Source organism: Dermochelys coriacea, chromosome 3, assembly GCF_009764565.3.
Source record: "Dermochelys coriacea isolate rDerCor1 chromosome 3, rDerCor1.pri.v4, whole genome shotgun sequence".
Lineage (NCBI taxonomy): Eukaryota > Metazoa > Chordata > Testudines > Dermochelyidae > Dermochelys > Dermochelys coriacea.
Window position 1 is genome coordinate 13,157,102 of NC_050070.1, and position 66,164 is coordinate 13,223,265.

At 42.4% G+C, this 66,164-nt stretch overlaps 1 protein-coding gene across 1 annotated transcript; it reads left to right on the top strand.

Moving 5' to 3' along the window:
* Positions 1-11,647: 11,647 nt before the first annotated feature.
* Positions 11,648-48,146, top strand: LOC119852623 (serotriflin-like). Its single transcript, XM_043510009.1, has 9 exons — positions 11,648-11,786; positions 16,209-16,324; positions 22,543-22,633; positions 23,467-23,546; positions 25,333-25,430; positions 32,975-33,063; positions 35,938-36,029; positions 37,702-37,821; positions 48,057-48,146. The coding sequence occupies exons 1-9, from the start codon at positions 11,648-11,650 to the stop codon at positions 48,144-48,146; spliced, it is 915 nt and encodes a 304-aa protein (XP_043365944.1).
* The last annotated feature ends 18,018 nt before the right edge of the window (positions 48,147-66,164 follow it).

Consider the following 66,164-nt stretch of genomic DNA (forward strand, 5'->3'; position numbering starts at 1 on the left):
GACCAGAGGAGGACAATGGTCCCTTCTGGCCTTGGAATCTACAGATGTGATGTAATGTTTACAGTATATCTCATGTAAATCACTCTATGGAGTGTTCACAGGGTAGTATAGAGCACTGCAAAATGCTATACGTGTAATATTTTCACTTCATTATTTTCTGAACATTGAAAGATGCTTATAAGAGTCTCTGTTTTTACCTAAAAAGAAAAGGAGTACTTGTGGCACCTTAGAGACTAACAAATTTATTAGAGCATAAGCTTTCGTGAGCTACAGCTCACTTCATCGGATGCATTTGGTGGAAAAAACAGAGGAGAGATTTATATACACACACACAGAGAACATGAAACAATGGGTTTATCATACACACTGTAAGGAGAGTGATCACTTAAGATAAGCCATCACCCACAGCAGGGGGGGGAAAGGAGGAAAACCTTCCATGGTGACAAGCAGGTAGGCTAATTCCAGCAGTTAACAAGAATATCAGAGGAACAGTGGGGGGTGGGGTGGGGGGGAGAAATACCATGGGGAAATAGTTTTACTTTGTGTAATGACTCATCCATTCCCAGTCTCTATTCAAGCCTAAGTTAATTGTATCCAGTTTGCAAATTAATTCCAATTCAGCAGTCTCTCGTTGGAGTCTGTTTTTGAAGCTTTTTTGTTGAAGTATAGCCACTCTTAGGTCTGTGATCGAGTGACCAGAGAGATTGAAGTGTTCTCCAACTGGTTTTTGAATGTTATAATTCTTGACGTCTGATTTGTGTCCATTCATTCTTTTACGTAGAGACTGTCCAGTTTGGCCAATGTACATGGCAGAGGGGCATTGCTGGCACATGATGGCATATATCACATTGGTAGATGCGCAGGTGAACGAGCCTCTGATAGTGTGGCTGATGTGATTAGGCCCTATGATGGTATCCCCTGAATAGATATGTGGACAGAGTTGGCAACGGGCTTTGTTGCAAGGATAGGTTCCTGGGTTAGTGGTTCTGTTGTGTGGTGTGTGGTTGCTGGTGAGTATTTGCTTCAGATTGGGGGGCTGTCTGTAAGCAAGGACTGGTCTATCTCCCAAGATCTGAGAGAGCGATGGCTCGTCCTTCAGGATAGGTTGTAGATCCTTGATGATGCGTTGGAGAGGTTTTAGTTGGGGGCTGAAGGTGATGGCTAGTGGCGTTCTGTTGTTTTCTTTGTTGGGCCTGTCCTGTAGTAGGTGACTTCTGGGTACTCTTCTGGCTCTGTCAATCTGTTTCTTCACTTCAGCAGGTGGGTATTGTAGTTGTAGGAATGCATGATAGAGATCTTGTAGGTGTTTGTCTCTGTCTGAGGGGTTGGAGCAAATGCGGTTATATCGTAGCGCTTGGCTGTAGACAATGGATCGAGTGGTATGATCTGGATGAAAGCTAGAGGCATGTAGGTAGGAATAGCGGTCAGTAGGTTTCCGATATAGGGTGGTGTTTATGTGACCATCGCTTATTAGCACCGTAGTGTCCAGGAAGTGGATCTCTTGTGTGGACTGGTCCAGGCTGAGGTTGATGGTGGGATGGAAATTGTTGAAATCATGGTGGAATTCCTCAAGAGCTTCTTTTCCATGGGTCCAGATGATGAAGATGTCATCAATGTAGCGCAAGTAGAGTAGGGGCATTAGGGGACGAGAGCTGAGGAAGCGTTGTTCTAAGTCAGCCATAAAAATGTTGGCATACTGTGGGGCCATGCGGGTACCCATCGCAGTGCCGCTGATTTGAAGGTATACATTGTCACCAAATGTGAAATAGTTATGGGTCAGGACAAAGTCACAAAGTTCTGCCACCAGGTTAGCCGTGACAGTATCGGGGATACTGTTCCTGACGGCTTGTAGTCCATCTTTGTGTGGAATGTTGGTGTAGAGGGCTTCTACATCCATAGTGGCTAGGATGGTGTTTTTAGGAAGATCACCAATGGACTGTAGTTTCCTCAGGAAATCGGTGGTGTCTCGAAGATAGCTGGGAGTGCTGGTAACGAAGGGCCTGAGGAGGGAGTCTACATAGCCAGACAATCCTGCTGTCAGGGTGCCAATGCCTGAGATGATGGGGCGTCCAGGATTTCTAGGTTTATGGATCTTGGGTAGCAGATAGAATACCCCAGGTCGGGGCTCCAGGGGTGTGTCTGTGCGGATTTGTTCTTGTGCTTTTTCAGGGAGTTTCTTGAGCAAATGCTGTAGTTTCTTTTGGTAACTCTCAGTGGGATCAGAGGGTAATGGCTTGTAGAAAGTGGTGTTGGAGAGCTGCCTAGTAGCCTCTTGTTCATACTCCGACCTATTCATGATGACGACAGCACCTCCTTTGTCAGCCTTTTTGATTATGATGTCAGAGTTGTTTCTGAGGCTGTGGATGGCACTGTGTTCTGCATGGCTGAGGTTATGGGGTAAGCAATGCTGCTTTTCCACAATTTCAGCTCGTGCACGTCGGCGGAAGCAGTCTATGTAGAAATCCAGGCTGCTGTTTCGACCTTCAGGAGGAGTCCACCCAGAATCCTTCTTTTTGTAGTGTTGGCAGGAAGGTCTCTGTGGGTTAATATGTTGGTCAGAGTGTGTTGGAAATATTCCTTGAGTCTGAGACGTCGAAAATAGGATTCTAGGTCACCACAGAACTGTATCATGTTCGTGGGGGTGGAGGGGCAAAAGGAGAGGCCCCGAGATAGGACAGATTCTTCCGCTGGGCTAAGAGTATAGTTGGATAGATTAACAATATTGCTGGGTGGGTTACGGGAACCATTGTTGTGGCCCCTTGTGGCATATAGTAGTTTAGATAGCTTAGTGTCCTTTTTCTTTTGTAGAGAAGCAAAGTGTGTTTTGTAAATGGCTTGTCTAGTTTTTGTAAAGTCCAGCCACGAGGAAGTTTGTGTGGAAGGTTGGTTCTTTATGAGAGTATCCAGTTTTGAGAGCTCATTCTTAATCTTTCCCTGTTTGCTGTAGAGGATGTTAATCAGGTGGTTCCGCAGTTTCCTTGAGAGTGTGTGGCACAAGCTGTCAGCATAGTCTGTGTGGTATGTAGATTGTAATGGATTTTTTACCTTCAGTCCTTTCGGTATGATGTCCATCTGTTTGCACTTGGAGAGGAAGATGATGTCTGTCTGTATCTGTGCGAGTTTTTTCATGAAGTTGACAGATTTCCACTCTATACGGCTAAATTCATAAAGAATTCATAAATCTCATAAAGAACCAACCTTCCACACAAACTTCCTCGTGGCTGGACTTTACAAAAACTAGACAAGCCGTTTACAAAACACACTTTGCTTCTCTACAAAAGAAAAAGGACACTAAGCTATCTAAACTACTATATGCCACAAGGGGCCACAACAATGGTTCCCGTAACCCACCCAGCAATATTGTTAATCTATCCAACTATACTCTTAGCCCAGCGGAAGAATCTGTCCTATCTCGGGGCCTCTCCTTTTGCCCCTCCACCCCCACGAACATGATACAGTTCTGTGGTGACCTAGAATCCTATTTTCGACGTCTCAGACTCAAGGAATATTTCCAACACACTCTGACCAACATATTAACCCACAGAGACCTTCCTGCCAACACTACAAAAAGAAGGATTCTGGGTGGACTCCTCCTGAAGGTCGAAACAGCAGCCTGGATTTCTACATAGACTGCTTCCGCCGACGTGCACGAGCTGAAATTGTGGAAAAGCAGCATTGCTTACCCCATAACCTCAGCCATGCAGAACACAGTGCCATCCACAGCCTCAGAAACAACTCTGACATCATAATCAAAAAGGCTGACAAAGGAGGTGCTGTCGTCATCATGAATAGGTCGGAGTATGAACAAGAGGCTACTAGGCAGCTCTCCAACACCACTTTCTACAAGCCATTACCCTCTGATCCCACTGAGAGTTACCAAAAGAAACTACAGCATTTGCTCAAGAAACTCCCTGAAAAAGCACAAGAACAAATCCGCACAGACACACCCCTGGAGCCCCGACCTGGGGTATTCTATCTGCTACCCAAGATCCATAAACCTAGAAATCCTGGACGCCCCATCATCTCAGGCATTGGCACCCTGACAGCAGGATTGTCTGGCTATGTAGACTCCCTCCTCAGGCCCTTCGTTACCAGCACTCCCAGCTATCTTCGAGACACCACCGATTTCCTGAGGAAACTACAGTCCATTGGTGATCTTCCTAAAAACACCATCCTAGCCACTATGGATGTAGAAGCCCTCTACACCAACATTCCACACAAAGATGGACTACAAGCCGTCAGGAACAGTATCCCCGATACTGTCACGGCTAACCTGGTGGCAGAACTTTGTGACTTTGTCCTGACCCATAACTATTTCACATTTGGTGACAATGTATACCTTCAAATCAGCGGCACTGCGATGGGTACCCGCATGGCCCCACAGTATGCCAACATTTTTATGGCTGACTTAGAACAACGCTTCCTCAGCTCTCGTCCCCTAATGCCCCTACTCTACTTGCGCTACATTGATGACATCTTCATCATCTGGACCCATGGAAAAGAAGCTCATGAGGAATTCCACCATGATTTCAACAATTTCCATCCCACCATCAACCTCAGCCTGGACCAGTCCACACAAGAGATCCACTTCCTGGACACTACGGTGCTAATAAGCGATGGTCACATAAACACCACCCTATATCGGAAACCTACTGACCGCTATTCCTACCTACATGCCTCTAGCTTTCATCCAGATCATACCACTCGATCCATTGTCTACAGCCAAGCGCTACGATATAACCGCATTTGCTCCAACCCCTCAGACAGAGACAAACACCTACAAGATCTCTATCATGCATTCCTACAACTACAATACCCACCTGCTGAAGTGAAGAAACAGATTGACAGAGCCAGAAGAGTACCCAGAAGTCACCTACTACAGGACAGGCCCAACAAAGAAAACAACAGAACGCCACTAGCCATCACCTTCAGCCCCCAACTAAAACCTCTCCAACGCATCATCAAGGATCTACAACCTATCCTGAAGGACGACCCATCACTCTCACAGATCTTGGGAGACAGACCAGTCCTTGCTTACAGACAGCCCCCCAATCTGAAGCAAATACTCACCAGCAACCACACACCACACAACAGAACCACTAACCCAGGAACCTATCCTTGCAACAAAGCCCGTTGCCAACTCTGTCCACATATCTATTCAGGGGATACCATCATAGGGCCTAATCACATCAGCCACACTATCAGAGGCTCGTTCACCTGCGCATCTACCAATGTGATATATGCCATCATGTGCCAGCAATGCCCCTCTGCCATGTACATTGGCCAAACTGGACAGTCTCTACGTAAAGAATGAATGGACACAAATCAGACGTCAAGAATTATAACATTCAAAAACCAGTTGGAGAACACTTCAATCTCTCTGGTCACTCGATCACAGACCTAAGAGTGGCTATACTTCAACAAAAAAGCTTCAAAAACAGACTCCAACGAGAGACTGCTGAATTGGAATTAATTTGCAAACTGGATACAATTAACTTAGGCTTGAATAGAGACTGGGAATGGATGAGTCATTACACAAAGTAAAACTATTTCCCCATGGTATTTTTCCCCCCCACCCCACCCCCCACTGTTCCTCTGATATTCTTGTTAACTGCTGGAATTAGCCTACCTGCTTGTCACCATGGAAGGTTTTCCTCCTTTCCCCCCCCTGCTGTGGGTGATGGCTTATCTTAAGTGATCACTCTCCTTACAGTGTGTATGATAAACCCATTGTTTCATGTTCTCTGTGTGTGTGTATATAAATCTCTCCTCTGTTTTTTCCACCAAATGCATCCGATGAAGTGAGCTGTAGCTCACGAAAGCTTATGCTCTAATAAATTTGTTAGTCTCTAAGGTGCCACAAGCACTCCTTTTCTTTTTGCGAATACAGACTAACACGGCTTCTACTCTGAAATCTGTTTTTACCTGTTATTTTAATTTATAAGATAGTCCATTTTTATCCTGAGCACTGTAAAAAAATTAAAGTAACAGCCCTAAAAACTTGCTGTTAATAATTGTTATTGCTGCCCAAACCCCCACAACAGTATATTCACTGGCCCGATACAGATATAGGACAAGTGATATAAGTAAAAACTCATATCAACAACTGGCCTCAAACAATCCTTCATCCCACTCTGCAAAAATGACAGCCTTGTAATTTGCCCTGGCATCAACAAATTGGGGCTCTGATAGACCAAAGAGGGAAGTAAATTTTATGAGAGACAAATACAGAGTGAAATATTGAGCTCTCTCTGGGACTGGTTCTTGATGGTGTCTCTGGGACACTATCGATCCAAAGCTCTGACTTGCCAGCAGTCAGGTTTGTGAGGATGTTCTTTGCATTGCTCCGTATTTTTGTTTATCTTAATCAGCAGACATAGTACAGGTTAGCATAAAATAAACAAATGTAAGCCAATGCCAGCCATACAAGAAAATGAACAATGACCTCATTGTATTAAATAGCATACACTCAAGTATAAAATGCTTTTCAATTCAGTCATTTGACCCTTCACATCACTGGACTTCTCATTGCTGGTGTCAAGGTTCCTTCCCCACTCTGAACTCTAGGGTACAGATGTGGGGACCTGCATGAAAGACCCCCTAAGCTTATTCTTACCAGCTTAGGTTAAAAACTTCCCCAAGGTACAAACTTTGCCTTGTCCTTGAACCGTATGCTGCCACCACCAAGCGTGTTAACAAAGAACAGGGAAAGAGCCCATTTGGAGACGTCTTCCCCCAAAATATCCCCCCAAGCCCTACACCCCCTTTTCTGGGGAGGGCTTGATAAAAATCCTCACCAATTTGTACAGGTGAACACAGACCCAAACCCTTGGATCTTAAGAACAATGAAAAATCAATCTCAGGTTCTTAAAAGAAGAATTTTAATTAAAGAAAAGGTAAAAGAATCACCTCTGTAAAATCAGGATGGTAAATACCTTACAGGGAAATCAGATTAAAAACATAAAAACAAATAAAAGGAGTATTTGTGGCACCTTAGAGACTAACAAATACAGACTAACACGGCTGCTACTCTGAAACCTGTTATTATGCAAGACACTGAATTTAGCCGTATGGAGTGGAAATCTAAAATTTGTTAGTCTCTAAGGTGCCACAAGTACTCCTTTTATTTTTTGCGAATACAGACTAACACGGCTGCTACTCTAAAAACATAGAGAATCCCTCTAGGCAAAACCTTAAGTTACAAAAAGACACAAAAACGGGAATATACATTCCATCCAGCACAGCTTATTTTACCAGTCATTAAACAATAGGAAATCTAATGCATTTCTAGCTAGATTACTTACTAACTAACAGTTGTAAGGCTGCATTCCTGATCTGTTCCCAGCAAAAGCATCACACAGACAGACGAACCCTTTGTTCCCACCCCTCCAGATTTGAAAGTATCTTGTCTCTTCATTGGTCATTTTGGTCAGATGCCAGCAAGGTTATTTTAGCTTCTTAACCCTTTACAGGTGAAAGGATTTTACCTCTGGCCAGGAGGAATTTTATAGCACTGTATACAGAAAGGTGGTTACCCTTCCCTTTGTATTTATGACAGCTGGGATCATATTTGCCTTGCCTTTTCAATCTGTCCCCAGAAGTCTTTTCTGTTGACATTGTCTCCCCATAAGCTACAGTATGTCTTCCCAATACTGGTTATGCATGTTTAGGCTAGGGACCTAAAGTTTCTGCCCTGCATTTTTATTAGATTAAAATATCTCCGTCTGACTTGCATTTCTGGGGTCATATTGAAATTCCCCCTCTATGTAATGTCTAGGGATTGCTTTGTGGCTTTCACTGCTTTTCTAGAGGTTTTCATCTGAGTATCTTTAATCAGTCTACAGACATTAATTATTGAAGTTTCTCAGGATAAGTATTATTTACCCATGTGACACGTTTGTAAAATAAGAAACATTAAGATTTAACATTTGTAAGATAAGATAACAGAAGGCCAAAATTTTCAAATTTGGATGTCTAAAGCTAGGGGCCTACATTCACATTGAGGACTTAACTAAATTGCACCAATGACAATCTGCCTACGAATTTAGATACCTAAAAATGGCCTATCTTTAACCACCGAACTTTGACCAAATTGTCTTGAGCTAGAGTGAATTGGGGTAAAGCCCTTGGAATAGGGCAAAGGATTCCTATCAGTGTCCTGCTCTAACCATTAGTAGTCTCCATTACTTGTAAGAACTGACAAGACACTATTGCAGTGATCGGATTATCCAATAACAAATGTGGTGTTTATCTATTTCTTCTTGAAAGACAAGCTGGGTAAGGTAATAACTTTTATTGGACCAACTTCTTTTGGTGAAAGAAAGAAGCTTCTGAGCCACACAGAGCTCTTCTTCACGTCTGTCAGAATTGAAAAGCCTTCCCTGTACATGCTGAGCTCGCCCTGGTTTCTAAACAATATCTGAAGGATATATTTTTTCTGAAGGAGTTCCGTTACAGTTTGTCATTTGGCAGTTTCTAGAAACCAATTTGTTGCAAGAGAGGTGGGATTGTTGATCCATGGCATCTTTTTGCAATTCCAGGTTGAGATTATCTATTCAAATTGGGAGCTGAAGGCAGTGATTGTCACTAGAATATCAGCTAAATTTTGTACCATTCTGTCCAAAAATATTTGTATGTGGAAAGGAAGCTTATCCTTGGATTGCAAGTAAGATGACACTGGCCTGTATCCCTGAGAATGCCTCTCTAATTTCACATTGTGATTGCCTTTAATTGACATTTATACATCTTCACCGATCCTGGTTATTTTACAAAATATTGTACGTGAAATATTGTGGGGGGGTCTAATTTATCTGTAGCCTGAGCTATGCTCCTGTATTTCTTTCCTGGCTGGTATAAACCCTGCTTTCTCCTGTCCAAACATTTCTGTCCCCTGATTTCTATTCTGGTTAGTGAGGTCCCTACCACTGATAGACTCTGACACCCATTTTTAAAGGTGACTTGCAAAGAATCTGAAGATGGCATGGAAGGTGTGGGTTTATTTGGGGTTTGTTTTTTCCAACCAACCTAAAAAGAAAGGGAAAGGGATTTCTGTGTTGTTGTTGTTTTTTTTTACTTTCAGAAATATCAGGAATGTGAAAGTCTGATCTTGGTGGCTTGCTGGAAAAGCTATTGGGAGACTTAGGTTTTTCTTCACTACAAAAAAAAAAGAAATTGTGTTTTTACATCAAAATAGCTCTCTCTCTATGTAAAATCCTAGTGGGACAAGACCCAGGTCATTTTTACCTCACCATAGCGAGTTGAGGTCAACCCTATACCCACTAGTTAGACTTTACCCCAGCGAGTTACATTGAGATAAAAACTGCCCTGTGTCTCATCTCCACTAGCTAGCTATATTGATGTAAAAAACACACCTTTTTGCAGTGAAGACATAGCCTCCGAGATTTGTATGATCTCGTCTCTCACCTTAACTGAAGGGTCCCATAGGTGTGGGAGTTAAAAGGGAATAACAACTTTGCACTACCTGACTGGTGCAAATTGCATCAAAGACTCCTGCCCAATACTTGTAAAAATATATTGAAGTCTTATAGAAAAAGGTTTTAAAACCCTTCTGCTGTCACGTTGGGGGACTGAATTTGTCCTCACACTCCAGCCCCTATTCACCATTCAGACAACATATAGGTGGCTGTAACAGCTCGTAAGGTGCAGGAGAAAATGACTTCTACTTGGCTGGACCTCTTGGAGGGAGAGTACAGAAACTGTCCCAGTGTGTGTTCTGAGAACAGACTTTGACAGTCAGTCCTTTAGACTCTCCTCCTAGAGTGAGCTGAGTGTTTCCTGAAAGATCCTGAACTATCTCAACTCCCACTGAAATCAATAGGAACTGCATGCTCCTTAACCCTTACGAACCTCAGCTCCTGGGGCCCATAGCAAGCTTGTGTACTTGAAAGCACCCCAAGGCCAGCATAGGGCCAGCACAGAACTGGCCCCAGGACTGGGGATTCTATCGGTATTCTTTGTAGACTCCTTGTCAGCTGCACATAATGAAATTTGATTGCAAATAAGAGCATAAGCATCTATTTTTTCCTCGTTCTGAAAGAAATACAGGCAAATCCATTCTTAATCCTTTATATTTGTCTATTAAAAAGATTGTATGGATGATGGATATTTAGATGTGTCCCTCCCTTGGGAGTGTATGGGAGCCTTTCTGAGTTGATCCAGGCTGGCTTGATATGAAACTTGATTATAATTTAAAAACATAATTGGCAGTGTTCTCTGGATATGGCAGAGATTTTGTGAAATATGCAATAAGTGTTATGCAAAAAAAAAAGCAACCCCTATCACTGAAAGTTGTTAAAACCTTTTAGGAGAATTTATGACAAATGCAGTGCTAGAGTCACTGGCTTGGTTTATATGCACAAGCAGACAACACCAAATCCGGAAACAGGTGGGCTATATATACAATATCACTTCATGTAAGTATACTGCTAATTTCTTCCTAAGGAATCAGAAGAGACAGCCCATCCTATCTGCCTGCAAATCAATAAGGTACAAAGCAATGATTTTAATGTAAAAAAAATCATAATGGCAAAATGTTTTGGCTGTTTATTACAGAATAAAAAGAAAAGGAGTACTTGTGGCACCTTAGAGACTAACAAATTTATTAGAGCATAAGCTTTCGTGAGCTACAGCTCACTTCATCGGATGCATTTGGTGGAAAAAGCAGAGGAGAAATCTCTCCTCTGCTTTTTCCACCAAATGCATCCGATGAAGTGAGCTGTAACTCACGAAAGCTTATGCTCTGATAAATTTGTTAGTCTCTAAGGTGCCACAAGTACTCCTTTTCTTTTTGCGAATACAGACTAACACGGCTGCTACTCTGAAACCTGTTATTACAGAATGTTACACTGACTGTTTCATTATATACCTAAGCTATCATTGAAATGTCATTGCTTGAATTGTTTTTCACCAAAATAATACTGATTTTAGTCACTCCATTCAGTGATTGAATATTAGAAATAGGATTGATCGGAATTTTTAACAAAAATCTTAAAAAATGCCCCATTTTTCAATAATGGAAATCTTTCCCAAAACATTTATTTTATTTTCCATTTTTTGAATATTTTCATTAGTGACTTTGAACAGTGGAATGCAGCCTGCTAGCTTCTATGTAAGATGATTCCCCTCACCCACCCACACAAAGATTTTGCAAAAGATGGAAGGTTTATTTGGGACTCAGTTTTCATTTTAGGATACTTTATACATTTTCAGCTCTGATTGATGACATTTAGTCACATGGTAGACTGTTTTTCAAAATCCCACAATTTCATGTTTGAAAATGTCCAAATTTCAAAAATGAATTTTTCTTCCTTAAAAAAAGGGGGAGTGGGTGGGGTTAGAAAACAGAACTTTTTTATACAATTACAAAAAATGTGGAATCAAAATACTTTCATTGAAATGTTGGGAATTTCTCTTTTTCTACAAGTTCTAATGATAAATTTCATGAATCTGAATGCAGTTTTGTATATACAGACACTCCTCGGCTTACGCAAGACCCGACTTATGCAAATCTGCACTTATGGAAAAAGTTCCGTAAACTAGAAATAGGAGGTTTTGGGAGGGGGGTGTTGGGGGTTTTTTTTGGCGTAATGGTCGGGTATACATTTCCGACTTGCGCAAAATTCGAGTTATGCAAGGTGTTCCGGAACAGAATGATTGCATAAGTCAGGTAGTGTCTGGTACACAGCTTTGGTTGAGTGAGAAAGCCAAGAATGCACTCTTTGTAAATACCAGGCCAGAAAATATGTGGACTGACAAATTTGAAATGGGTATATATCATGTAATTGCAGAATTCATGTTCATGAACATTAAGGAATTTTTGTGTTTTTAAATAATGGATCTAAAAGGATACAAGATGGCTATCATTGAATTATCATCAACAAACTTACAACTCTTCATGTAATGGACTCTCCCAATGATTCCCTTAGTTATATAGATGCTAACAGTACACATTTATTGATGTACAGACTGTGACAGGGTCGGGCTGGATGGCTACAGGAGAGTAATAGAAGGCAGATATATTAGCCCCAGGTTAAATAGGTCCCTTTTCTCTGGGTAAGGTAACAGGGAAGGTTCCAGAACAATCAGGAACCTTCTGGAGACAATTAAGACAGACAGGTTGATTAGAACACCTGCAGCCAATCAAGAAGCCGCTAGAATCAATTAAGGCAGACTAATCAGGGCACCTGGGTTTAAAAAGGAGCTCACTTCAGTTTGTGGTGCGCGTGTAAGGAGCTGGGAGCAAGAGGTGCTAGGAGCTGAGAGTGAGAATGCATACTGTTGGAGGACTGAGGAGTACAAGCATTATCAGACACCAGGAGGAAGGTCTATCGTGAGGATAAAGAAGGTGTTGGGAGAGGCCATGGGGAAGTAGCCCAGGGAATTGTAGCTGTCGCACAGCTGTTCCAGGAGGCACTCTAGACAACTGCATTCCACAGGGCCCTGGGCTGGAACCCGGAGTAGAGGGCGGGCCCCGGGTTCCCCCCAAACCTCCCAACTCCTGGTCAGACACAGGAGGAGTTGACCTAGACTGTGGGTTCAAGAAAATGGCCAAACTGAGGGCTGCCGTGAAGCTCCAAGGTGAGCAAATCCACCAATAAGCGCAAGACCCACCCAGGTAGAGGAGGAACTTTGTCACAAGACACAGAGTCAAATTCTGTGCTACAGTGAATGGGGCAGTCGGTAGAGCAGCCACCATTTACCTTAGCACAGAATTTGGTCCCCAGAGTCTAATCAAACTTTAGAAACAATAAACTGTGAAAGTATTTATCAAATAACAATTCCATCTAAAATGGTGATTTAAGTCTCAGAATAGGATGGTTGAGTGTTTTGAGCCATGTGTGGAGAGGCTTGAGAAGGCCAGACAGTATCTATGGCTGGGTAGAGGTCTGCAACTCAGACCCCAACATCAAAATGGTTATTATGTTCATTCCCCTCCTTCATCCTTGTTTCATAAAGATGTGACCTGTGCCCCATAAACTATTTGTATCTTGTGAGAGGTCTTTGGAACGGGATCCCCATGACAATAAAACTTGTAATAGCCAAGGAGATTATCAATTGTTCTTTACTTTTTCAGAGATGATTCTGCTAACTGCACTTGTGTGTCTGGCCACTGGGCTACAGCAGTCTGTTGGACAGGTATGAGCCTTAAACTTTATGTCTCTCCAAATGCTTTGGTTCTTGCTTAGAAGCCCATGGATAAAACTGATATTTGCCCACCAGAACCATTAATTATAACCCTTCCATTCTTTCCTGCTGATATTGGAAGAATCTCTGTTCTAAGTTTGCCCTAAGCACAAATTTCTTGCTGTTCTCATTCTTACGAGCAGCTGGTCTCAGCAATTTCTACCTTTGTCCTAAAATACTTCTTCCATTTGACTGACTGGACAAGGAATTTATATTCTACCATCACCATACTATCTGAGCACTTCACAATCCTTAACATAGTAATTCCCAGCACACCGCTGAGGTAGGAAAGTGTTATTATCACCATTTGGTTGATGGAGAACAGAGAGGCTATGTGACTTACCCAAGATCACACAGAAAGTCTGTGGTATACTAAGAAATTGAATCCACAGCTCTTAAATTCAATGGCAGAACCCTTACTATTTGACTATCTTCACTCTCCATAGGACACCAATGCACCATAAAGGTGTATGATAATTCCAATGTTCATTGTCCCCTAAATAATGTGTTTAGTGGTGATAAGAGTGAAGGAGAAATATTTTTGGTACATAAATATATAGGGTGTCATCTAAAGCTCAGTGAAGTCAAAGGGAGTCTCCACTGACTTCATTGGACTTCGCAACAGGCCCAACGAAATAACCATTTCATGGCATTCACCGCTCCTAAGGCACAATTATCCTCTCTATTATGGATATTACTCAAGCATAGATCCTGACCTCCTATTTTTAGCTTTTATCATGGGGTGGAGGTGAAGTTTAAGCAAAAAAAAAAATAGATTTAAAAAAAGCGTCCAAAACAAAACTGTAAGTAATTGTATTTTCTGCAGATCATGGGTCCATTGTAAAGGGAATGTTTAAAAACCAAACCATAAATTGTTGCCATTTAATAGTTGTGTTCTAATTTATGTATTTGTAATCATGAAAATGTTTCTATTATTACTTTTTTTTTTGTTTTCAGGGCTTTCTTAAATCTAAATGTTGCCTGAATGTCCCACAGGGGTATTTCAAAGCCAGAATGACAGCTACATTATTCCTTTATATCGTCTGGGAAACCTACGTTGTATTTAACCAAACAGATCAGCCTATACTTCTTGAGGCACGATAGCAAAAATAGGTTTATGATTACTAAATCGTGCTCATGATTTTGCAAAAAATCAATCATATAGAATGAGTGTTTTAATTGAGTCCAGAGGAGAGCAACGAAAATGATAAAAGACATTGAATACCTAACCTATGAGGCATATTTAGTCTTGAGAGAAGACTGAGGACGGGGGACCTGATATCAGTCTTCAAATATGTTAAGGGTTATTACAAAGAAAATTGTGAGCAATAGTTCACCATGTCCACTGAATGCAGGACAAGGCATAATTGGCTTAATCTGCAGCAATTAAGGGAGATATAGGTTAGCTATTAGGAAAAATTTCTAACTAAGAATAGTTAAGTAGTAGAATAGCCTTCCAAGGGAGATTGTGTAACCCCCATCATTGGAGATTTTTAAGAGCAAGTTGGACAAACACCTGCCACTTGTTCCCACCTCAGTACAAGGGCTAGACTAGGTGACTTGAAGGTCCCTTCCAGCTCTACATTTCTATGCACCAAGGTCTGGTCTGCACTGCCGCTTAGGTCAATGTAAGTTTTTCGCTCAGGGGGATGAAAAAAACCACCCCCCTGAGCGACGTAGCTTACATCGACCTACTGATGTGTCTACACCATGCTATGTTTATGGGAGACACTCTCCCGCTGATTTATCTTCTGCCTCTCAGGGTGGTGGAGTACTGAAGTCGACAGGAGAGTGCTCTGCCATCAACTTATTGCGTCTTCACCAGACCCACGAAATCAACGTCATTGCATTGATCACAGTGATGCCGATTTAGCAGGCCATTGTAGAAAAGCCCTAAATCTTATGGCTGGGAGTTTTAAAGGAGTTATGTCTCCAACTCCTACTGAATTTCAGTAACAATATTGCATTACAAATTGTCAGGTTAAAAACCCTAGATGTTTTAATTAACAAGTTTCCTTGCATGTGGCATTAATATAGAATTCTTCAATTCTTAAACCTGAAAGATTTTTGTGTAAAATTTAACTCCTGTCCCTGAGTGCTATTTGTTTTACTTAGGCTATGGACAGACTACAGTTTAGGTCAGTATAAGTTATAGCGCTCAGGGGTGCGAATAAGCCAAGCACCAGTGTGGACAGTGGTATAGACAGCGGACAGTAGTATGTCAGCGGGACAGATTCTCCAGCTGACACAGCTACCACCGCTCATGGGGTTTGGAGTAATTAAGTCACAGGGAGAGTTCTCTCCCATCAGCTTAGAGCTTCTGCACTAGCAGGTCTATAGCAGCCCAGCTCTGTAGTGTAGTTATAATCTTAGAATTATAGAATATCAGGGTTGGAAGGAGCCTCAGGAGGTCATCTAGTCCAACCCCTGCTCAAAGCAGGACCAAACCCAATTTTTGCCCCAGCTCCCTAAATAGCCCCCTCAAGGATTGAACTCACAACCCTGGGTTTAGCAGGCCAATGCTCAAACCACTGAGCTATCCCTCTGTCCCTTAGCATTTAATTCAGCGGATCCTGAAACCAGATTCACATAGGTGCCAGATTGAAGTCAGAGGCTGCCTGCAAGCCAAGCACTGGGGCCTCAGTAAAATTACACTAGACTTGTCAGTTTTATTTGTAGTCATTTTTTAATTCATTTTCAGGGGCTAATGCTGTAATTAATGCTGCAGTATTTCTGTTCACCCTTTTTCTAATACAAATAAATATTCCCATGCAAACTATTTTCTTTGCATTTCTTCCTAGAAATCTTTCAGTTGATCTTACATTTTTGTTTTTACAAAAGTTTATATTTACAAAATCTTAAATTGTGGGCCAGTTTTTTTTTCTGAAAGAGAACCTTACAAATCACACTTGTAAAATCTGCATGAATTGGGACCATTTCAGACACTGACACACAGAATATTTTATGAGCAAGTACATGGCACGTTATTTCATTTTTGGATCCAGCTCCAGTATATGCTATTTTGTCTACTGACTTGCCAGAAGTGCAAATAGAGATCACTGACAAGCACAATGAGTTCAGGAGATTAGTAAGTCCAACTGCGAGCAACATGCTGAAGATGGTAAGATTTTATAAAGAATCTCTTAGTGTTACGATTGAGCAGTGGTTTTCAAGCATCTCTGTCATAGCCATAAGGGTAGCCTAAAATTCCTCCTTACCTGTAAGGAGTTAAGAAGCTCAAATAACCTGGTTGGCACCTGACTAAAGGAACCAATGGGGACAAAAGATACTTTCAAATCTGGGAGGGTGGGGGGGGAGGCTTTGTTTTGGGTTCTTTGTTTCTTTTGTTCCTTCGCTCTTGGGACTAAAAGGGACCGGACATCAATCCATGTCCTCCAACCATTCTGAATTAAAAAGAAAAGGAGTACTTGTGGCACCTTAGAGACTAAAAAATTTATTTGAGCATAGGCTTTTTTTTTAAAGTTACCTGAGGGTGGCCATCCTTCAACAAAAAAACTTCAAAAACAGACTCCAAGGAGAGACTGCTGAATTTGAATTAATTTGCAAACTGGATACAATTAACTTAGGCTTGAATAGAGACTGGGAATGGATGAGTCATTACACAAAGTAAAACTATTTCCCCATGTTATTTCTCCCCCCCAACCCATCTCCCACTGTTCCTCGGATGTTCTTGTTAACTGCTGGAAATAGCCTACCTTGCTTGTCACCATGAAAGGTTTTCCTCCTTTCCCCCCTTGCTGCTGGTGATGGCTCATCTTAAGTGATCACTCTCCTTACAGTTTTCAGAGTAGCAGCCATGTTAGTCTGTATTTGCAAAAAGAAAAGGAGTACTTGTGGCACCTTAGAGACTAACAAATTTATTAGAGCATAAGCTTTCGTGAGCTACAGCTCACTTCATCGGATGCATTTGGTGGAAAAAACAGAGGGGAGATTGATATACACACACAGAGAACATGAAACAGTGGGTTTATCATACACACATTGAGCTTTAGCTCACGAAAGCTTATGCTCTAATAAATTTGTTAATCTCTAAGGTGCCACAAGTACTCCTTTTCTTTATGGGGAAATAGTTTTACTTTGTGTAATGACTCATCCATTCCCAGTCTCTATTCAAGCCTAAGTTAATTGTATCCAGTTTGCAAATTAATTCCAATTCAGCAGTCTCTCGTTGGTGTCTGGTTTTGAAGCTTTTTTGTTGAAGGATAGCCACTCTTAGGTCTGTAATCGAGTGACCAGAGAGACTGAAGTGTTCTCCAACTGGTTTTTGAATGTTATAATTCTTGACGTCTGATTTGTGTCCATTCATTCTTTTACGTAGAGATTGTCCAGTTTGACCAATGTACATGGCAGAGGGGCATTGCTGTCACATGATGGCATATATCACATTGGTAGATGCGCAGGTGAACGAACCTCGATAGTGTGGCTGATGTGATTAGGTCCTATGATGGTGTCCCCTGAATAGATATGTGGACAGAGTTGGCAACAGGCTTTGTTGCAAGGATAGGTTCCTGGGTTAGTGGTTCTCTTGTGTGGTGTGTGGTTGCTGGTGAGTATTTGCTTCAGATTGGGGGGCTGTCTGTAAGCAAGGACTGGCCTGTCTCCCAAGATCTGTGAGAGTGATAGGTCGTCCTTCAGGATAGGTTGTAGATCCTTGATGATGCGTTGGAGAGGTTTTAGTTGGGGGCTGAAGGTGATGGCTAGTGGCGTTATGTTATTTTCTTTGTTGGGCCTGTCCTGTGGTAGGTGACTTCTGGGTACTCTTCTGGCTTTGTCAATCTGTTTCTTCACTTCAGCAGGTGGGTATTGTAGTTGTAGGAATGCATGATAGAGATCTTGTAGGTGTTTGTCTCTGTCTGAGGGGTTGGAGCAAATGTGGTTATATCGTAGAGCTTGGCTGTAGACAATGGATCGTGTGGTATGATCTGGATGAAAGCTAGAGGCATGTAGGTAGGAATAGTGGTCAGTAGGTTTCCGATATAGGGTGGTGTTTATGTGACCATCGCTTATTAGCACCGTAGTGTCCAGGAAGTGTATCTTTTGTGTGGACTGGTCCAGGCTGAGGTTGATGGTGGGATGGAAATTGTTGAAATCATGGTGGAATTCCTCAAGGGCTTCTTTTCCATGGGTCCAGATGATGAAGATGTCATCAATGTAGCGCAAGTAGAGTAGGGGCATTAGGGGACGAGAGCTGAGAAAGCGTTGTTCTAAGTCAGCCATAAAAATGTTAGCATACTGTGGCGCCATGCGGGTACCCATCGCAGTGCCACTGATTTGAAGGTATACATTGTCCCCAAATGTGAAATAGTTATGGGTGAGGACAAAGTCACAAAGTTCAGCCACCAGGTTAGCTGTGACATTATCGGGGATACTGTTCCTGACGGCTTGTAGTCCATCTTTGTGTGGAATGTTGGTGTAGAGGGCTTCTACATCCATAGTGACTAGGATGGTGTTTTTAGGAAGATCACAGATGGATTGTAGTTTCCTCAGGAAGTCAGTGGTGTCTTGAAGATAGCTGGGAGTGCTGGTAACGTAGGGCCTGAAGAGGGAGTCTACATAGCCAGACAATCCTGCTGTCAGGGTGCCAATGCCTGAGATGATGGGGCATCCGGCCATCACCTTCAGCCCTCAACTAAAACCTCTCCAACGCATCATCAAGGATCTACAATCTATCCTGAAGGACGACCCATCACTCTCACAGATCTTGGGAGACAGGCCAGTCCTTGCTTATAGACAGCCCCCAATCTGAAGCAAATACTCACCAGCAACCACACACCACACAACAGAACCACTAACCCAGGAACCTATCCTTGCAACAAAGCCCATTGCCAACTCTGTCCACATATCTATTCAGGGGACACCATCATAGGGCCTAATCACATCAGCCACACTATCAGAGGCTCATTCATCTGCACATCTACCAATGTGATATATGCCATCATGTGCCAGCAATGCCCCTCTGCCATGTACATTGGACAAACTGGACAGTCTCTACATAAAAGAATGAATGGACACAAATCAGACGTCAAAAATTATAACATTCAAAAACCAGTTGGAGAACACTTCAATCTCTCTGGTCACTCGATTACAGACCTAAGAGTTGCTATCCTTCAACAAAAAAGCTTCAAAACCAGAGTCCAACGAGAGACTGCTGAATTGGAATTAATTTGCAAACTGGATACAATTAACTTAGGCTTGAATAGAGACTGGGAATGGATGAGTCATTACACAAAGTAAAACTATTTCCCCATAAAGAAAAGGAGTACTTGTGGCACCTTAGAGACTAACAAATGTATTAGATGCATCCGATGAAGTGAGCTGTAGCTCACGAAAGCTTATGCTCTAATAAATTTGTTAGTCTCTAAGGTGCCACAAGTACTCCTTTTCTTTTTGCAAATACAGACAAACATGGCTGCTACTCTGAAACCTGTCATTATTTCCCCATGTTATTTCTCCCCCCACCCCCCACTGTTCCTCAGATATTCTTGTTAACTGCTGGAAATAGCCTACCTTGCTTGTCACCATGAAAGGTTTTCCTCCTTTCCCCCCCTGCTGCTGGTGATGGCTTATCTTAAGTGATCACTCTCCTTACAGTGTGTATGATAAACCCATTGTTTCATGTTCTCTGTGTGTGTATATCAATCTCCCCTCTGTTTTTTCCACCAAATGCATCCGATGAAGTGAGCTGTAGCTCACGAAAGCTTATGCTCAAATAAATTTGTTAGTCTCTAAGGTGCCACAAGCACTCCTTTTCTTTTTGTGAATACAGACTAACACGGCTGCTACTCTGAAACCTGTCATTCTGAATCAGTCTCTCATATTACAGAAATTGTAAGTACAGCCAGGCAAGGCATATTAATTTATCTTTGTTTTCTCAACTTGTGAATTTTCCCTTTGCTGAAGAAAGGTTTATCCCTGTTTTGTTGTAATTTTGAAACTCAGGCTAGAGGGGGTTCCTCTGTGTTTTGTGCATCTTTTGTTACCCTGTAAAGTTATTTTCCCACCTGATTTTACAGAGGGGATTTTTACCTCTTCTTTGTTTTAAATACAATTCTTCTTTTAAGAACTGATTGCTTTTTTCCCCGTGTCCAAAGATACAGGGATTTGGGTCTGTGTTCACTTTGTAACCAATGGGTTAGGATATTATTCTCAAGCCTCCCCAGGAAAGGAGGTGTAAGGGCTTGGGGGGATATTCTGGGGGAACAGGAACTCCAAGTGGTCCTTTCCCTGATTCTTTCTCTAAATCACTTGGTGGTGGCAGCATACTGTTCAAGGACAAGATGGAGTTTGTGCCTTGCGAAAGTTTTTAACCTAAGCTGGTAAAAATAAGCTTAGGGGGTCTTGCATGCAGATCCCCATATCTGTACCCCAGAGTTTAGAGTGGGAAAGGAACCCTGACAATCTCCATAATGGGACCCACCAAGAACTCACTCCTGGTTTGCTAGACTCTAGCTGGGACCTCCATTAACCATTCAATATATTTGGTTGTGATTTCCATTCTCCTGCTTGTGACCCAGTTGGGAGCTACCACATTCATAATGAGAACCCGTGTATCAAAGATTGAAAAGCGGCTCTTTGCTGCCATAGTACAAATAGTTGAGCTGGCTGGAAATTTTGAGACAGAATATTTTTCTCCTGTAGAATGCTGACTCATTCAAAGCAAAACATTTCATGGAAACACGTCGAGTTTGATTATTTTTTGATAGAGTACCGCCAGGTATTCCAGGGCTTCTAGGGTCTACAGCTCCAGGGTAGTTCACTACACATATTGCCCCAGGATTGGGGACCCAGGAATTCTAGGCTCCCTTATACAGAGCTGGGAGCCCTGACTCCAGTAGGTACTCTCAGGATCTATAAGTAGCAACACTGCAGCAGGAAGCCTGAAAATTCTGGGAGCCCTCAGGGCTCCCTGCCATGGATCTGGTAGCCTGGAAGACCTGTGAGCCCCAGTTCCTAGGCTCCCAGTTTAGGTGTAACTCATAGACTTTCTAAACTTCCAGGTTCCTGTCAGCCCTGATGCTGATGGGTAGGGTGACCAGATTGCAACTGTGAAAAAACAGGACAGGGGGTGGAAGGGTAATAGGTGCCTATATAAGAAATGTCGGAATGGTTCCTTTAAAAATGGGACATCTCGTCACCCTACTGATGGGGAGTAGGTGCCTAGAAGTGCTGGGAGCTTTGGCTCAGCCCATTTTGGACATTGGTCTCTGAGGTGGAAGTTAATTTTGAAATTTTCCAATTATTTCTAAATAAGTCTCCTTTAATTCCCTCCCATGGGAAATTTTGAAATTTCTACTTCTCACTTCAAAACAATTTTTTTCAAAATTTTGGAATTTCCCATGGAATGGAATTTTGGACTTTTAACCAAGTAGCTGAAAACATTCTCCAATGTATCAAGGTGAGAAGACCACATAGGTTTCCAAGGGAATGGAAGGAGAGGACAATAAGAAAAGAGTAGATGTGGGAGGAGCTGTGAAAAGTGAATGCTAGAATTATTGATGTCCGTTGAACAGGATGCAGTGAGTATGAAAATGGACTTCCATTTGGTTCTATACAGAAGCATCTTACTTATTCAGCTAGTTGCACATTCCATGATTCTCTGTATTCTATGCAAGTATAATGTTCAGGATGCTGGATCGGTTCAATTGCACCCTTAATTTGTGAAAACTAAAACTATGAGAGCATTGCAATGGAAACTGAAGTACTCTGGCCACGAAAAAAGTGCATCACTTAAGCAATGTACCTATTCTGTTAATCATTATGGCTCCATCCTGGAGAACCACCCTGAGGGGTGAGAAACTATGTCTACATGCAAATTCATTTAGTTTGTTTAGTTATGTTCCAAATCATAGTGATAATGGTGAAAATTTGTGCCAACATTAGTGGTGCTCTTTGTGGAGTGGACACTTATCCAATAGGTACTGAGTTGAGACCAACAACCTATTTAGCATCGATCAACAAAGAGTCACATCAGTATCCCTCCAAGCCATCCTGGCCACCAATTATATTGGCAAGCCTAGATGAGTGGCCCCATTTTCAGAAATTCTAAGAACTGCACAAATCCCACTGGAATCAAAAAGAACTGCATGCTCTCATTACTGCTGAAAAATCAAACCACCTTTATGTATATGCCTATCTGTAGATTTAGGGTTGATCAGGCGATTTAGACACACACGATTTCCATTTGTCGGCTTTGAACATCTCAGTCTGGGTTTCTAACTTCAGGAAAGCGAACCAAAGCAGGCAAATCAAATTCACATTTGCTGAGTGTTTTACTCTTTGAATTGCTTAAGAATGCCCAATATCTCCCATTTCATTAAGGTATGGAATGCTGAAGCTGCAAAGGATGCTAAAAGTTGGGCAGAACAATGTGTTTATTCCCATAGTCCTGAATCCAGAAGAAAAGTTGTAAGTAAGTAAAATATGACTTTTGGCAAGCAATGTATCATTAAGCAGTCTGGACTACATGACGTTGCCTCATATGTGCATGAGGAGAGAGACAGTAAAGGGAGCACTTGCCCGATAGCACACACAGGACAGGCATAAGATAGTTCCCAGAACTGGGGACACTATAGTGGTATAGAATGATAGCAATTCTATTATAATCTACACTAGGAAAGTGAATCTGTGTCCCACTGAAATGGCCAGTCCATATAAAGGAGAGAAGTCAATTATGGCTACCAGCAAGAGCTCTCCACAACTGGGAAAGGGAATCAGATATTATGGTGATGATGCCATATAGGTATACGGATAGATCCCTCTTGCAAAGAGCAGGAGGTTGTCCAGAGTGGAGCTGGGCCTTGCAGACTTGGGAAGCCTCAATCAGCTGTGAGGAGTTGGGAAAATATCATTGTTTAAACTGGTTCATGCTGAAAACTTTAACAATATTTTAACCAGGTGCACATCTAAACTTAAAGGGTGTGATTCTCATTTACACTAAGGCCTGTTTTATGCCACTCTCGCAGTATAAAGGGGTAAATGAGGATGAGACCCAAGGAGTTTAGTGTGCACTTACATTAGATGTGCAAGTTTGTTCATGAGGGCATTTTGGGGGGCTGATGCAATTTCAAAGCAGTCATTCTTTCTTCTAGGTTGGTTTTTCTCCTCAATTATGAAGGTTTTACAATATTCCCAGCAACTCTTCATTATATAATTGGAGAACTGTCTTTCCATTATTTAGATATCACCTGTGGTGAAAATCTCTATTATTCAAGTGTTTCTAAATCAGGTCATCTGCACTCCAAGGCTGGTCTGTTGAGATAGATTACTTCACATTCGGTGTTGGACCAACACCATCAAATGCAGTCATTGGATACTATACTCAGGTATGGATAGTGACTATAACACAACATGCCATATTTGCAAAAGAGTTCTCTAAACTTGTGCCAGAAGTCTTATGCATGCAAGCGTTCACATGAGAACATGGCATAGTTGCGTATCTAGCTACCTGATTTTCTAATGCAAATTCAGGTTTTGGGGGCATAAAACTAATTTTCTTGATCAAAATTAGATGCTTGATAGTTTGCTTGCACAAAATGGATGACACAACTTTAGATGCCATACTGAGGTGATCTGGAAAATGTGTTTAATTGGGATCATCATTAAATTCATAATTTAAGAAGGAAATAGATGCAGCCTTGACATGAAGTACATTAATTTTTCCACCAGGGACTATCCAACATCACTCCTTGAATGGTAATAATTAGCGTATTATCTTTAAGCAAGAAGGTACCCCTTCATGGTCCTTTTATAGCAGATAAGGCCCATGTAAGGGCAATGGGTCCCCACTGGTCCTTATTTGACAGACAAAGATTCAGGGAAGTGTCTCATCAATCATATCAACTGAAGATTTTGTCCAGTGCTTCTCCTTTCAAAATGAACCATCCTCTTGGACTTCTGGAGATATCAGAATTTATATGAGGGGGTAGGATGCTGCTGTAGATGTGAGCTGTGAAGGAGCAGGAGCCGGTAGCAACATTATCTTTCCTAGAATTTCACCTCTAATGTCATCTAACTATTTGAGGATCTTCACTTAGGCCACGTCTACGCTACCTGCCAGATTGGCAGGTAGTGATCGATCTATTGGGGATTGATTTATCGCATCTAGTGTAGATGTGATAAATCGATCCCCGATGACTCTGCCATTGACTCTGGAACTCCACCAGGGCAAGAGACGGAAGCAGAGCACACAAGGGAGAGGCGGCTGTCGATCCCGCGCTGCAAGGACGCGAAGTAAGTGATTCTAAGTCAATCTAAGAAACGTCAACTTCAGCTACGCTATTCTCGTAGCTGAAGTTGCATATCTTAGATCGATCCCGCCCCCCCTTAGTGTAGACCAGGCCTTAGATTCAGCATCTGGGTTGCAGTGCAGTCCTGCTTACATTACAGACACAAGGAGATTTGTGATGTCTTTGTAACAAAGGTCTCAACCCAGATATGAACATCCAGTATATGTCTAGCCCCCAGTCTTCCGCTCTAAACAACAGAGAACACACCTTCTTTAAATACTGAATAAAGCTAATTTGAAATGTGCTTCTGTTTGCATTAATGACCCTCTTTCTAGGGAAATCACCGACACACTAGTCCAACATACTTGCATTTAGAAGCCCTCACTGCATCAGGATGATAGTATATTGACAAACGGGGACATCACGGAGCAGATTCTCAACTGATGTAAATCAGGGGAGCACCGGTAAAGCCCAGGGTGCTACTTCGATTTATAGCAGCTAAGGAATTGACCTATGAAATCTACATATTTTAAAAAATTCTGCCCTATTTTCCTGCTGTCTGAGAATTACACTCAGCTACATCACAGTGGTGCTGTCTAGTAGTGAAAGCAAGAAATTGCTAGATGATGGACTGTGCCATGGATTCACCATGTGATTGTAAGCAAAGTGTTTCACCTTTCTCTGCCTCAGGTTCAACACCTGTAAACTAGGGATAATGATACCCATCATGACATCTTCTTAGAGATCCTGAATATTACTACTACATTGCACAATGATTCTGTGCAAAAATCTCAGTGGCAAAGTTAAATATCATGGTTTAAATGTAGATAATGTAGACGAGAATAGATAGCATTATCTAATGTATTTATTTTCCTATTTACAGATGGCTTGGTATAAGTCTTATGAGATTGGATGTGCAGTTGCTTTCTGTCCAGACCGGGCTCTGTACAAGTACTATTATGTTTGCCATTACTACCCTGCATACATATTCACTGTGGATTTTAGTCATTTTATAAATCCCTTTTGTCATTTCATTTCTGAAATAACTCAGCAAGCCTTCAGCTAAATAGCGGCATGTATGATAATTACCATGTGTGGTTATGCATGGATGAAGTGTGGTAAGGGTCAGATATGTGAATCTCTTGAAAAAATGTACAAGGATACTTATATCAAAATTAAATCCTTCACTATGAAAACCCCCACCAGAATACCATGAAGATTATCTTTGAGTTCCATAACTTTTCCACATCACTAAATTAAAACCTTCATGGTATGTAACCCTCTCAGAGTGAGCCCAATATATAGTATTATGGCCCTACCAAACTCACAGTCCATTTTGGTCAATTGCATGGTCATAGGATTTTAAAAATTGTAAAATTCATGATTTCAACTATTAAAATCTGGAATTTCACAGTGTTGTAATTTTAGGGGTCCTGACCCAAAAGACAGTCGTGCGGGAGATTGCAAGGTTATTGTAGGGGGGTCATGGTACTGCTACCCTTACTTCTGTCCTGCTTCTGGTAGCAGCGCTGCCTTCAGAGCTGGGCAGCTGGAGAGAAGAGACTGCTAGCCAGGAGCCCAGTTTTGAAGGCAGAGCCACCGCCAGCATCAGCACAGAAGTAAGGGTGGCAATACCATACAATCCTTCTTACTTCTGCGCTGCTCCCTGTAAAACTGGGCAGTCAGGCAGCAACCACCCCTCTCTGACTGCCCAGCTCTGAAGGCAGTAGCACAGAAGTAAGGGTGGGATGGTGTGGTACCACCCTTGCCATCCTTACTTCTGTGCTGTTGGTGGGGCGCTGCCTTCAAAGTGGGTGCCCAGCCACCAGCCGCCACTCTCCAGCTGCCAAACTCTGAAGGCAGCACAGAACTGAGGGTGACAATACCGCGACCCCCATAAAATAGCCTTGTAACTCCCCTGCAAGTCCCTTTTGGGTCAGGACCCTCAATTTGAGAAATGCTGGTCTCCCCTATGAAATCTGTATAATATAGGGTAAAAGCACAAAAAAGTCCAGATTTCACAGGGGGATACCAGATTTCACGAGTCCGTGATGCGTTTTTCATGGCCATGAATTTGGTAGGGCCTTATCTATGATGTAGAGAGAGAACAAATTGGTGAGAGAGACATGAATTGAGGAAGATGGGAATGTTTTAAAGGGAATGGACAAATCAAGGACACCTGGCTAGAGAGAATGGAATAAAATAATGAAATGGGTCTCATACAAAAATTCACTTTATTTATTCACTTTGTTTCTACTCTATTTTGTATCCTCCCCCCTCTTCCACAGTCTGTGTTCTCAGGTAAGGCCCTGATCCTGCAACTGAATCCAACACAGGGGTTGCAATTGCTAATTCTTTAGGGGAATATACCTGTCTCATTTTATGTCTGTAAAGTGGTTGTTGCACATGGAATAATAATTCATAAGGAACCAACTCTGGGATAAAATGTACCCAGTAAAGATGTCAGAACTGGAGCTCGCCAAAAAAGAGAATTTCTGTTGTGTGGAAAATTCAGAGATTTTGAATTTTAGCCTGAATTGGGACAAAAAGTCAAAATCTCAGATTTTTCTGTCGAACAAAATATTCCCAAAGATTTCATGTTCATAAGGTTGAAATGTTTAATTTCAACCTTCTCATTTTGACATATATTGTATAAAATTAGCAGTTGAAAGCCTGTGCTGGCACACCACTCTAATTTGTAAAGTCATGTATGTAAAAAGCTGAAAATTGTGGAGAACTTTAAAATTGGATGGTAACAGACTGTGAATCCCAGCGATGACTGAACTGCTGGTGATATTTTAAACAAAAATAACTCTCGGCCGTGCTTGCTGTGGTTTCCATCACTTCACACTGACTCCACAAACATTCTAAACTTCAAGGTAGTAGGTGGGATTATTGTGTGTGCTGTTAGTGTTGGGTAAGCAGATGTGTTGATTTGTATGTGGGTTGTGTTGTGCTGGAAATGTTTTGGGGATTTGTGTGGGTGGCAAGTGAGGTGTATGTGTTGCAGTGAGGGGTTATTGTGTCTACTGGTTGTGTACTTGTGTGGGTGGTTGTGTTGATTTGTGTGAGAAGACGGGTTGTGCTGGAAGATTTGTGTTGATTTCGGTGGGTGTCAGCTGAGCACACGGGTCTGGCAGCTGGGCCAAGTAATCCAACACCTGTGGAGTCTTCCTCATATAACCATGCAAATTCTCTGTGGAGTAAAGAGTGGTGATTGGTTGAGTTGCCTCTGATATCACAATGGTCTAGGAATCTGAGCATGACATAGATACATGCCAGAGGTACACTTCAACTCAAAATGACTGAGAACTTAAAAACTACAAGAGACTGTGAAACTCAGCGATGTCTCAACCTGGTGATACTGTGAACAAATGAGCCCTTAATCATGCTTCTTGCTGTTTCCATCGCTTCACAGGTTTCAGAGTAGCAGCCGTGTTAGTCTGTATTCGCAAAAAGAAAAGGAGGACTTCTGGCATCTTAGAGACTAACAAATTTATTTGAGCATAAGCTTTCGTGAGCTCATCTGATGACGTGAGCTGTAGCTCACAAAAGCTTATGCTCAAATAAATTTGTTAGTCTCTAAGGTGCCACAAGTACTCCTTTTCTTTTATCACTTCACACTGACTCAACAGACACTTTAGGTTTCAGAGTGACACACAGTGACATTCATGGAATATTTTATATTAATTATATTACATTATTTGAAATGATAAAGTCAAAATGAAATCTGTCTCCTTATTGTAATGGTGGCGAACAGCAGAGAGGCTAACAGAGGGAGAGGATCTGTCTGAGAGGAGGTATGCTAAGTGCTGCATTAGGGGGGCTGTGTTGGTGAGTATCTGAGTGTCTGTTGCAGGGACAGTTTGACAGTTTGACCATGTGCTTGATAGTGTGAATTGGGAGTGCTTTGTTCCAGGTGAGCCTTGAGTGGGCCTGACTGTTATAAAATGCCAGTCAACTGTGAACCATCTGAGCAGTGAACAGCAGAGAGGCTAACAGAGGGAGTTCACCAGGGGAGAGCCCACTGAGGCTTACAAAGTTTTGCAGGCTTCTCTGAGTAGTTACTACAACTCCTGAGGAAGCTCTTAGAAGGAAGGTAATATGGATGGTGAGTGTTCAGCTGTTGTGACCTGCACAGGATGTGCCATGTTTGTCTTTTTTCCACAGGACAGAAGCGACTTTGTCTGTACAAAGTGCAAGCTGGTCTCCATATTGGAAGAGAAGGTTCAAGGTCTGGAGAAACAAGTATCGACCCTGTGTTGCATAAGAGAAACTGAAGATTTCCTGGACAGACGTCAGGATATGCTTCTACCGACACAACATTCTGAAGATTCAGAGCAGGCTGCACAGTGGGGACAGAATAATGGTGAAGAAATTTGGAAGCATGTGACCTCCAGAAGAAGAAAGGGGAGCATCCATGTACCAGCAATGCTGATACAGGTAAGCAACCGTTTTCATGTTCTCTCCACAGGTACTAATGCGGAGAGTGGACTAGATGATACATCTGAGGGAAGGGAACAGAAGGAGACTCCACTGATTGCACTCCACTGAAGGCATAAGATGCACTATCCTAGGGATGGGGGTTCCACGACCACTGCTCCCAAGAGAAAGAGGCGGGTGGTCGGGGACTCTCCTCAGGGGGACTGAGTCATCTATCTGCCACCCCGACCAGGAAAACCGAGAAGTCTGCTGCTTGCCAGGAGCAAGGATTCACAATGTGATGGAGAGTCTGCCGAGACTCATCAAGCCCTCGGATCGCTACACCTTCCTGCTTCTCCACATGGGCACCAATGATACTTCCAAGAATGACCTTGAGTGGATCACTGCAGACTACGTGGCTCTGGGAAGAAGGATAAAGGAGTTTGAGGTGCAAGTGGTGTTCTCGTCCATCCTCCTCGTGGAAGGAAAAGGTCTGGGTAGAGACCGTGGAAGTCAAATCGTGGAAGTCAATGAATGGCTACGCAGGTGGTGTCAGAGAGAAGGCTTTGGATTCTTTGACCATGGGATGGTGTTCCAAGAAGGAGGAGTGCTAGGCAGAGACGGGCTCCACCAAACAAAGAGAGGGAAGAGCATCTTTGCAAGCAGGCTGTCTAACCTAGTGAGGAGGGCTTTAAACTAGGTTCACCAAGGGAAGGAGACCAAAGCCCTGAGGTAAGTGGGGAAGTGGGATACCAGGATGAAGCACAAGCAGGAGAATGCAAGAGGGGTGGGCTCCTGCCTCATACTGACAAAGAGGGATGATCAGCGAGTTATCTCAAATGCCTATACACAAATGCAAGAAGCCTGGGGAACAAGCAGGGAGAACTGGAAGTCCTGGCACAGTCAAGGAATTATGATGTGATTGGAATAACAGAGACTTGGTGGGATAACTCACATGACTGGAGTACTGTCATGGGTGGTTATAAATTGTTCAGGATGACAGGCAGGGCAGAAAAGGTGGGGGAGTTGTATTGTATGTAAGAGAGCAGTATGACTGCTCAGAGTTCTGGTATAAAACTGCAGAAAAACCTGAAAGTCTTTGGATTAAGTTTAGAAGTGTGAGCAACAAGGGTGATGTCGTGGTCGGAGTCTGCTATAGACCACTGGACCAGGGGGATGAGGTGGACGAGGCTTTCTTCCGGCAACTAATGGAAGTTACTGGATCACAGGCCCTGGTTCTCATGGGAGACTTCAATCACTCTGATATCTGCTGGAAGAGCAATACAGCGGTGCATAGACAATCCAGGAAGTTTTTGGCGAGTGTAGGGGACAATTTCCTGGTGCAAGTGCTGGAGGAACCAACCAGGGGCAGAGCTCTTCTTGACCTGCTGCTCACAAATAGGGAAGAATTAGTAGGAGAAGCAAAAGTGGATGGGAACCTGGGAGGCAGTGACCAATGGATGGTCGAGTTCAGAATCCTGACACAAGGAAGAAAGGAGAGCAGCAGAATACGGACCCTGGACTTCAGAAAAGCAGACTTTGACTCCCTCAGGAAACTGATGGGCAGGATCCCTGGGAGAATAACATGAAGGGGGAAAGGAGTCCAGGAGAGCTGGCTGTATTTCAAAGAATCCTTATTGAGGTTACAGGAACAAACCATCCTGATGTGTAGAAAGAATAGTAAATATGGCAGGCGACCCGCTTGGCTTAACAGTGAAATCCTTGCTGATCTTAAACACAAAAAAAAAGCTTACAAGAAGTGGAAGATTGGACAAATGACCAGGGAGGACTATAAAGATATTGCTCAGGCATGGAGGAGTGAAATCAGGAAGGCCAAATCACATTTGAAGTTGCAGCTAGCAAGGGATGTTAAGAGTAACAAGAAGGGTGTCTTCAGGTATGCTAGCAGCAAGAAGAAAGCCAAGGAAAGTGTGGGCCCCTTACTGAATGAGGGAGGCAATCTAGTGACAGAGGATGTGGAAAAAGCTAATGTACTCAATGCTTTTTTTGTCTCTGGCTTTACGAACAGGGTCAGCTCCCAGACTACTGCACTGGGTAGCACAGCATGGGGAGGAGGTGACCAGCCCTCAGTGGAGAAAGAAGTGGTTTGGGACTATTTAGAAAAGCTGGACGAGCACAAGTCCATGGGGCCGGATGTGCTGCATCCGAGAGTGCTAAAGGGGTTGGCGGATGTGACTGCAGAGCCATTGGCCATTATCTTTGAAAACTCATGGTGATCGGGGAAGGTCCCGGACAACTGGAAAAAGGCTAATGTAGTGCCCATCTTTAAAAAAAGGGAAGATGGAGGATCCAGGGAACTACAGGCCAGTCAGCCTCACCTCAGTCCCTGGAAAAATCATGGAGCAGGTCCTCAAGGAATCAATTCTGAAGCACTTAGAGGAGAGGAAAGTGATCAGGAACAGTCAGCATGGATTCACCAAGGGCAAGTCATGCCTGACTAATCTAATTGCCTTCTATGATGAGATAACTGGCTCTGTGGATGAGGAGAAAGAAGTGGACATGTTATTCCTTGACTGTAGCAAAGCTTTTGACACGATCTCCCACAGTATTCTTGCCAGCAAATTAAAGAAGTATGGGCTGGATGAATGGACTATAAGGTGGATAGAAAGTTGGCTAGATTGTCGGGCTCAACGGCTAGTGATCAATGGCTCCATGTCTAGTTGGCAGCCAGTATGAAGTAGAGTGCCCCAAGGGTCGGAGTGCCCCAAGATTTTATTCAATATCTTCATTAATGATCTGGAGGATGGCATGGACTGCACCCTCAGCAAGTTTGCGGATGACACTAAACTGGGAGGAGAGGTAGATACGCTGGAGGGTAGGGATAGGATACAGATGGACCTAGACAAATTAGAGGATTGGGCCAAAAGAAATCTGATGAGGTTCAACAAGGACAAGTGCAGAGTCCTGCACTTAGGACAGAAGAATCCCATACACTGCTTCAGACTAGGGATCGCATGGCTAAGCAGCAGTTCTGCAGAAAAGGACCTAGGGGTTACAGTGGACAAGAAGTTGGATATGAGTCAACAGTGTGCCGTTGTTGCCAAGAAGGCCAATGGCATTTTGGGCTGTATAAGTGGGGGCATTGCCAGCAGATTGCGGGATGTGATTGTTCCCCTCAATTCAACATTGGTGAAGCCTCATCTGGAGTACTGTGTCCAGTTTTGGGCCCCACACTACAAGAAGGATGTGAAAAAATTGGAAAGCATCCAGCGGAGGGCAACAAAAATGATTAGGGGACTGGAACACATGACTTATGAGGAGAGGCTGAGGGAACTGGGATTGTTTAGTCTGCAGAAGAAAGGAATGAGGGGGGATTTGATAGCAACCTTCAACTACCTGAAAGGGGGTTCCAAAGAGGATGGATCTAGACTGTCCTCAGTGGTAACAGATGTCAGAACAAGGAGTAATGGTCTCAAGTTGCAGTGGGGGAGGTTTAGGTTGAACATTAGGAAAAACTTTTTCACTAGGAGGGTGGTGAAGCACTGGGATGCGTTACCTAGGGAGGTGGTGGAATCTCCTTCCTCTGAAATTTTTAAGGTCAGGCTTGAGAAAGCTCTGGCTGGAATGATTTAGTTGGGGATTGATCCTGGTTTGAGCAGGGGGTTGGACTAGATGACCTCCTGAGGTCCCTTCCAACCCTGAGATTCTATGATTCTATGATTCTACGATTCAGTTCAATGATTTCCCATTGAAAATTTTGTTAAACTTGATATGTTTCCACAATGTTTAAATGTCAGTGAAACAGCATTTTCCAACAGAAAACTGTACCATCTGAAAATTTGACCAGCTCTAGTCAAAACACTACTGGTCAGATTTTAAGTTAGATGCTTGCAATTGCAGGAATACATTTGTACATGCTAATGCAGTATGCTGACACAAAATGCTAACTAGTGATGCCTACATACATATAACTGATTTTCATGCATCATGCAGGTGATGCAAATGTATGTGCACCATTGTACTCACTTAACTTGACTAATGGCTGCAGAACCAGCCTCTTTTGTATGTACTCTGGATTGAACTTTGAAGTATGATTAAAAAGTGAGGTTTGTCAGACATTTTATGCCATTTTAAAATTTTAGGGGAAATGTAGTAGGATCAACTACAACACCTTACAAAATAGGAGATCCATGTGGCGACTGTCCTTATGCTTGTGACAATGGACTGTGCAGTAAGTTAATATATTATTGTACCACCTACATGGTTTTGGTGTGTCCCATGAAATGCTGAATTCCCTTATCCAGTCCAAGTAGAGCATGGGGGCTTGACGCCTCTGTTTGTAATGATACATATAGACACCACATTCTCTTGTTCAGGGCATTACAGCGGGTGTTCCAGTTCTGGCAGACAGCTAGTCTTCTTTTATCTACTAGATTCTTACCTTTTCTGTAGTGTTGTTGTCACTCTAAAGCAGCTGCTATGTAATATGAATGAAGTTCATCCAGTTCCTCAGTGTCACAGATCCACAGTTCATGTCATTAGTATGCAGTGCACCTAAGCAATGGTATTGCAATAAGCATAGTGTAGATTCCTTCTATGTAGTCATTTTTTCTAATGTTACATTCAAGAATAAATTATGCCTGGAGGAATAATTATAATAATAATAAAGGTGTCAAGATTCCTTCCCCACTCTGAACTCTGGGGTACAGATGTGGGGACCCACATGAAAGACCCCCTAAACTTATTTTTATCAGCTTAGATTAAAAACTTTCCCCTAGACACAAACTTTGCCTTGTCCTTGAACAGTATGCTACCACCACCAAGTGATTTAGACAAACACTTGGAGTTCCTATTTCCCCAAAATATCCCCCCAAGCCCTTACACCCCCTGTCCTGGGGAGGCTTGAGAATAAACAAGATGAGCACAAACCCTTTGGATTTTTAAGACTCAAATAACCCAATCAGATTCTTTAAAAAAATCAGAACTTTATTTGAAGAACAAAAAAAGATAAGAGAACAACTCTGTAAGATCAGAATGGAAGATAACCTTACAGGCAGTCAGATTCAAAACATAGAGAATCCCTCTAGGCAAAACCTTAAGTTACAAAAAGACACAAAAACAGGAATATACATTTCCTCCAGCACAGCGAATTTACAAGCCAAAACAAAGAAAACCTAATGCATTTTCTAGCTAGATTACTTACTAACTTTACAGGAGTTGAAGGGCTTGCATCCTTGATCTTTTCCCAGCAAAGGTATCACACAGACAGACAAAAGTCTTTTTTCCCCTCTCCAGATTTGAAAGTATCTGGTCCCCTCACTGGTCATTTTGGGTCAGGTGCCAGCAGGGTTACCTTAGTTTCTTAACCCTTTACAGGTGAAAGGATTTTGCCTCTGGCCAGGACAGATTTTATAGCACTGTATACAGAAAGGTGGTTACCCTTCCCTTTATATTTATGACAAAAGGGTTGCCACAGAGCTAAACCAAAAGCATCCTGTGGCCTGACCGTGCTCTTATTCAAGTTAATGTCAAAATCTACACTGATTTCATTGGGAGAGGAGCAGGTTCATGCTTAGTGATCCCTTAGCAACACAGAACCATCAGCACTTGTAAGAGTCTAAGGCAGCTTAGGGGAAGAGGAAAGGAGGAAAAGTCAGGGCCCTGGTGGGGGGAGGGTTGTTGATCAAAGCTCATTCTGCCTGTTTCCCATTACCCACCATTCTGCCCACATCCCTGTACCCAGCCTGCTCCTTTCAATTCTTGTCTCCCCCTACCTGCCCCCACCTGCCCTGCAGCCATCTCCTTTCCTCCTCTCACCCCCCATGCCAGGCAATCAGTCATTTCTGTAGGCACTGCTTCCTCCCACAATCCCATCACACAGCCAATGCACCAGCAGGGGGTGAGAGTATTGAGACCCTCCCTTCCTGCGCCTGGCCCCATTGCAGTTGCTGATGGGTAGGGGAAGGAGCAATAGAGGAACAACTCCATTCTCTTCATAGCCCTGCTGGATGCAGGCGTTTTCTTCAGATATGTGGAAATGCCTGAGAGGACCACCAAATGCATGAGTGTCGTTCCCAGTGCATGACACTTATCAGCCCTGCCCTCCCGAGGCATGGACCCCTGGTTCTGTGACCAGGATTCCACAGTGTTCAGAAAGGGGGTGCTGCAAAGTCAGCTGAATCTCCCATCTGCACAGGGGAGGAAAGTTATGCCTAGGGGGAGTACACAGCATGCCTGTCTCAAGGGTATAATTTGGTTCACAGCTTTTACTCCCTTGGTTTATGTTGGATTTGCTGAACTAAGGCAGGAGTATAAATGGAGTAAGGGACTCAGGATTTGGCCCACAATGCTGTGGATAGTTAAGTTTCTGTGACACTTTAATTGGGGAGAAAAACTGAAGTAAGAGAACATGTTTAATAAGGGTAAAACTCACCCCTGTACAGGGGACCAGAAAAAAGCTTGTGCAACACAAAAATTCCAGAGAATCCCTTAAATGGTGCATAGGCCTTGGTGCTGGCTCTCCACACAGGGCCGAATTTCATCCAAATGAGAATATATTTGAAAGAAAAAAAAGTTACAAACTAGGATTGCTTTAGTTTGAGATCTGCTGTGCATTGTAAAGCACTTTGAGATCTGCTGATGAAAGGGGCTATAGCAGTGCTGCAAAGAGCAAATAGAAATTTGCAGCCTGAATGACTTTCATGGTAGATTACAGTAAACAACAATATAAAAAAACAAAAGTGAAGTCTCCATGAAGGAGCACAGTGTGTGCCTCGGAGTCAGTGCTAGCCATTGGGGGCCCTAAACTAGAGTATCTCTCTCTCTCTCACACACACAAAAATAGGCAAGTTCTTAGAATAAAAACCTAGTAGGAGGGGCCCTTGAACTGCTTGGAGCCCTAAGCAATTACTTAAGTAATTAGTCTGCTTATGCCTAGCGCTGGTTCTGGGGTCTCTCCTATAAAACAGGATGCAACAGCTCTTCCTCTCAGAACGGCTGTTTATCTTGGCAGAAAAGCGAGTTCTTAGAGACTTAAACAAAACAAATGGGTAACAGTCATATAGCAAAATAAACCGCATTAGCCATGTGCTCCCTTTTCTTTCAGCCAATCCCTGCAAGTATGAATATACATTCTCCAACCGTCGTCAATTAAAAACGCAATATACCTGTAAACACCTGTTTGTCCTAAAATATTGTGTCGGTTCCTGTCAGTGCACCACTGAAATAAAGTAAAAACTTAAAGTTAGCCTCTGCAGTAAAATGAAGATAAATAAAATCACATATTTCCAAACTAGATATAATTCCAGATAAAGATCCTAACAATGTATTCTGCATTGTATGCTGCGATCCTCCTCCTGTGTAAGTTGCACGTTCTATTAAGTCTCACTTAACTAAGGGCATCTGCTCTCCTCAATCTTCTTGTAGAACTCCTTTGATGTCAATGAAATAAAACTGTACCCCCTTAACCGTGTTGTTCTTTGCCTTGAGACAATTGTTATATTTGGAACATATTAAAAACCTGTGACAAAATTAGCCTATGTGTTTTCATTTAATACTCATTAAAACAGTGATGATTTTTATTTTTGTTTTAAATTCTACACATGCTGAGTCCTGATAGAATTCAGTGCAGTAGGTTCTGATCTCATTTAAACAGGAGTAAAATCCAGAATAACTCTTTTGGATTGAGTAGAGTTATTCCAGATTTATTCCAGTATAAATGAGATCAGAATCTGGCTCAGAAAGATCCCACTTCTTTGTCAGCTTTGTTTTACACAAGACCCCATTTTAATTACTGAAGGAGCTGATTGAAGGAACTTTCTTTTAAAATGGGAAAAGCTTATCTGAAAAAGTACTTTTTAGATTGAATGCGAGAAAAACAATCATTGGCTTGAAGCCCATAGAAGAAAGAAACCTGACACTTAAGTATATTAATTTCACTCACTTAATAACTTAATTTTGTTTTGGTGACCTCTCCCTTTCTTATATTCCTGCAAAATAAATACCTTGATTATTTGTTTGATTATCTTCATTGGAGCATAATCCCTATTTTCCACTCTACCTGGCAATACAAATAGTTACAAATACCTGGAAACATAGCAGTCTCACAAAGCAATTTGTTGCATTTCACATGTGAAATGCTATTGTTGACAAAAGCAAATGACCCAGAGAAAAAACAGGCAGAGATTTCACTGAAAGCAAATAATTCCTATTAATTCCACAAACACACTGATTCAGCGGGATATACTAACGTAAAGCATCTGTGTTGTCCCATTGACTTCAGCATGTCTGCTCATGTACTTAAAGTTAGGCATGTGCTTAATTGCCTGGCTGAACTGAGGCCAAACAGAGTTTGTAGCTGGTGAGGTCAAAGAATGAAGAAGTGAGACATTTTGATCTGGTTGGGGAAAAACCAGTAGGAAAGCCCGATACACAAGGGAAACACCATGAGCCTAAGTTTGAGGTGTCTCAGATGTATCAGGCAGTTTGGGGAGGCAAGGTTTTCCACTCTTTATAGTTTGGCCCCTTGAATGGATTCCTCGGCCCTCTGATGCAGTCTTGAGGTGTGAAGAATTTCCCTGCAGCCTTGAAGATGTTCATAGGGTTGTACATCTTAATGACAGGTTTCAGAGTAGCAGCCGTGTTAGTCTGTATTCACAAAAAGAAAAGGAGTACTTGTGGCACCTTAGAGACTAACAAATTTATTAGAGCATAAGCTTTCGTGAGCTACAGCTCACTTCATCGGAAATGCATCCGATGAAGTGAGCTGTAGCTCATGAAAGCTTATGCTCTAATAAATTTGTTAGTCTCTAAGGTGCCACAAGTACTCCTTTTCTTTTTACATCTTAATGAGAAATTGATCTCTGTTCAGCTGCTGCATGTTGCTGACAACCACCAATTAGGAAACAGAGGGAACCAAGTTGCAAAATGTGAACCAGTGTCTGCAGAGCATACAGATATTGAGGAAAATTGCAAAGAAGAAGAGGGTAAGGTGAGCTCCCAGAGTTTCTGTTGGACCTGTTCCAGAGCAATGCTCTACACTAACAAAGGGAACTGCAGAATAGTCTAAGACACTTTCTGGTTAGGTTGTTCTCCCAACCTAACAAACATATAGGCTGTGCACAAGACTGATACTGGTGGAAATCAGCCCATTAAATAGCAAATAGCCATCTCACCATTTACCAGTACAAAAAGGGGAGAGGCATTTACAGGCCCTCACGGAAATGTATCAGGAAGGCACAACTAAGCCTTCATAGCTCTGGTTGAGAAAAAATAAATAGCAGCAACAGCTGATTCTCTGTGGACTATAGAAAAGTACATGAAGTTACTTAAAAGGATTGTTATCAATTGCCATGAATAGATGATACCCTGGATGCTATAGCAGGTTCATCTTGCTTTCCACACTGGATCTAAAAAGTGGATACTGGCAAGAGGAAGTGGATCCAAAAGACAGAGGAAAACTGCTTGCACAAGAGGACAACACCCTGTGGTAATTTAAAATGATGCTTTTGGCTTGTACAATGCAACATCCACATTTGAAAGGCTAATGGAGAGGGTAATGTATGGCGTGTTTTCCACATCCTGTTTGTTTTACCTAAATGATATCCTGGTGCATGCTAACCCCTTTGAACAAGAGCTGATGCATTTACAAATTCTCTGTGGTAAACTGAAGGCTTCCAATCTGAGAATGAACCCAAAGAACTATGAATTGTTTCAAAAAGAGGTAGCTTACCTTGGGCACACAGTCAGTGAGGAGGGAACTTCCACTGGCAAAAGAGATTAGGATGAGCAAATCCCATTTCTTTTGATGGTTTATAGAGCAGCGATCAATGAGGGCACAAAGGGTACCCCAGCACTCCTCACATTTGGGCTTGAGCTAAGGACCCCAGCAAATCTCTTGCATTGAGTTCCTGAAGAGGAACAAAGGAATTTGGACCATGTGGACTATATTGAAAACCCTATAATCCAAAATTAAAAAAAAAACACCTTACATCTTTGAGGATAGCCTCCAATAAAATGAAAAGGCTCTATGACATAAGGTCATTCGGAGGGGAGGGGAGGGGTAGAAGAGGGTATGGTCCTACATTCCTAGGAGAAGGAAAAGTAGGAGTCCTAAGCTAAATAAACCTTGGGAAGGATCCTGTTCTGCAGTGACCCAAATAAATGAAGTGGTGTTTAGGATACAGTTGGGTCCCAAAATGTATCCATAAAGACCATCTCAGAAGGTATCAGTGGGATAGAATTTCAGCTTAGGTGCCCCCAGAAACTGGCAATGTAACTGTGGGTGCAGAAGCCAGAAGAGTGGTGACAGAAATGAATTCCTTTTCAGAACAGAATGGAAGAAGTCTGATTCAGCCAGCAGATTCCACAAAAACAAAAGATACTTCAGGAGCATTGTGTCATACCTCAGGTACAATCCAGACAAATAAGTAGCTATGTCACCCCTGCCCTTTAACCTGGGATGCTCTTTACAAGGTTTTGCTGATGTAGCCTCTAGTCTGGACTGCTCACAAACAGCCTCCAGCATGCAAGTCACTCCTAGCTATGTGTGTGTGTTTGTGCTACAGGCAGCCAGCCACACGTTGGCTCTTACCAACCTTGTTTATACAGCAGTGTGACCCCACCACACTCCCAGTCTTAGATTTCCCCCCAGAAATGGATATCCTGTACTGTTCAGCCATCTCCTGGCACAATACAAGCTTATATAAAGTCCATCATTTTATTAATAGAAACGATATAGATTCATAGATTCATAGATACTAAGGTCAGAAGGGACCATTCTGATCATCTGGTCCGACCTCCTGTACAGCGCAGGCCACAGAATCTCACCCACCCATTCCTATGAAAAACCTCACCCATGTCTGAGCTATTGAAGTCCTTAAATCATGCTTCAAAGACTTCAAGGAGCAGAGAAGCCTCCCTCAAGTCAACCATGCCCCATGCTACAGAGGAAGGCGAAAAACCCCCAGGGCCTCTCCAATCTGCCCTGGAGGAAAATTCCTTCCCAACCCCAAATATGGCAATCAGCTAAACCCTGAGCATATGGGCAAGATTCACCAGCCAGATACCCAGGAAAGAATTTTCTATAGTAACTCAGATCCCATCCAGCTAATATCCCATCTCAGGGGATTTGGCCTATTTACCCTGAATATTTAAAGATCAATTACTTACCAAAATCCCATTATCCCATCATACCATCTCCTCCATAAACTTATCGAGTAGAATCTTAAAACCAGATAGATCTTTTGCCCCCACTGCTTCCCTTGGAAGGTTATTCCAAAACTTCACTCCTCTGATGGTTAAAAACGTTCGTCTGATTTCAAGTCTAAACTTCCTGGTGGCCAGTTTATACCCATTTGTTCTTGTGTCCACATTGGTGCTGAGCTTAAATAATTCCTCTCCCTCTCCTATATTTATCCCTCTGATATATTTATAGAGAGCAAATATGCACATACTTTGTCACTCCAAATGATATTTCCCAGGCACTTCAATTCAAACACACTGGATTAGATAAAATAATAGAACAAATTTATTAACAACAAAGAGAGATTTTAAGTGAGTACAAGTAATGAGGCATAAAAGTCAGAAATGGTTACAAGAAAAAAGATAAAATGCAACTGGTGTCTAACATAACAAGCTATGTTAAATTCAAAGCAAAGTTTCTCTCACCATACGCTTTCAGTAATCCTACTGACCAAACTTCTTAGGCCGTGACCACTTCCCCAGTTCCATACTTTTTCCTTTGTTCTTTCTGGTGCAGAGAATAGATGGAGAGAGAGAGAGGAGAGGTGTCCATTGGGATGTCTGTCCCTTCTTTTTATAGTCTTGTCCCCTCTTTGAGAATCATTTCCAGCTGGGAGCATGGCAACAGTCAGTCTATGTGGACAGAACCTCCATGCTCTTTCTTTGCTAAAAGGCAGATTTTTCACCCCTGCCCCCTTTCCTGCCAAAGTATAGCCACTTAGCAGGTAATGGCCCTATTAGGCGTATTAGTGCCAATGTAGGATCTAGGCCTGTTGTTTCGCTGGAGATAGTACTTTGAGTTCTGCTTGCCTGTTTGGTTTTGGATATATATACATTTTTACTAATGTGTGTGATCAGAGGGATTCTTACTAAGAACAAAGACAGACACTGTATATGTTGCTTTTGCCTAAATCAGATGGGTTTGTTAGTATAATGGAAATAGATAAGAGCAGGTAAAGTGTTACCGGGCATGGTGGGAATGTACTATGTGAGCGCACGCTTGAAGACTGCCTCAACTTCTTATCTTAAAGCAAGGTCAAGCAACCAGTCGGGAGGGGTAAGGGGGATTGGACAGGAAAGGTAAAACACTAAAAGACCAGAGAAATGCTTGCCCCTGACTGAAGTACAACATCACTCCTTACCCCTCCCACAAAAGGGGTGGGAATGAAGATCTCAGCCCGATGATCCCCCAAAATGGAATATGACCATAAGTTGTTAGGGGTGGGACTGTGGGCATGCATTTCCATTATAATTATGCCTGCTTAGAAGAGGGGAGTGGGAACACTGGAAAACATGGCTCTGCGGCATCAAAGTAAGGGTATACATATGCCTGCTGGAAATTAACCCCAATAAACATTGCCTTGCTTGCACTTCAGACTTCTGGTCTGCTTTGCATCTGCATGACAAGAACCAGGGGAGAGGGTGAAGGGGAAGCCCTCTATCAGGCCCCTTGACCTTGTTTAGACCTGGCTGAAGCCTCAGCTTGCTCTTTGTCTCTGAGGGAGTGGTTTGGCCACTCTCCAGACTTGGGACATGTGTTAGTAACATCATAGAGTGGAATCTTATAACTTTACATACAATGTTGCCAAACATATTTTACTAGGACAATACTGACTAACAAATTATGAGCTTTCAAATGATACCTCACAAGGCATACCTTGTACAAAGTTTACCACAATAGTGGACATGGGGGTATATTCTGTCCCTTACAAAGCTGTAGAAAGGTTAGCCACTGGCTGTCTGGAGGCAGCATGTCAGGGCCCTCTTTTCTGCACAGGGTATCCGCCACCATGTTTTCTTTAATCTCTATATCAAATTATTGGCATATAAAATACCAATGTAGAAGCTTGGAATTTGAACTTAAGTTTTGTTTAACCAGATCAATGTGACTGATCTGTTAAGACCCTGAACTTTCTGTTAAAAGGAAAAAGAAAAGGAGGACTTGTGGCACTTTAGAGACTAACAAATTTATTTGAGCATAAGCTCGATAAAGTGAGCTGTAGTTCACGAAAGCTTATGCTCAGATAAATTTGTTAGTCTCTAAGGTGCCACAAGTCCTCCTTTTCTTTTTGCAGATACAGACTAACATGGCTGTAACCTGTTAAAAGGAACGGTCTTAATTGCTTGACTATAGCATAGGATTCCTTTTCTATGACAGAATAATTCTGGTGGCAGTTGTTTGTTTAAGAAAGCAATTGGGTGTTTCCCTTGGGTATTGTCTCCCCTGTTTTCATCAGCACAGCACCTAGAACAATGTCTGATGCACCCCTACACAGTTCAAACAGTTTATCAAAATCTGGACTAGCTAGTACAGGCTTTTAAGACAAGAGTTGCTTTACCTTATCAAACCCTCTTGACATGCCTTTATCCATACAATTTTGTTAGGTTTATTCTTTTTACACAGCTCTGTGATTGCAGATCCAGTGTCACTGAACCCAGTATTCCAACTAAAGAACTCCAGCTGCTCCCCTTTGACACTTAGAGGCTTTTATGGTGAGGCGTGCCTTTTTGAGCTTTGACAGCACAATTTCCAAGTGTTTGTTGTGATCGGCCCAAGTGTTGCTAAATACTGCAATGTCATCCACACACGCCTTTGCAAGGCTCTGTAAATCATTTAACGCTTGGTTGACTAGCCTCTGGAAGGCGACTCTGGTCTTAATCAATCCAAATGGTAGCATTGTGAACTCAGAGTCCCATATCAGTGACGAAAGCAGATTTTTTTTCTGTGCATCCTTACCTAAAGGAATCTGCCAACACCATCAAGTTAAATCAAAATTGCTGAGATAGCTAGCTTTGCTTGAAATGGAATGGAAGCATTCATCTGTTGGCCTGACATGGCATCCTGAGAGGTATGCTGCCTGCCAGGGGCCCGTATCTGAGATGATATGGAGGATCATCTGGCTCTCTGACTACTACCCCATGCTACTCATCCATGTGGTCACTAATGATACTGCAAGGTATGACCCTGAGAAGCTCAGAAGTAACTACAGGGCTCAGGGAGTAAGGGTGAACGAGTTGGGAGTGCAGGTGATGTTCTCTTCAATCCTTCCAGTCAAGGGTAGGGGCCCGGACAGAGACAGATCCATCCTGAAGATGAATGCCTAGTTGCAAGGATGGTGTTCCCAGGTGGGCTTTGGCTTCCTTGACCATGGGATGCTATTCTGGGAAGAAGGACTTCTAAGCAGAGATGGGGTCCACCTATTGAAGAAGGGGAAGAGCGTATTTGGATACAGACTGACTAACCTAGTCAAGAGGGCTTTAAATTAGGTTCAAGTGAAAAAAGCCCACAGATAAGTCAAAAACATGGAGACCTGGGAGAAGGATCAGAATCTGTGGGGAGTATGGGCCCTTGTAGCTGGGATAAGGGAGAGACAAGAGAGAACATGGTGTGGGAGGAATCAAACAGTATCTTAGATGTCTGTATACTAATGTGAGAAGTATGGGGAGTAAGCTGGCAAAACTTTAAATGCTAGTTAATAAACACAACTTTGACATCGTTGGCATCACACTTGGTGGAATAATATTCATGACTGGAATATTGGTATAGAAGAGTACAGCTTGCTCAGGAAGGATGGGCAGGGAAAAAAGGGAGGTGTTGCCTTATATATAAAAATATATACACCTTGAGGTTGAGATGGAAATAGGAGACAGACTTATTGAAAATCTCTGGGTAAGGATAAAAGAGGTAAAAACAAGGGTGGTGTCATAGTAGGGGTCTACTGCAGACCACCTAGCAGGAAGAAGAGGAAGATTAGGCTTTTTTTAAACAACTAACAAAATCATCCAAATTACAGGACTTGATGGTGATGGGGGACTTCAACTATCTAGACATCTGTTGGGAAAATACAGATTATCCAACAAGTTCTTGGAATGTATTGGAGACAATTTTTTATTTCAGAAGGTAGAGAAAGCTACTAGGGGGGAGGCTGATCTATATTTGATTTTGACAAATAGGGATTAACTGGTTGAGAATTTGAAAGTAGAAGGCAGCTTCGGTGAAAGAGATCATGAAATGGTAGAGTTCATGATTCTAGGAATGGTAGGAGGGAGAACAGCACAACAAAGATAATGGATTTCAATAAGGCAAACTTTAGCAAACTGAGGGAGTTGGTAGGTAAATTCCCACTGTAAGCAAGTCTAAGGGGAAGCAAGTTCAAGACCGTTGACAGTTTTTCAAAGAGACATTATTAAGGGCACAAGAACAAACTATCCCACTGCGTAGGAAACATAGGAAATATGGCAAGAGCCTACCCTGGCTTAACCAGGAGAGCTTCACTGATCTGAAACTCAAAAAAGAGTTCTACAAAAAATGGAAACTAAATCAAATTACAAAGGATCAATATAAACAAATAATACAAGTATGTCAAGATAAAATTAGAAAGGCCAAGGCACAAAACAAAATTAAACTAGCTAGAGACATAAAGGGTAACAAGAAAACATCCTACAAATACATTAGATGCAAGACGAAGACCAAGGACAGGGTAGGCCCATTACTCAATGAGGGGGGAGGAAACAATAACAGAAAATGTGGAAATGGCAGAAGTGCTTAATGACTTTTTTGTTTAGTTTACACCAAAAAGGTGAGCAGCGATTGGACTTCTAACGAATGAATGCCAGTGAAAATGAAGTAGGATCAGAAGCTAAAATAGGTAAATAACAAGTTAAAAATTACTTAAACAAGTTAGATGTCTTCAAGTCACTAGGGCCTGATGAAATACATCCTAGAATACACTAGGAGCGGACTGAGGAGACAGCTGAACCATTAGCAATTATTTTCAATAAATCATGGAAGACGAGGGAGATTCCAGAGGACTAGAAAAGGATAAATAAAGTGCCAATCTATAAAAAGAGAAATAAGGACAATGGGGCTATTACAGACTAATCAGCTTAACTTCAGTACCTGGAAAAGATTATGGAGCAAATAATTAAGCAATCAATTTGAAAACATCTAGAGGATAATAAGGTGATAAGTAACAGTCAGCATGGATTTGTCAAGAAAAAATCATGTCAAACCAACCTAATAATTTTCTTTGACAGGGTAACAAGCCTTGTGGATAGAGGGGAAGCAGTAGATGTGGTATATCTTGACTTTAATAAGGCTTTTGATACTGTCTTGCATGATCTTCTCATAAATGAACAAGGGAAATACAACCTAGATGGAGCTACTATAAGGTGGGTGCATAACTGGTTGGAAAATCATTCCCAGAGAATAGTTATCAGTGGGTCACAGTCAGGCTGGAAGGACATAACGAGTGGGGTCTTGCAGGGATCGGTTCTGGGTCTGGTTCTGTTCAATATCTTCATCAATGATTTAGAAAATGGCATAGAGAGTACACTTACAAAATTTGTGGATTATACCAAGCTAGGAGGGGTTGCAAGTGCTTTGGAGGATAGGATTCAAATGCAAAATGATCTTGACAAACTGGAGAAATGGTTTGAAGTAAATAGGATGAAATTCAATAAGGACAAATGGAAAGTACTTCACTTAGGAAGGAACAATCAGTTGCACACATACAAAATGGGAAATGACTGCCTAGGAAGGAGTACTGCGGAAAGGGATCTGGGCATCAAAGTGGATCACAAGCTAAATATGTTTCAGAGTAGCAGCCGTGTTAGTCTGTATTCGCAAAAAGAAAAGGAGTACTTGTGGCACCTTAGAGACTAACAAATTTATTAGAGCATAAGCTTTCGTGAGCTACAGCTCACTTCATCGGATGCATTTGGTGGAAAAAAAAAGCTAAATATAAGTCAACAGTGTAACCCTGTTGCAAAAAAAGCAAACATAATTCTGGGATGTATTAGCAGGAGTATTGTAAGCAAGACAAGAGAAGTAATTCTTCCGCTCTACTCCGTGCTGATTAGGCCTCAACTGGAGTATTGTGTGCAGTTCTGGACCCCACATTTCAGGAAAGATGTGGACAAATTGGAGAAAGTCCAGAGAAGAGCAACAAAAATGATTAAAGGTCTAGATACTATGTCCTATGAGGGAAGATTGAAAACATTGGCTTTGTTTAGTCTATAAGATCAGATTGGGCAAACACCTGCCAGGGATGGTCTAGATAATACTTAGTCCTGCCTTGAGTGCAGGGGACTGGACTAGATGACCGCTCGAGGTCCCTTCCAGTTCTATGATTCTATGATTCTGTGTTCTAGCTGTGGAACAGCATTACCATGAGGCTTTTTAACAGGATATGCATCTTCATTTACCACTTCTATTACCTCAAAAGGTCCTTCCCAAGAATTTTGCATTTTGTACTTTTTTTTTTTACAGGGCATAATGCCACCACCAAGTCTCCTATTTCAAGATTGTTTATAAATATTTTTATCATGCTACACATATTGTTTGGATTGACTGTCTTTGAGGTTAGTTTGAAAAATACACACCATGTCTTTAACTCCTTTCTAAACCTTTGTACATGTTCAGTTAGTGGCTCTTCCTTTGCCTCAGTGTACCCTTCACAGGAGTCTCTTATGAGATCCTAGGGGACCCCTCACTTTCTTTCTATATAGGAGATCAAATGGGTAAAACCTGGTTGATTCTTGGGGTACCTCCCTATAATCAAACAGTAAATATAGTAATAATTCATCCCAATCTTGAAGCCTCTTAATTGCAACATACCCAGCATGGATTTTAGGGTCCCATTGAATCTTTCGACCAAACCATTTATTTTTGGATGAACTCAGGTAGCTTTTAGTTCTTTCAGCCCACATGACTTCCATAGCTCATTGAATAGCTGAGACATGAAATTTGACCCACGGTCAGATAAAATCTCTTTAGGGAAACCCACTCTGCTAAAAGATAGTGAAAAGGGCTCTTGCTATAGATTCTGCCTCAATGTTAGAGCTACTACTTCAGGATATCTAATGAAAAAATCAATCACCACCAAGATATGTTATTTTCCTCTTACAGGGTGAATGTGGCATAGGGCCCACACTGTCCATTGCTACCCTCAGAAATGCCTTTTGTATTACAGGCTATGAATATAGGGGAACTTTCTGCAGTCCTGAAGATCTTCAGCAATAGTTCCTCATAGCTTCCTGTATTCCTGGGTAGTAGAATTTTTTCTTTAATCTGGCATAGTTCTCTGTGCCCCCAAGTGACTGGCAAAAGGACAGTCATGTTCTAATAACATTAATACTCCATGGTGCTGGGTGGGCATAATTAACTTTTTATAGGGCTACCCAGGGCTTTTGTTTTTTCCCCATACAGTCTCTCTCCCCATTTTCCTTTCCTGGGCCCCTCCTTTAGGACACACATTCTTATTCTCTATAGAGTGGCATCTATCCTTTGTTAACTGCAAAATGCTGGCAGCTGATATCTGGAACAGCTTATTCAGTCACAGGGGTTATTTCCCACCCCCAACCGCTCCCACACCTGGATACACACTGTTTCCTTCTGCTGCAGGAGAGTTAAAAAGACCTTCCCCGTGCCCTCCTTCAGCTGTTTCTGGTACTTTACCATTCCCCTTGGGATTCCAGCACAATATTCCCTTTTGCTACAGGTTACTACGTTAATAGCCTTAACCATATGCAAAATATCATTCCCTACAAGAATTTCAACAGGGATACTATACACCACCTCTACTGTGAAGACTCCTTTTAAACCTTCCCATTCCACATTCACTTTGGCTAAAGGTATAGTAATCCTTCCACTGCCAGAAGCACCACTTTTCGGTCAGGTAACATGTCAATCTCTTAGACCATGCTTCCCTTGACCAGAAAGATCTGTGCTCCAGTGTCTCTCCACTGTATGGACTCCTTGTTATTTACTCTGGCAACCTTAATAAATTCCATATCCACCCCCTCTGGGTCAGTCCTCACAGAACTCAGGAACTGTAGGTTCCTCTGGGGCTTCTGTGCTAAGGACAGCTGCATTAATGTGGGTTGTATGGGGCTCAGTTTCTTTTAGCTCAGGGCACTTATCTCTCAGGTGCTCAGTGGAGTTACATTGGAAACAGTTTCTTGGACTCTCCTCTTTCGCAGGAGGCTTGTGACGAGGACTTCCATGAGGGGAACATTTCTGAAGAAGTGAGTGCCCGGGCTCCTAGACACCACCCTCCTTTCCCGGAGTAAAACAGGATCCCCCCTTTACACGGGGTTTGTGTCCTTCCTTTTGGGCTTGCACAAGGGCATCTACCAGAGTGGCCGTTGCTAACACAGATTTAATAGACTTATCCCACCAGCTATTTCTTACCTCATCAGTGCTTATACTTAAGAATTGTTCTTCAGCAAAGAGATTAAACAATTGGTCATAATCCTCAGCTTCTTTCCCCTTTACCCATTTTCTCATCAGGTCATACATCTTATAGGCATATTCACTATTACTTATGCCAGCACCTTTCCTGAGATTTCTAAATGTTAACCTATACAGTTCAGGAGTAATTTGAAATCTTTGTAAAATAGCTTTCTTAAATGCAGTATATATCAGTTTACGGATCTACTGTCAATCAAATGTTGACCTTGCCCCTTAACCCTTAAGGCCCCGCCTGCCTGTCACCATAAGCCCCTCATCATGGGATATTACTTCTGGGGTCAAGACTGACACGAGTGGAAGCAAAGGGTGACATGTGACCCTTCTAAGAACTCCTGCCAGCACTCTCCACCAATTGAAGTGGGCTTCAGCACTATAGAAACTCCCCTAGAACAGGTTTGAACAATCAGGTCAGGTTCTGTGGTGAGGTGACCTATCTGGATGTGGGTAATGTGACCCCTCTAAGAACATCTCCCAGCATCCTCTACTAATTGGGGCATGTCAAGGTTCCTTCCCCACTCTGAACACTAGGGTACAGATGTGGGGACCTGCATGAACAACCCCCTAAGCTTATTTTTACCAGCTTAGGTTAAAACTTCCCCAAGGTACAAACTATTTTACCTTTTGCCCTTGGACTTTATTGCTGCCACCACCAAGCGTCTAACAAATATATAACAGGGAAAGAGCCCGCTTAGAAACATCTTTCCCCCCAAAATCCTCCCAAACTCTACACCCCCTTTCCTGGGGAAGGCTTGATAAAAATCCTCACCAATTTGCATAGGTGAACACAGACCCAAACCCTTGGATCTTAAGAACAATGAAAAAGCAATCAGGTTCTTAAAAGAAGAATTTTAATAGAAGAAAAAGTAAAAGAATCACCTCCTTAATCAGGATGGTAAATACCTTACAGGGTAATCAGATTCAAAACATAGAGAATCCCTCTAGCAAAACCTTAAGTTACAAAAAGACACAAAAACAGGAATATACATTCCATTCAGCACAACTTATTTTATCAGCCGTTTAAAAAAAACAGAATCTAACGCGTATCTAACTAGATTGCTTAGCCCTTTACAGGAGTTCTGACCTGCATTCCTGCTCTGGTCCCGGCAAAAGCAACACACAGACCGAGAGAACCTTTGTTTCTCCCCCCGTCCAGCTTTTAAAGTATCTTGTCTCCTCATTGGTCATTTTGGTCAGGTGCCAGCAAGGTTATTCTAGCTTCTTAACCCTTTACAGGTGAAAGGGTTTTTCCTCTGGCCAGGAGGGATTTAAAGGTGTTTACCCTTCCCTTTATATTTAGGACAGGGCAGCTTTCACCTTCATAGACCCAGACAAAAGGGAAACATGTGCCAATCGGAAAAGGTATAGCAGAGGATCTAGGTCAGAACCCCCCATCTCTGGAGATCAAGAACTGGCCAGTCACAAGCACTGCCCTCAAAAGCCCCATTTCTGCGTGGAAGATGCCATCCCATTTCAAGAACATGTTTCTCAGGAATCGTGGAAATGCTGAGGGGAAACATGGCTTCCTTCATCAGCTCTGTGAGAGTTACAGAAATGGTTTTAGCTCCAAGGGAGCTCAGTCACCTACAGAGAAAGTGCTACATCAGCAACAGTTCTGAGGAGGAGGAGGTGAGAGCTGCCAAAGGGAGCCCTTTGGCCCAGCCATTGATGGATGCACTGGAACCTGTCCCTCAGACCCCAGTGATCATGAGGCAGACTGACAAATATGATGGCTGCCCGGCCCCTGCCCCTGTGGAGGAAGGTGACCACAGCTTGCTGGTGTCAGACAAGCTGAATGGAGAAGACATTGGTCAGGTAAACACACTATAAAAAGTGTCTGTTGAGCATGGGATGTAATGGGCTTGGAACTGACCTGGGGCTGTATACATCTATAAACAATGGCCTTACAGCTGTTTTTCTCTGACAATCTCTTGACAGCTTGTGGCACCTTAGAGACTAACAAATTTATTCATCGGATGCATTCCGATGAAGTGAGCTGTAGCTCACGAAAACTTATGCTCAAATCATAGAATCATAGAATCATAGAATCATAGAATATCAGGGTTGGAAGGGACCCCAGAAGGTCATCTAGTCCAACCCCCTGCTCAAAGCAGGACCAAGTCCCAGTTAAATCATCCTAGCCAGGGCTTTGTCAAGCCTGACCTTAAAAACCTCTAAGGAAGGAGATTCTACCACCTCCCTAGGTAACGCATTCCAGTGTTTCACCACCCTCTTAGTGAAAAAGTTTTTCCTAATATCCAATCTAAACCTCCCCCATTGCAACTTGAGACCATTACTCCTCGTTCTGTCATCTGCTACCATTGAGAACAGTCTAGAGCCATCCTCTTTGAAACCCCCTTTCAGGTAGTTGAAAGCAGCTATCAAATCCCCCCTCATTCTTCTCTTCTGCAGACTAAACAATCCCAGCTCCCTCAGCCTCTCCTCATAAGTCATGTGCTCTAGACCCCTAATCATTTTTGTTGCCCTTCGCTGTACTCTTTCCAATTTATCCACATCCTTCTTGTAGTGTGGGGCCCAAAACTGGACACAGTACTCCAGATGAGGCCTCACCAGTGTCGAATAGAGGGGAACGATCACGTCCCTCGATCTGCTCGCTATGCCCCTACTTATACATCCCAAAATGCCATTGGCCTTCTTGGCAACAAGGGCACACTGCTGACTCATATCCAGCTTCTCGTCCACTGTCACCCCTAGGTCCTTTTCCGCAGAACTGCTGCCGAGCCATTCGGTCCCTAGTCTGTAGCGGTGCATTGGATTCTTCCATCCTAAGTGCAGGACCCTGCACTTATCCTTATTGAACCTCATTAGATTTCTTTTGGCCCAATCTTCCAATTTGTCTAGGTCCTTCTGTATCCTATCCCTCCCCTCCAGCGTATCTACCACTCCTCCCAGTTTAGTATCATCCGCAAATTTGCTGAGAGTGCAATCCACACCATCCTCCAGATCATTTATGAAGATATTGAACAAAACGGGCCCCAGGACCGACCCCTGGGGCACTCCACTTGACACCGGCTGCCAACTAGACATGGAGCCATTGATCACTACCCGTTGAGCCCGACAATCTAGCCAGCTTTCTACCCACCTTATAGTGCATTCATCCAGCCCATACTTCCTTAACTTGCTGACAAGAATGCTGTGGGAGACCGTGTCAAAAGCTTTGCTAAAGTCAAGAAACAATAAATTTGTTAGTCTCTAAGGTGCCACAAGTACTCCTTTTCTTTTTTGTGAATACAGACTAACACGGCTGCTACTCTGAAATCTTGACAGCTTGACACTTTTCTGGAGATCTTTGAGAACCTACACATTGGTAGCCCTGTGGGGGTAAATCTGTCATTCATCAGCTGTTTTTGCTCATTACTGAGATACAGCTCTCAAAAAGGAGACCCCAGATAAGAAAAAAATGGAAGAATGAACCAGCTCAGACTCCCTAGAAAGGCAAAGGGCCTGGCCTCAGTTTTCCACAGACAGCTGTAAAGTGGTGTGTTGAACCAGGTGATTATTAAAACTCGTTTCAACTTGTCATTGTGAATATGTCCTCTCCTTACTTGTGTTAGTAAAAAGACAGTACAGCTAACAGTCATGTCTACACAGATGGCTCTGTTAAAGAAAATATATTACGCCCCCAAGGAATTTGGAAGCTTTGGAGGGATAAGCCCTCTTTTTCAAGCTGCCAAAAAGCATAGTAAAACTCTGAAAAGATGCAAAAAGAAAAGGAGTACTTGTGGCACCTTAGAGACTAACAAATTTATTAGAGCATAAGCTTTCGTGAGCTACAGCTCACTTCATCGGATGCATGAAAAGATGATAGGTAACAGCTTGGCTTTCAGACCAGGATACTTACACTTAACACAAACTGGCTCAAATACATTTTAAAAGAAACAAGACCATTGTTTCAGATGTGGATGCGCAATGGCAGGCAGATTTAGTGGATATGCAGCAGTTTTCCAAATACAATGGTGGTTTTAAGTACATCTTAATAGTGCTAGTATGTCTATCTAAATGTGCCTAGGCCTTAGGCCTACAAGACAAGATGGGTGGTGAAATATCCAAGGCCTTTAAAACTATTTTCAGTGATGGTCATGTGCCTCAAAAATTACAAACCGATCAGAGAAAAGTATTTTTAAACAAATGTTTAAACAAATTGTTAAAACAACATGTTGTTCACCATTTTGTTGCTAATAATGAAGTCAATGCTGGGGTTGTGGTGCAGTTTAATAGAGCTTTAAAATCTAAGATGTGGAGATATTTTACATCTCACACCACCTTTCACTACATTGATGTGTTACCTGAGTTTATAAAGAGTTACAATCAAAGATTACATAGAACTATATGTATCAGACCCATTAATGTTAACCCCTCAAATTCTCTGGAAGTATGGAAAATAGTGTATGGAGACAGTTCTGAAATAAAACCAGTTGTTGCCCCTTTTAGAAAAAGTGTCCATGTGAGACCATCGAAAACCAAGGGAGCTTTTGCAAAAGGTTCTGAACAAACTTCAGTCAATGAGATATTCCTGCGAAGAAGTCTTAACCAAGGGACAGAGACTTGTATACCAATTGAAAGATTACAGGAATAAGACAGTTACTAGATCTTTTTACTCTGAAGAATTACAAAAAGTTAACCCCAAACAGGACAGTATTTAGAGAACTGAAAAAGTTCTAGCTGAGAAAAGAAAGGGGAGAAAAAAAGCAGCTATTGGTGGAATGGTTGGTATGGCCCGATAAATAGGTTGGGATGGCCCAATAAGTTTAACAGCTGGGTGGAAGCTTCTCAACTCTGTGACATTTAGACATGACAGAAAGCAATTTTCCTGCCAAGAGGGAAAAAATGAGTGACAGCAGCTTTTACATCACTTTACCCAGCAATGCCAACTCTGGAGTTTTTCCCCGAAACACCAGTTTGAACTTTAAAATACAGCTAGTTAAACTCTTCACTCTTCCGGGGACCTGGGAGGTGGGGTTAGTGGAAATTCAATACCTGCACAGCTGGAACGGTATCAGCAAAGACAGCCCTTTCCAAATCACTTTTGGAGCTAAGAAATGTTGTTACATCCTATGATGAGACTATTACACATCTATACCTGAATTACTGGATCACATGAACAATATGATGGCTAGTCAACTGGAACCGCTGGAGGTGGTCATGAGCTAAGACCTTGTGGGTAAAAAAGTTAGACTCAAATCATCTGACGTTGCTTATGCATTTTCAGGAGCACATTATAGACAGCCACTCCAGCTTGCCTGAAAGGAAATCAGTCAGGGAGCAAAAAGCTCTAGATAGGTTATGGTGGAGGTAAAATCTATTTGGTGTGTGACATGAAGTATCCTGAGAGGAAGACACTATGTAACTATGCAGATAGTTAAGCTTGCATCATTTTGCAGGCTTGTTAAATTATTTCCTTTCTGTCTCAGATAGGTTGTTAAGGATCACAATTTTAGGCTCCATAGAGATGACGGGCAAAAAATAAACCTTGTTGTTATGATTTAGACAGAACCACCTCTTTCATTCAGGAAAAACATAAATTGTGCCCCGGTGTCTGAAACAATAGCAACAGCATTCAAAAACACATAGAATCATAGAATCATAGAATATCAGGGTTGGAAGGGACCCCAGAAGGTCATCTAGTCCAACCCCCTGCTCAAAGCAGGACCAAGTCCCAGTTAAATCATCCTAGCCAGGGCTTTGTCAAGCCTGACCTTAAAAACCTCTAAGGAAGGAGATTCGACCACCTCCCTAGGTAACGCATTCCAGTGTTTCACCACCCTCTTAGTGAAAAAGTTTTTCCTAATATCCAATCTAAACCTCCCCCATTGCAACTTGAGACCATTACTCCTCGTTCTGTCATCTGCTACCATTGAGAACAGTCTAGAGCCATCCTCTTTGAAACCCCCTTTCAGGTAGTTGAAAGCAGCTATCAAGATCCCCCCTCATTCTTCTCTTCTGCAGACTAAACAATCCCAGCTCCCTCAGCCTCTCCTCATAAGTCATGTGCTCTAGACCCCTAATCATTTTTGTTGCCCTTCGCTGTACTCTTTCCAATTTATCCACATCCTTCTTGTAGTGTGGGGCCCAAAACTGGACACAGTACTCCAGATGAGGCCTCACCAGTGTCGAATAGAGGGGAACGATCACGTCCCTCGATCTGCTCGCTATGCCCCTACTTATACATCCCAAAATGCCATTGGCCTTCTTGGCAACAAGGGCACACTGCTGACTCATATCCAGCTTCTCCTCCACTGTCACCCCTAGGTCTTTTTCCGCAGAACTGCTGCCGAGCCATTCGGTCCCTAGTCTGTAGCGGTGCATTGGATTCTTCCATCCTAAGTGCAGGACCCTGCACTTATCCTTATTGAACCTCATTAGATTTCTTTTGGCCCAATCTTCCAATTTGTCTAGGTCCTTCTGTATCCTATCCCTCCCCTCCAGCGTATCTACCACTCCTCCCAGTTTAGTATCATCCGCAAATTTGCTGAGAGTGCAATCCACACCATCCTCCAGATCATTTATGAAGATATTGAACAAAACGGGCCCCAGGACCGACCCCTGGGGCACTCCACTTGACACCGGCTGCCAACTAGACATGGAGCCATTGATCACTACCCGTTGAGCCCGACAATCTAGCCAGCTTTCTACCCACCTTATAGTGCATTCATCCAGCCCATACTTCCTTAACTTGCTGACAAGAATGCTGTGGGAGACCGTGTCAAAAGCTTTGCTAAAGTCAAGAAACAATACATCCACTGCTTTCCCTTCATCCACAGAACCAGTAATCTCATCATAAAAGGTGATTAGATTAGTCAGGCATGACCTTCCCTTGGTGAATCCATGCTGACTGTTCCTGATCACTTTCCTCTCCTCTAAGTGCTTCAGGATTGATTCTTTGAGGACCTGCTCCATGATTTTTTCCAGGGACTGAGGTGAGGCTGACCGGCCTGTAGTTCCCAGGATCCTCCTTCTTCCCTTTTTTAAAGGTGGGCACTACATTAGCCTTTTTCCAGTCATCCGGGACTTCCCCCGTTCGCCATGAGTTTTCAAAGATAATGGCCAAGGGCTCTGCAATCACAGCCGCCAATTCCCTCAGCACTCTCGGATGCAATTCGTCCGGCCCCATGGACTTGTGCACGTCCAGCTTTTCTAAATAGTCCCTAACCACCTCTATCTCTACAGAGGGCTGGCCATCTCTTCCCCCATTTTGTGATGCCCAGCACAGCAGTCTGGGAGCTGACCTTGTTAGTGAAAACAGAGGCAAAAAAAGCATTGAGTACATTAGCTTTTTCCACATCCTCTGTCACTAGCTTGCCTCCCTCATTCAGTAAGGGGCCCACACTTTCCTTGGCTTTCTTCTTGTTGCCAACATACCTGAAGAAACCCTTCTTGTTACTCTTGACATCTCTTGCTAGCTGCAGCTCCAGGTGCGATTTGGCCCTCCTGATATCTTTCCTACATGCCCGAGCAATATTTTTATACTCTTCCCTGGTCATATGTCCAACCTTCCACTTCTTGTAAGCTTCTTTTTATGTTTAAGATCCGCTAAGATTTCACCATTAAGCCAAGCTGGTCGCCTGCCATATTTACTATTCTTTCAACTCATCGGGATGGTTTGTCCCTGTAACCTCAACAGGGATTCCTTGAAATACAGCCAGCTCTCCTGGACTCCCTTCCCTTTCATGTTAGTCCCCCAGGGGATCCTGGCCATCTGTTCCCTGAGGGAGTCAAAGTCTGCTTTCCTGAAGTCCAGGGTCCGTATCCTGCTGCTTACCTTTCTTCCCTGCGTCAGGATCCTGAACTCAACCAACTCATGGTCACTGCCTCCCAGATTCCCATCCACTTTTGCTTCCCCCACTAATTCTACCCGGTTTGTGAGCAGCAGGTCAAGAAAAGCGCTCCCCCTAGTTGGCTCCCCTAGCACTTGCACCAGGAAATTGTCCCCTACGCTTTCCAAAAACTTCCTGGATTGTCTATGCACCGCTGTATTGCTCTCCCAGCAGATATCAGGAAAATTAAAGTCACCCATGAGAATCAGGGCATGCGATCTAGTAGCTTCCGCGAGTTGCCGGAAGAAAGCCTTTTCCATGCACATGGAAAAGCTGGGGTAGAAGCTGAACCATTTGGCCCAATGGGTTCCTCATGGTACTGAGAGCAAATAGAAGGTTTTTGACTGGTGGAACTGTTTTGACAGAGTATAAGAGAAAGAAGGGACAGAAAGATACAGAAGTGCCTAGAAAGCCCAGTTGACAGTAAAATAAGTGCTGGTAGTGTGATGTGAGAGGATGCTCTGAGAGAGCACGTGCTGGCTGGAAAGGCAGGTTAGGAACTGTGTGTGAGCAAAGTAATTGTCTCTGACTGTCTGATTCCTACTGTGTTTAGGGAAGCAGGATTTAATGTATAATCTGTGTAAATAAACAAGATTGCATCAAAGGAAATACCTGACTCCATCATTAATTTCTTCTAGTGAAAAAAAGCTGCAGAGCCCCTAGCTTAGGCTATTTATTCAGGCCGAAAAGAAGTGACAATACTGTTATCCTAGTTTTCAGAATGGAAGCTGAGGCACAGAACAGTGAAATGACTTGCCCATGATCAGACAGACAAGGTGGGGGAGGTAATATCTCTTATTGGATCAACATCTGTGGGAGAAAGAGACAAGTTTTCAACCTGAAGAAGAGCTCTTCGTCGGGTCAAATGCTTGTCTCTCTCACCAACAGAAGTTGATCCAATAGAAGATATTACCTCACCCTCCTTGTCTTTCTAATATCCTGGGACTGACACAACTACAACAACTTTGCCCAAGTTGCAAAGATGCCCATAGTCATCAGCAATCTCAGGAATAGAACATAGGTTTTCTGATTGCCTGTCCTCTGCTTTGACCACTAGACAATGCTTCCTCCCTTAGCGCAGACTCTTTTGGGTCAGTGACAGTGAGGGCATCCCTGTTTCCCAAGCCATGGTGTATTCTCTACTGGGAAAGGTATCTTTCTTGGGGTGTGTGGATGCTGAGTTCCTTTGCATCCTTTAAAAAAAAATTCCATCTAGAAGAGAGAGGAAGGAATCAACACACTATGAAGAGCCCTATGACAACATTTTTTTTCCTGATCGGTGCTGAAAGCCCTGTGTCCTCCCCCACAAACCCCATCCTTCATCAAAGGCAAAGAGACAGCTTTACCTTCAATTTCCTGATCACTATCGCCGCTCCTGGCTCTAAGCCGGCTCCCCTCCTTCCCAAAGCTGCCTTCATGATGTGTGACTTCTCCAATCCCGAGATACAGGCTAGGAATCCAAAACAGGATGAGACATAGAATGGCAGAAAAGCAGCATGGGTGTGAAGGGGGAATTCAGAGCAAGGGGAAAGCAGGGCAGGTGGGACTCATTCTAGGCAGGAATCTTGCCATGACCCTGCCTCCAATATGCCTGTAATCTACCCCTACCCTTTCCTCAGCACTTTCTCTTGTCCTCATGGCCAGCCAGTAGAACTAGCCAGACCTTAGTCATCTTGTGCATTTTGTATATTCAGTCTTACATACTATACATATGGCCCTGTATATACCAACTGAATTTAAATAAAGAAATAGAAAATATATATTGCTGATCCTCCTAGTTCTGTCCAGTAACAATCCATCCTGTCTAATAGGAAGGAGGTGGCTTTGTAACAGAAAAGGGACAGGACTGGATATAGAGCCAAATTGTATACTTATGTCCAGTGCTTAATGAGATCAATGAAATCATCTGGGTGTAGCTGAGAGGAGAATTTGACTCAGAGTCTCCAACAGAATGACAGTGCTCAGTCTGTGAATGGTCTCAGGAAGCCTGGTACCTGAACATCAAGCAGGTTTCCTGCTTCCTCACACCCCTTCAGCCAATGTTAACACCAATGACAGCTCACAGGCTGGATTTTGTTACATGGATACAATGTGTGGCAGAGGAGGAGGAGAATGTGCTGGTGTCTGCATCTCTCCAGCCTCTGCAACAGTTGGGACAATAAAATATACATTCGGGAGAGTAAAGTTTGGCACTTCAAAAAAAGCTGCATAATTTTCAGAAGGGTTGAGCATGCACAATTCCTAATGGATTCAGAGGAGCTGCAGGGGCTCAGTACATCTGAAACAGCCAGTGCCGAAATATGGATTTAGGAGCCCATATTTAGATATATACAGTTTAGACATGTTTGGTAAAATGTTCAGAAGTGCCTACGTGACTTAGCACCTCTGTCCCACTGAAAATCAATAGGCCTTTAAAGTCCATGTCCCAGATCCTCAAAAGTATTTAGGTCACAAACTCCCATTAATTTGAGTGGGAGTTAGGTACCTAAATGTCTTTGAGGATCTGGGCCTAAGGTACTAAGGTGTTTCGAAATACTTTATCTTTAACCATTTTAGAAAAAAAAATGACGCGCTCACCTTTGTGTTTTGGTTGTGAACTCAGGAGATGTGACTATAAAGATAAGCAGTGTTGCACCAGCCATAGATGCAGGTGGCTGGCGAAGTAGAACTCCAAAGCACAGATATAATGATATGAAGCCTACTGAATATTTACCACAGAAGAAGTAGCTATTAAAAAAAAAAAGAATCCGTGGTACTGTGTATATTCCCCTTCTCTGACTATAACCACACTTGACTAGGTTCTAGCATGGCAACTCATTAGATAGGGAGGCTGATATGCGAAGCTTTCCATGGTCTGCACTTCTGTTGCCATTGGACACCGGGAGAAAAGCCAAGCTTTTATTACCTGAGCATGGGACTTAAAGTGGGCACGGAAATACTATTTCTTCAGAAATCACTAGGAGTTATGGCCTGGCAACTGAACATGGAATGTGGCCCTTAATCTCTAGAAGGAGAGAGTGGGGTTAAAAATACTTCTGAGGTATCATGGGAAAATATTCTGTGTAGATACCATGAGTTAGGTTTGTGATGTGAGAGGACTGGGGTATGGCTATGGTTGGGCATAGCCTGTGCATGAGGGTTAAGGCAGGGGAGCCATGTTGCAGTGGGCAGCTCACAGATAATTTTGGCTGAATTCTTGCTGGAGTCCACAAGGAGCACAAGCTGCTTGAGCAGTTCTGCTAACGTTCCATCAGTTCCATCAGTGTGTTCCCTTCTGCCCCAACCCCATCCCTCCCTTTGTGCCAGCAATAGCATTATCAGGGAGAATCACAGAGAAGGTCAACTTTGCAATGTCTCCTTGACCCTGTCCCCCCTTCCCTGCACACCCATACAAAGGTCAAATAAAATTGAGCCCCTAGAGCTAGAAGGTTGGGCTAGTAGTTAGGGCCTGTCCCAAAACCCTCTCTCAGGGCCACAATTCCTTCCCTGGCATTCTCTGTGGGCAACATAGCTACACATCACCAGTCACCCAGGGTGGCATGCCAAAACTAGAGCTAGTCCATAATATCTTACCTCAGTCCTAATTCCTATCACCTTCCCCTGGCAGATTTGAGGGTTCGTACTGGGTCAATGTTACTTTGAAAAAGATGTCTACTTTTGGAACCAAAACTGGCAGTGAAAAATAGCCTGCTTTCTGCTGTTGCATGAAGGAATAAAGTAATCCCTTCTTGCTCATTGCTCTCTCTGCTTCAATATCTCTCTGCTGCCTTCAAGTACATACAGACTCATGAGAAAGTCAACACTAGATCAAATTCTTAATAAAGATTTTGATTCCTCATTTGAGATTCCACAGTCTATTAATAATCCTGAATGATACGCAATGCCTAAGATTCTATTTCTGTATCTAATCTACTTCACCGAAGATCAAAACCAAAGATCTGCATAGCCATAATGCCATGAGGGAATACTTGTTACCACTTTCTTATAAAACTGTATAAGCACAACCTAGCCCTAAAACTGTGGAGATTTTTTTTTTATAAACTAGAGCGCTGTCACCTAATTTTTAGCATATTTCACTTTTCTGTGCAACATATCTCATTCTAAGTAATTAGTTTTAGCTGTTATGATTGTTCATACTTCTCCACATAATGCAATCATATTTTTAAACAATTGTGGTGCTGTGAAATGTCTATTGCTTCATAAATACATTATTAATAAGTCAATCATCAACTTGCTAAATACATGCCTTGTTTAACCAGATGCTAACACAATTAGTCTTGTTTGGAATTCTTGACTCTAGTGCCTAAGAAGTGCTGTAGAAGAATCATAACAACACTGAATTATATTTTGAACAAACAAATTATCTCTTGTAGATTTAATCCAGATGATACATTGACAGGAAGAGCTACTTTGTTTAAAGTAATAAAGAAACAAAAATTACACTCCCCAAATAAATAAAGTCAATGTGGGGAGAAGGAATGCTGGAAAGAATTGGATCCATTGTATCTAAAATATCAGAGGAAAAAGCTCCACTGAAACCTTCCTAGGTTCTTAATGTTGAGCACTAATGTATAATACATTGCTCTCAACCCTCTGCCACACATGACACTCTGTACTGTTACAAAAGATACCAGTGTTTGCCTGACACATATTCAAGTTATAGGACAGACAGTTTCAACAGAATCCATTATCACTGAGCACTCAGTTCATTACACAATTTATTATTCTATTTATTTGTTCTTCTGGAGCACCTGGGAGCTCCAATCAAGACCCCACTGTGGAGGCGCTGGACAAGCACAGATCAAAAGTCCGTAACCCAAAGAATTTACACTCTAAAACAAGAGGCAAAAGGTGGGCACAGACAGACAAATGGGAGAACACAAGGAAACAAAGAGACAGCTTTGGTCACCATGATGGGCTGTAGTCTCAGCACACCAGCTGCTTAATTGTTGCCACCTTTTTATAGGAATCACTGAAAAAAGTAGTAAGGAGGGATTCGAAGGAGGATAGTGAGGAACCTTTCCAGATGTTCACAGGTAGCTCCTCCAAAAAGACAATGTGCGAGATAGCACAAAAATGCTTGTTTGAAAATTTAATGAGTGGGCAATGAAAGCTGACATCATTGGCTGATTGGAGTTGGCAGTCATCATCTCAGGAGTGTGTAAGAGAGGATAGGGAGGGTGAGGATTAGGCTATGAAAGGTCTTGAAAGTGAAGACAAGCAACTTATGTTTGCTGCAGTGGAGGGGAGCCAGTGCAGATTTATAGAGGAAGACCAAAGCTACATTCATGCTAGCAACACTATAGTTATGGTTCTATTATAAACACTAATTATCTGTTTCTTATAAGTTGACTTGAAATCATTAGGAAGGAATTGATTGAAAACATGAGCCTAATACAGAAATCAGATACCAGGGATAGCAAATTATTTGATCTTAGCATAGTACAGAACTGGGTTCACAGAACAGAGCAGTAAAGGGGGAAATGGATTCAGGAAAGCAAATGCTGTAGAACTAAGAATTGTAGTAAATCTGATGCAACAGGAGGAAATATTAAAATTCATGAGGATGCAAGAAAACCTAAACATTCTTTCATTCTGTAATAAAAGACCAATAGACTATGACTCCTCTCCAAAAACAAAATGCCACCCACCCACAATCTGAGACAAGATGTTATCAATATGACATCACGAGGATCCGCTGAGATTCAGAAGGGTAAAAAATAAATTTATATCGGTAATGAAGAAATTGGTGGTGCATGGGAAAAAATCAAACAAGAACATGCAGACAGTTAAGCCATTCTGGAAGTTAGCCTGAATCCCCTCATAAATAATGGACCTCCATGTAAAGAAACAGTCATACTGTATTTCAAGATCCTCCAATGTTTGTAGATTGACTGTTCCTTCAGTTGGGACTACCAAGGTCTTTGGAGCGAAGACAGAGTTCTGGATATTATCCTCATCTTGTTAGTATGTCTTTTCCTGACTTAATTAAACCAAGAGTAGAAAAGGTGGAAAAGCACACAACTTTTGACTCATGCTGGGGCTTGATCTCACATGTGCAGGTGTAAATCTGGAATAACATCAATTTCCTCAATTTGAGGAAATTGGTGTTATTCCAGATTTATATCAGTATGGCTGGTATCAGACTTTAGCCCTAAAATCACAATGGATAATGAATTTACTACAGTTTCATAATAAGAAAAGGAGTACTTGTGGCACCTTAGAGACTAACAAATCTATTAGAGCATAAGCTTTCGTGAGCTACAGCTCACTTCATCGGATGCATTTCCGATGAAGTGAGCTGTAGCTCACGAAAGCTTATGCTCTAATAAATTTGTTAGTCTCTAAGGTGCCACAAGTACTCCTTTTCTTTTTGCGAATACAGACTAACACGGCTTCTACTCTGAAACCTGTCATTATACAGTTTCATAATAGTGTAGCTGAGCTGAATTGAAAAGGATTCAGAGAAGAACCATGAAAATGACGAATGGATTGGAAAACATGCATGATAGGGAAAGAATCCAGGGGCACAATCTGTTTAGTTTATCAATGAGAAGGCTAAAGAGTGACTTGACCCTGGTCTCTATGTGCCTACATAATGAACAGAAATTTGATGGCAAAGGGCTCTTTCATTTAGCAGACAAAGTTATAACAAGATCCAATAATGGAAGTTTAAACTAGATAAATTCAGACTGGAAATTAAGGTGCATATTTTTAACAGTGACAGTAATTAACCATTGGAATAATTTACAAAGGACTGTGGTGGTTACTCCATCAAGGGAGATCAAGATTGGATGTCTTTTCTATTTTAAGAGAGGAGACTAACAGGGTGTGGCTTGTTTAGCCCATCAGAACAAAGATGCAGAGAGGAAATGATTGCTCTGTATAAATACATCAGAGGAGGACACACCAGGGAGGGTAAAAAGCTATTTAAGATAAAGGACAGTGTTGTCACAAGAACAAACTGGCCATGGATAAATTTAGGCTGGGAATTAGATTCAAGTTTTTAAACATCAGAGTGTAGTTAAAGAACAGTCTGTAATAGGAGTTGTGGGGGCAAACAACTCAGTACATTTTAAGAGATAGGTGGACAAATTTCTGAGTGGGATTGCATGATGAGGCTGCTTTTGGTGGTAGGGATTAGCAGCCCCAGAAGTCCCTTCCAGTTCTCATTTTGGGTTCCCAAAATGTCATGCTTCAGCACCTCACCTGGGGTCAGGAAAGGATTCTTCCCCTCCCCTTCCTAATGTATTCTGTGGGGGAGGTTTGGTTTGGTTTTGTCTCCTTCATCTGAAGCATCAGAGATGGCCATCGCTGGAGATGGGACACAGGATGGGGTGGGTCCGTGCTTTGAGGTTGCACTGAGCATTCTCTCTCTCAGGTGCTTAGCTGGCTGGTTCTTGCTCACATGTTCAGTGTCTAATTGATGATCAGATGTGGGTTCGACTAGGAATTGCCACCCACCCCAGTTGGGCAGGTGCCTTGGGGTTTTTCTGCCTTCCTCTGCAGCATGAGACCTGGGTGACTTGTCGGGGTCATCTGAGTATATCTCATTTAATCAGCTCCCTGCCATTACAGGGACTTTATGGCATCAGTGCAACTTGGTCCCTCCTATTCTCTGCCTATGGCATTCAATAATTTAGCCTCTAGAGAGCTGTAATAGTTTGGTCTCATTTTGATTGTTGGGTTTAGTGTGGGATGCTGGTTGGTGCTTGTGGGGTGTGATATACAGGAGGTCAGACTGGATGATCTGGTGGTCTCTTCTGGCCTTAAACTTTATTACTCTACTGTATGGCTCTAAAAATATGGTCTTGTTCAACCAGTACTATTTACTTTGACTCAGGAATGTCCTATAGCCTGTGTTACTCAGGAGGTCAGGCTAGATGATCACAATGGTCACTTCTGGCCTTAAAAATCTATGAATCTCTGAAAACCTGAAGTCAGCCCTTATTGTTCATAACAAGGAACTAGCTTGTGTTGGTTACACTTGATTTCCCATATAACTATTGATAATTAATCTTTGTTAATCAATAACTTGTCAATAATAACCAATTAACTGATAACCAATAAATGAGAAATTAAACTGTGATTATATGTTTAGTGAGAAGGTTCTCTCGCATCCTGATTTAGTTCAATAATAAAAAAATCAGATAAATCTGCTTTGACTGGGTTTATTGATTAGCAGATCATAGAGAAACACATACGCAGAGGCATGCAGTTACCAACAGCTGTTGAAGATTTTCCCCTGTCATTCTCTGACGCCCTGCATCCAGACTGCCGATGGTCTTACTTCGTCTATGATTTAGGGGCAATTATACCCTTGTTAGCCTTTTAGTGTGTCATTCTGCTCCTTATTTATTGCCTCTTTTGGGCACACACTTCTTATTTTAGACTATTCCCAAGGTGCCCTGTTCCACTGCAAATTTCCAACTGGCTCAACATCTGTTGGGTAGTCATTATTTATATTTTTTAAGACATATTTATTTGTTTCATATCTTGCGGTTAGTACCTTGCTAAGATACCTCCTAGAACAGTGTGGTAAAGATTAGTGCTTGGTAAAATTCTACTTTCTGAAGTTATCTTCATCTTAACTACAAAGCATCATGGGAGTCTTGCTCCTATAAAAAAAGGAAGAGTTTCTCAGCTCAACTAGTAAAAGTAGCATATCTGTTACCAAGCACAAGTTTCCCTTTATGCTTCTATGCAAGTATAAATAATACACCAGTAAACTAATCATGCCATCTTACCACTCTTCCCAATAGCACTAGTGTCCTGGCTCTCTAGGAAATAATGGAAGGCTGTAGATTGTATCAGCAGAGACAAGCTATGGAAAAGAACAACTATTATCACCTCTGACTTGGATATGAATGTGTTCACCAGTCAGCACCTGTGCAAAGTGAGAGTAAACCATTACTAATTCTGATCTGGTAGAATTTCGCTGTCACTTTATTCGGGTCTAATTCACTACACAAGGTACAAGGCAACATACTTCGGCTAGTAGCAATTGGACATCAAATCTCCTGCACTTGTGCAAGACTGTCAGCTTTAGAATGCTTCTAGCTGTCTTGTAGTTCAATTGGTAGTTAACAACTATGAGCCTCTCCTTTCCCTTAGATATTACATTGTTATACAATACATAGAAACAATGCCATTTTAAACTGTTTGGAGATCAGTCACCTGCATCAGAAATAAAACACTGATTATTGTTTCTTTGGCAGTCTATATCTTTTTTCTATTTCAAAGGCATATCCCCATTTTTTTAATTATTCTGAATCTTTATCACATACTGGTCTACAGCTGGTGGGGAATTTTAAAACAAAATGTTTTTGTCATTGGAAAATGACAATTTGTTATAAACAAAGCTTTTAATGTGAAATGGTCTGTTCTAACAAAATTTATGCCAGGGAGTTTTCAGCTGCATGTATAGCCTGGTGATTAAGGCACTCACTTGGCATGTGGGAGACCCAAATTCAAGTCCCTGCTTTGCCTGATTCAAACCAGGGACTCTAATGTCCAAACCACCAGCCTATGGCGTTAATCTCTCTCTGATCCCCTGAATATTTATTATTTATACAAAGTGGAACAGCTCCTACTGGCAATTTTGAGAGCAACCCATTACAAAATAGCCCACTTGGTTAGGATAATCATCTGGGATATAGAAGACGCAAGTTCAAGTCAACGCTATGCCTGTTTCAGGCCAGGGACTTGAACCCAGATCTCCCACGTTCCTATTACTTGTTCTGACCAAGTGTGCTTTTGGCTATTCAAGGATGAGTCACTTTCCCTCTCTCTCTGTGGTTTTTCATGAAAATTTTTGAACCATCTCAGTTTTATCCCAGTGAGGAATGGAACATTCTTCAAATTTCATAAATATTCACAGGATGGGAAAACCGTTACCCACCCTGCTTTATAGTGGGACAGATTCTCATTTACACTCAGACCCTTTTACTCCAGTCTGAATTTTATACTTCCACATTGATGAGGCGAGGCCCTGGTGTAAAGAGG

Bases quoted from the DNA above. Each gene is read 5' to 3' on its own strand.
- LOC119852623 (XM_043510009.1), top strand. From the start codon at position 11,648: ATGCAAGGTGTTCCGGAACAGAATGATTGCATAAGTCAGGTAGTGTCT. The intron at 11,787-16,208 runs GTATATATCATG...TTTTGGATCCAG, and splicing joins GACTGACAAATTTGAAATGG to CTCCAGTATATGCTATTTTG. The intron at 33,064-35,937 runs GTAAGTTAATAT...CTTTTCTTTCAG, and splicing joins TTGTGACAATGGACTGTGCA to CCAATCCCTGCAAGTATGAA.